Source organism: Bufo bufo, chromosome 2 (assembly GCF_905171765.1).
Source record: "Bufo bufo chromosome 2, aBufBuf1.1, whole genome shotgun sequence".
In the NCBI taxonomy this organism is placed as follows: domain Eukaryota; kingdom Metazoa; phylum Chordata; class Amphibia; order Anura; family Bufonidae; genus Bufo; species Bufo bufo.
This window is the reverse complement of record NC_053390.1, coordinates 377,972,190-378,044,278: the sequence shown is the minus strand read 5'-3', so window position 1 is coordinate 378,044,278 and position 72,089 is coordinate 377,972,190.

The window sequence follows — 72,089 nt, the reverse complement described above, 5'->3', positions numbered from 1 at the left end:
GTTCATGTTACTTTACTCTTTGTATGCCTACTGTATATTATTCCCATTTCTATCAATTTACCATGTCACTTATGGCGAGGAGCATTTTATGAAATAATTGTTTGCATTTGTCAAGCAGAATGGAATCAACCGCAGTCAATTTGGCCTCAGTCTATAGTTCTTCAAGCCATCAGTATGGCCTCATTCTACAGTTGTCTTTAAAGCTACATTTTCCTAAAATTAAAGCGGTCCTCATAGACTTAAATGCATAGAAAATAATCAGAAACCAAGGCCAGATATGGAATATAGCAACATGATTGTAAGGAAGAGGAAAAGGAAATAGACATCAAATATAGTTATTATTATTCATCAAAGATGATCTCTACATAATTCTATTTGTAGAAAATCTGATAAATAATGCAGACTGAGATAAAGAATATTATGGTATTACCGCTGCCAAGGTACCCTTTCCTCCAAGCCTGCTATTAGTAAAGTGCTAAGCTGATCTGCTGACACAAATGAGACAAACTAATAAATAATGTAGAAAAAAGGTAGAAAACGGCGGCACTACTAGACCGGCAAGAACAACCCCAATAGACGGTGAGACTCCGACCAATCAGCCTCTGAGCAACCTCTTCAGTGGTGCGCAGCATACGGAGACACAGGTCCAATAAATGCAGTGATGAGAGGAAGAAGATGCGAAAACAATTTCAGGCTTTATTCCTTCATGTGTGAACAACAGACAAGCAGGGGAGCGGAGCAAGCCATTCACTGAGGATCGGCGGTGACGGCCGTTTCGCGCTGCACTAGCGCTTCGTCGGACCGCTATGAGACAAACTACTTGATAATGAAGATTTTATTCAGACAGCCCCATTATGGGAGACAAAAAATTTGACCTGAACCTGAGACTGGATGCCAGGAAAAGCATGGATATCTTACCTTTGGGAAAGGTTTTTCATGTATTTAACTGCTGGGATTTAGTCCTATCTTGGGCACTAAATAATCACCTTCTACACAAGCCATTCATTTGAGCATCTGAATGAATCCTAACAGTCAACAGCCTTTTCAATGGAGCTATGCTTCTCTACCAACAAGTCTGCCTGCGATCACTCAGGTCTTCAGCTCAAGACTAAATCAGACTGATCTCTTTACACTCTCAGTAAAGCTTTATGCACACGACCGTGAAACACCCCGTCATTGGTTGCTATGACGCCGTGAGCTCCTGCACTCAGAAGAAATCCAGGCCCGGTATCACACGGTCCGTGTTTCACAGACGTGTGCATGAGGCTTAAGTCTGAAAATCTGCCTTCATCTTGTTCTGGCTATCACTGCAAATATTATAAGGTTTGAAAAGTAACAAATCAGAATATCACAGAGAAAAATGACTTTTACTTTTAAATGTTAAAATAATACCCCATATATATATATATATATATATATATATATATATATATATATAGATGATAATCGTGAACAATGTCAGATAATGTCATTTTGGTCTGTCTGAAGATGGATTTTTACCAATAAACTGATAAGTGGAGAAAGAGGCATTTTTCTATAACAAGATACACTACATTTGTTATCACTGCTTGAACTGCTCTGTGAACTCTATGCAGAGAATATTTTATGACTACCAAATCAAAACTAGGTAATTTTGGTTCTCCAAACTGCATCCAAATAAATTAAATCATATTAATATTTGTGAAAGAAAATTAAAATACAATGAATAATATACTCATTACTCCAACTTCAGATACAGTTGCAATAAAAAGTATGTGAACCCTTTGGAATGATATGGATTTCTGCGCAAATTGGTCATAAAATGTGATCTGATCTTTATCTAAGTCACAACAATAGACAATCACAGTCTGCTTAAACTAATAACACACAAAGAATTAAATGTTACCTTTTTTTATTGAACACACCATGTAAACATTCACACTGCAGGTGGAAAAAGTATGTGAACCCCTAGACTAATGACATCTCCAGGAGCTAATTGGAGTGAGGTGTCAGCCAACTGGAGTCCAATCAATGAGATGAGATTGGAGGTGTTGGTTACAGCTGCCCTGCCCTATAAAAAACACACACCAGTTCTGGGTTTGCTTTTCACAAGAAGCATTGTCTGATGTGAATGATGCCTCGCACAAAAGAGCTCTCAGAAGATCTACGATTAAGAATTGTTGACTTGCATAAAGCTGGAAAGGGTTATAAAAGTATCTCCAAAAGCCTTGCTGTTCATCAGTCCACGGTAAGACAAATTGTCTATAAATTGAGAAAGTTCAGCACTGCTGCTACTCTCCCTAGGAGTGGCCGTCCTGTAAAGATGACTGCAAGAGCACAGCGCAGACTGCTCAATGAGGTGAATAAGAATCCTAGAGTGTCAGCTAAAGTCTCTGGCATATGCTAACATCCCTTTTAGCGAATCTATGATACATAAAACACTAAACAAGAATAGATTTCATGGGAGGATACCACAGAGGAAGCCACTGCTGTCCAAAAAAAACATTGCTGGACCTTTACAGTTTGCACAAGAGCACCTGGATGTTCCACAGCAATACCGGCAAAATATTCTGTGGACAGATGAAACCAAAGTTGAGTTGTTTGGAAGAAACACACAACACTATGTGTGGAGAAAAAGAGGCACAGCACACCAACATCAAAACCTCATCACAACTGTGAAGTATGGTGGTGGGGGCATCATGGTTTGGGGCTGCTTTGCTGCATCAGGGCCTGGACGGATTGCTATCATCGAAGGAAAAATATATTCCCAAGTTTATCAAGACATTTTGCAGGAGAACTTAAGGCCATCTGTCCACCAGCTGAAGCTCAACAGAATATGGGTGTTGCAACAGGACAACGACCCAAAGCATAGAAGTAAATCAACAACAGAATGGCTTAAACAGAAGAAAATACGCCTTCTGGAGTGGCCCAGTCAGAGTCCTGACCTCAACCCGATTGAGATGCTGTGGCATGACCTCAAGAAAGCGATTCACACCAGACATCCCAAGAATATTGCTGAACTGAAACAGTTCTGTAAAGAGGAATGGTCAAGAATTACTCCTGACCGTTGTGCACGTCTGATCTGCAACTACAGGAAACATTTGGTTGAAGTTATTGCTGCCAAAGGAGGTTCAACCAGTTATTAAATCCAAGGGTTCACATACTTTTTCCACCTGCACTGTGAATGTTTACATGGTGTGTTCAATAAAAACATGGTAACATTTAATTATTTGTGTGTTATTAGTTTAAGCAGACTGTGATTGTCTATTGTTGTGAGTTAGATTAAGATCAGATCACATTTTATGACCAATTTGTGCAGAAATCCATATCATTCCAAAGGGTTCACATACTTTTTCTTGCAACTGTATAATAAATGATGCGTCTAATTTGTGAGCACATTTCTGTCACCGAAATTCATTTAGCTTCAGTTTTCTGTAAACATCCAGCTAACAGGGAAAAAAATGTGTCCCATGAGTAAGTTCAATTAATTTTGTGTGTTTACTGTTAAAGTGTGAGGGCAGCATGTGAAATCTCTGTGTTGGGCTTGAATGAAAACATGATAATTGAGCGCCTTATGGAAACTTGTACCCTTGACTTCTGCTTTCACTTGTATTTACTCTGAGGCCTTTCTACAGGACTTAATAATAGAGGTGATGATTCCAGAGGCAAGGAGAATGCGGTAGATGCCAGATTTTGCATCACTTGGAACCATATGCATGCAGACAATAATTACATTGCTAAGGCAAGTCATCGAGTACTGCTAACAGCCTGGTGTAAGGCATAATGAAATGGTTAACCCATAACCTCCACGTAAATACACATTAAAGGCCTTAAATCCTGTGTAGGTTGTTTGTGGCGTTTAGTTAATCAATGATTACAGTTAAACACATGGTCTGGTGACTGTATCAATCATGGTGGCAAAAACAAGGTTAAAGCAGAATTATTGGCTTTCCAACGAGGATTCTTTTTGTTACTTTTATGTTAATTGGCTAAGATCGCTCATTAGATGATCAATCAACAGTCTGAAGACATACTGCTAGACAATGCTATCTTGGTGACTCCGATATAATCCACTCTAGCATCCAGAGTATGTCCACCTTTGAACACCATTTCGCACGCTCGATATAGCTGTATTTTATGAAAAAGTTAAGTACGGTAACTTACTTTACTTATTTTGCATAAGTGTACTTTCACACTAGCGTTTTTGTTTTCCGGTATTGAGTTCCTTGAGTTCCGTCACAGGGGCTCAATACCGGAAAAAAAATACTGTTTTATCCTAATGCATTCTGAATGGCGAGCATTCCGTTCAGTATGCATCAGAATGCATCAGTTCAGTCCCTCTTACGTTTTTTGGCCGAAGAAAATACCGCAGCATGCTGCAGTTTTCTCTCCGGCGAAAAATCCTGAACACTTGCTGGAATTTTCCATTGAAATGCATAAATGCCGGATCCGGCCCCAAGTGTTCTGGCAAAATGGATCCAGTTTTGCAGTCTGGGCATGCGCAGACCTTTAAAAATGTGAAAAAGATAAATACCAGATCCGTTTTTCCGTATGACAACCGGAAAGACGGATCAGGTATTGCAATGCATTTGTCAGACGGATCCGCATCCGGATCTGTCTGACAAATGCATCCGTTTGCGTCCGGATTTCCAGATCCGGCAGGCAGTTCCGGCAACGGAACTGCCTGCCGGAATCCTCTGCCTCAAGTGTGAAAGTACTCTAAATCTTTAGTTACAGCTTGTAGTACTAGCCTGAGCTTAATTTGTGCTGCAGTATCATCAAAGGGAATCTGTCACCTGCTTTTACCATTTTAAGCTGTCACCATCGCTATGTTCACTAAAGTACCTTATTTCCTGCAGTCTTCTTCTTACTTTATTTTGTTTTGTCCTTTTGATAAAAAAGCCCTTTTTATGATATGCTAGTGAAGCTCCAAGGTGCCCAGAGGGGTGTTTTTTTCCTCTCCGGTGCCCAGTGACGCCCCCCTGCAGTGCCCAGCCCGCCTTAATTTGAATCCCAAGAACGCCTCCTGATCCTCAAATAACCTCCCACAGCCCCGGCAAACGGTTCCGCCCCCTCCCCACGTCATCGTCTACCTTCTAGAAATGCCCCGTCCTTCTTCCTGTCGGCGGCCAGAAATCTTGCGCAGGCGCAGTACCGCCTGCAGCCTGCCCCTGCGCAATCATCAACCTCCTCAGGGCAACAGCGCTCAGATTACATCACTGGGCTCGGCGCATGCCCAGTGAGACTTTTGAGGCTGTTGCCCCCAGGAGCTTGATGATCGCGCCTGCAAAGGCCGCAGGCGGTACTGCGCCTGCGCGAGATTTCTGGCCGCCGACAGGAAGAAGGACGGGGCATTTCTAGAAGGTAGACGATGACGTGTGGAGGGGGCGGAACCGTTTGACGGGGATGTGGGAGGTTATTTGGGAGGATCAGGAGGCGTTCTTGGGATTCAAATTAAGGCGGGCTGGGCACTGCAGGGGGGCGTCACTGGGCACCGGAGAGGAAAAAACGCCCCTCTGGGCACCTTGGAGCTTCATTAGAATATCATAAAAAGTTTTTTTTTATCAAAAGGACAAAATGAAATAAAGTAAGAAGAAGACTGCAGGAAATAAGGTACTTTAGTGAACATGGCGATGGTGACAGCTTAAAATGGTAAAAGCAGGTGACAGATTCCCTTTAAGCACATCTTTCACAGCTTGGGCTCCTAAGGTCCCATGTAATGTGGGGGATTATAGGGGTTGGTTCATCTCACACACTGACCCCATATCGCTAGGATATGTCATCAATATATGATAGGTGTGCGTCCAACCTCTTAGACCTACTCCTATCATACAAAAAGGGATCCCCAAAGTGAGAGAGAGCGAGCATGCTGAGCTATTTTTGGAAGCCCCATAGCTTGGCTATTTTCGAGACTTGTGCAGTGTGGTCTCTTTCATTTCAGTGGTCCAATTCTTGTGAAAGGAGCAGGTCTCAGAAGTGACCCATATGCCATATCTGACATTGATGGCATATCCTAAGAAGCCCAATGAATTCAGCTAAAATATGAATTTAGCTGCAAAAATGTTGCAAAGTGAGTCTGTCAGCAGTTTTGAGCATGCTAAACTGCTGAAAGAACTAGCTAGGAGCTACAGATAGCTGGGCAAACATACATACCTATTTGTGGAGCTTTTCATATTAACTTTTATTCTGCCAGATTCTGCTCTTGCAAGTGCAGTGGAGGCACAGCGTACCTTTAAAATTCTCTGTGCATCGAGCTGCTTCAGTTACTCCCTTCTGCTTAGAAGTGACATAGCATCCAACCAGGAAACTACTATAGCTGTCAATCAGAGCAGGAAAAGGGAGGCAGAGAGCATTTCAAAAAGTGAAGTTCCACCTTCATTGTCCTTAAAAAGCAGAACCTGCCAGAGTAAAACTTCATATTCTCAGTAAATCCTTATCTGCATGAATTCTGGAATCTTTGCACAGTTTTCCAATATCCAGGGGCGGATTGGCCATAGACCCTACAGGGAAATTTCCCAGTGGGCCAATGCCCAGGGGGTCGCCCAAGCCCTCCTCAGGCCTGCCGGTTGAGTACATAGCGATCTAATGCTCTCAGCATTAATTAATGCTAGTTCCCAATTCGCCCCTGCCAATATGACATGTAAGTACTACGCCTAGTAAACGTCTGATTCGTAGAATACAATAATTATGTTTTAGTTTATTTTTACCACTGTAAAGTCATATGAATTGAATGCAAAAGCTATGTCTACAATACAATAGTGATGTGCACTGAAAGACCAAAAGACCACCTATTACGAGTAAATGGATGCACGGATATTCACAATTATAAAAGTCATCAAGAAAGGATAAAAACGGGACTTAAGGGGTTTCTCAGCAGTGAGATCATCAATCAGCTTGTCTGAAGATCGTGCATATCTGCAACTATCAGTATTGTTATGTCCTTTGTAAGCATCCAAGGGGTGAGGTTATTGATGGTAAGTATGTGTCACTGAGGCTGCTGCTCTCAGTGATGTAAATCGCGGAGGTAAATGGCAACCAGTGATGTTAGATCGCTGAGTTTGAGGTAGCTAGAATTTGGGTCCGGGATTTAGGAGTGACTGAAGAGTTTGGGTGGGAAGGTCACTCCCATACTCCATCTCGTGGGTTACCACCTCACCCAGCTGGAAGCTAATTTAAAAGACACAATTAGAGATGGCCTTGTGGTTCGCCCGGCGGTCATTTCGCGGCGAACTTTGCGTGTTCGCGATTAGCCGAACATGCGAACATATGGAGAAATTCGCGCCCGCCATATTCTTTTACATTGTGAAGAACTTTGACCCATGACACATCCATCAGGTGGTACAGGACAGTTAATTGAGACATTTCAGCACATGGACGTACCCCCTACCTTATAAATAAACCTGATCTGGCCGCCATTTTACATTCAGTGTTTTGCCAGTGTAGGGAGAGGTTGCTGTGTGGAGCAGGGACAGGCTGTTAGGGACACCAAACGCTTGCTAATAGGGCCACAAAAGTCATTTTAAGCACTAGTATAGGTGTGCTATCGATATGTGTGATACACAGAGGGGTTCGATATACTTATAATATACTTTTATAATGAGTCAAAAACACATAGATCTATATAGTGATCACCTGGAAGTCAGGGGTCTAGGGGCTAGGGGCTTACTAGGGCCATTTTTATATAGGGTAAGGTTCCGGACGGGGTTGCTCTTATCAGGGCGGGTGGTCTGTGGTTAGGCTATCAGTGCCAGAATAGCACCCCCCTGTAGGGCAATATCAGGGACAGTTCTTTGCCCACCCTGTCCTTCAATACCACATCATCATCTAGCCCATGGATAGATGTTTTTTGCTTTCCCTCCGGGATTCATGGATGTGCACTGGAACCCCCCGGACTGTGGTAGGACATATGGTTTCTGATTTGGTGCCGCCGAGCACTTGTTATTGCCTACCACATCTATGCTTTTTGCTTAACATTAATAATTAAATTTATTTTCATTTTGAGGGATATCTTTTCCATTCACACGTCCGCAAAATGTGTCCACATCCGTTCCGCAATTTTGCGGAACGGGTGCAGACCCATTCATTTTCAATGGGGCCGGAATGTGGTGTTCGCATCTGCATTTGCGGTTCCACATCCGGATTTGCGGATCTGCACTTCCGCATCTGTGCTTCCGTTTCCGCAAAAAAAATAGAACATGTCCTATTCTTGTCCACAATTGCAGACAAGATTAGGCATTTTCTATTATAGTGCCGGCGATGTGCGGTACACAAATTGCGAAATGCACATTGCCGGTGTCCGTGTTTTGCGGATCCGCAAAACACTTACGGACGTGTGAATGGACCCTCATAGTAAAATTATTAAAGGTTACGTTTTATCTTTATGTATAATCTAATGGATTGCCTTCCGTGTACAATATTATAATATACTTTCTATGTTAGAAAGTATATTATAGTGCATTTGTATTGTGCGGCAGTTGTGTGCGGTTCTGCTGCGATACTGCAGGTATATAGAGGGACAAGCGTTATTGGAACAAATAATTTGTACTAGTGTGATATACCAGTCGCCCCCCAAAAAAACTGATTGAAGCTGGGTGTTATATACCAATATACTTTCTTTATAGTGCATTTGGGTACTGTATAGTGCATTTGCGCATGCGCGTACGCGAAAATTACATTGCCGATATTTTGCATTGAAAAAAATAATGAATGGAGATCGCAAATTCAAATAATACATCTGGTATGTCACTGTCCATGTTGTGCGACTATTTGTGCACTTCTAGTAATTATTTCTTGGCTGCAAATATCAGCTAAGGGTTTTTCAGGTTCGCCTGCCATTAAAATGAATGGGACCCGCCACAAACTTGCGGTTCGTGAACATTTGATCGCGTTCGCGAACCGTCCCGGCAGATGTTCATCCATCACTAGACACAATGTCAATATGTGTGTGTTGGTGGTCTGGAGAGGACTTGGGAGCATTCCTCTTCACAGTGTTCCAGAGAAGGGAAAAGACAAGACTCTGCACAAAGGTGACTCCTGTATTTCTGCCTGTTTAAAAAATGAACTTTTATATGACACATGAGGGCTGAAGATAAGTGCTTTATGTGACTGAACTTTGATGGGCTGAAGCCAAGCCATCCTGTTGGAACAATTTTGTTTTTGTTGTTTTTTCCCAATAAAACCCTTATGTTGCATCCAATCCTGCCAACTGCCTATCATTTGTAAAGCTAACACTCACACCTTCTAGAAAATCTGCTTGCAACAAAGTGTTCGGTCTATACAACATACAGTGCTATTCATACCCCTGGCAAATTTTGACTTAAAGTAACTTTTATTCAACCAGTAAGTAATTTTTTGACAGAAAATTACATAGGTGTCTCACAAAAGATAATAAGACGATGTACAAGAGGCATTACTGTGGGGGGAAAAAAAACATTTCTCAGTTTTTATTTACATTTGAGCAAAAAGTGTCCACTCCAAAATTTTTCATACCCTTCACAAACTGTCACAGTCTGTGGGAAAATCAAAAGTTCTATACCATTCCAAATAGTCCAAGCTGTTCTAAAGCATCCTAATTTCCCTGATTAACTGGGAACAGCTGTTTTAATCAACTCAACAGGTGAAAAACAGCAGCTCTCTGCAGTTGGTTTGTGGACAGTCATGGCTAAGACAAAGGAGCTCAGTGAGGACCTGCGGCTGCACATTGTGGCTGCTCACAAGTCAGGAAAGGGCTACAAGGCCATTTCTAAATGTTTTCAAGTTCCAGTGGCAAAGTATTACAGTGCAAAGTATTATTAAAAAATACAAGATGTTCCGCACTGTGGAAAATCTCAGAGGACGTGGTCGGAAGCCAAAAGTGACACCTGTGCTGGCCAGGAGGATTGTTAGAGAGGTGAAAAAGAATCCAAGGATCACCACCAAAGCCATCCTGGTGAATCTGGGCTCTGCTGGTGGCAATGTCTCAAGGCAGACAATCCAACGGACACTGCACACTGCTGGGTTCCACGGATGCAGACCAAGGAGGACGCCACTTCTCCAGAAAAGGCACACAAAAGCTCGCTTGGCCTTTGCAAAAGCTCATCTGGACAAAGAAGAAGACTTCTGGTCTTCTGTGTTATGGTCATATTAAACAAAAATTGAATTGTTTGGTCAACACAATGATGTTTCCTTCATTTGGCGTAAAAAAGGAGAATCCTTCAACCCAAAGAACACCATCCCCACTGTCAAACATGGTGGTGTGAACCTAATGCTTTGGTGGTGTTTTTCAGCCAATGGACCAGGGAACCTAATCACAGTAAACGGCACCATGAAAAAAGAGCAATACATGAGGATTCTCAATGACAACATCAGGCAGTCTGCAGAGAAACTTGGCCTTGGGCACCAGTGGACATTTCAGCATGACAATGACCAAAAACACACAGCAAAAGTGGTGAAGAAATGGTTAGCAGACAACAACATTAACGTTTTGGAGTGGCCCAGCAAGAGTCCAGACTTGAATCCAATTGAGAATCTGTGGAGGGAGCTAAAGATCAGGGTGATGGCAAGAAGACCCTCCAACCTGAAAGATTTGGAGCTCATTGCTAAATATGAATAGGCAAAAAATGCCTGTGGAGACATGCAAAAAGCTGGTCTGCAATTATAGGAAGCATTTGATTGCTGTAATAGCCAATTAAGGCTTTTCTATTGATTATTGAGAAGGATATGAATAATTTTGGACTGGACACTTTTTGCTCAAATGTAAATAAAAGCTGAGAAATGTTTTTTTTTTTTTTTTTTCACAATAATGCCTCTTGTACATCGTCTTATTATCTTTTGGGAAACACCTATGTCATTTCACGTAAAAAAATTACTTGCTGGTTGATTAAAAGTAACTTTAAGTCAAAATTTGCCTGGGGTATGAATAATTACGAGCAGCACTGTAGCTGGTTCTACCACTATTGTCCTCCTTTCCCTCATCATCGGACCGTATTCCCAGAATAAAAAGGGTCTTCTTAGACATGTTTTTGTTGCTGCTGCCTACATTGCTTGTAATGAAGGTTAGGGGTTTTTACTTAAAGGCTAAATTACATCCTGAGGATGGAGGGGTTCACAGCAGCTGACAAGGATACCCATTCATGTTTTTTCTCTCCTTGATCACACTCCTCTTTGAAAACTGTAGTGCACTGCAAAGCTATCTCCAAGTCCACCCCTAGCTTACAGCTTTAACCCTAGCTCAATATATTTTGTCTAGAGCAGTAAGCCATCACCTTCCCACTACACCTTCACTTCTTTTCTTTCTTCTTGCCTTCTCATCCTGCAATCTTATGTTGCCTGTCTTGTCTCTCCCTATTTGCCACACTATAGGTCATCAAGTGATTTTTTTTTTTAGAGAATAGAGGTATCTAGGAAATAGCTCACAATCACAGGAAGGTGCTCAAGTCAAAATTGACTCACCCTTCAAAAATGCAAATAATGTCTAATACCAAAAGACTGGCACACTCAACATATGGAGAAAAATGGCTAGGTTCAAAACAGCAGAATTTATTATACATACAAATAAAATAAACAGGTAAAATCTTACTCTATTAATAAAAAAGATATGTTCGGTATGATATAATGAACATTCGATAATTCACTAAAAATTCTATAAATTTGCATAATATATCATCGATGATTATAACATAAAATTTAATACACCTTTAAAGATTCATGGAGTGCCTTATACCAAAGGTCATCTATCTCAATTCACAGGAAGTTCCTTGATGGTAGGTAAAAAAAGTCACTTCATAAATTTTGTCCCTTATAGAAAAAAATGCGGGGAGATTGTTATCCACCGCTGCACTGGTATCAGTGGTATTGGAGAAATGAAAGTAGTTGGTTTTACTTTTCAATATAATCGATTTTTCTTTTGTGTGATATTATTATCTGGTCTTCTAAATATTAGAACCAGTTATGATAACCCACTGTTTGTGGGCTTACCTTCACTTTTTTCTGGCTGGTCCGTCTGGTTTATCGGGATCCGCTGGGTGCCGGCGTCCCGGCTATCTCACAGTCGGCGTCCCACGTTTATTCGAAGATTACAACCGGAGAATAATTCTAAATTCTGGAAATGACGTGATCAGCAGGCAAGACAGAGCTTTCGATCTTTCTTGGTTGGTATCTTCGTTACAACAATCGATGCTCTCGAAGGTGATATAAAAGTCTTACAGTGCACTGTTAATTTCTATGATAAAGTCCGTTCTTCATAGAAAAGGGTCATATTCCAATGTTGTTTTTTTTTAGAATTACCAACTACTACACTACAGTAGCCTCCTACAGATAATTATCGAAGTGCTCTTTCCTTATGTTATGCTTCACTATATTGTTCTGGTTTATGCCTTCACACATTGCTTGCATCTTTCCTATTAAAAAGTAATTTACATTCAAATCAGGATAACTATGGTGTACATGTCATAAAGGGGAAAGGTAGCTAGAGGCCGTGTTGGCTTGAGGGCTACTAAACGCTTGCATCTGGAGGTGTGCCATGGGGCATGCTAAAAGAGAGCTAGGAAATGACAATGAGGACAGAATAAATGAGAGTAGATGGAATATGTTCAGGACGGGGAAAGTTAAAGCAACTAAGTGCATGAATGTCCTTTGAGGAAACTGGATTAAGCAGACATTTGAAATGAGCAAATAAAGAAAGAGGTACATCCTCAGCTCCAGGGCTGAAGCCAAGGTCTGCCGGTGAGAACCAACAGGATGCTGTCTAGGTTAGGAAGAGATCTTGTAAGATGACATCAATCATGTCTTTGAAATTTGCAAAGATACAACATGATTCATAAAAAATGTGTATTAGAGCCTTAAGGATTCTTAAACAATGACCTTGCAGTGTCCATTGGTAGTTGAAGATAAAAAACTAATTTGTTCAGGCAGTTGAAATCAAGTAGCTGCCTATTTATTGAACTGTTAGCTGAAATACTGTAGTTAACAATTTATATAGATCATCTGAACTAATGTAAAATATGTGATTGTAAATGCTCTATTCTAACCATGGACTGAACAGATTTCAATTTCTTCTGTTCCATCAATGCTTCTTGGGCAAACAGAATGTACTTTATAAATATTTTTTTTTACCGAAAACATATAAATTCACATTCTAAAATAAACAGTGTGGACAACAAAGATAGGAATGGAATACATGAATCCCAGCTACGACAATCTACATATGCATGGAACAAGGAGATAGGAAATATTTCATTACTGAATAACGCACTGTAGTTCAGAGATAATTTTACTTTTAGAATACATAATATATTCATTTCAGAACTATTATTTGGTAATTATGCGCATGTTTTAAGACACCAAAGAGCACATACTTATTTTCTTATATTTTCTAGGATCAGAAACAGTATTGTTCATCATTCCACAAGTAATAAGAAATTAAATATAATATATACCCACTGGAAATCCTCCAAAGAGAACATATGCTGTCTTGTTTTCCAAATCTATCATAGAGGTTGGCTTGCCATGACCATAAATTAGGATAAAAACTCCAGAACGTTAGTGTTGTTGACTCAAGTTGCTTTTATATAGAAATGGTTGGTTGTTTAATATTTTTTTATATGTTTTAAATAGATTCTATTGCGTACAACATATCAGGCTGAGTGCATATTGACAGTAGGTTTTGTGCCTTCTGACGGCAAGACTAGCGTACTATTCAGTGCAATTCTTACCAAAAACACTGAAACCTCAATGGAAACCTATCTCATATATCCACTCTGCTTCTCTTTTGTTTATCTGTTTAACAGGGTCTCCCCCTCTCCAGTGTCTCCGCACCAGTTCAACGGCACAGAATCCTAAACCGCTCAGATTTTTCTGGTGCACTTTTTTGTAATGCGCCGAAACACTGTGGGTCTCCAGACCCTTCTTAATGTTTCGGACGTGTTCAGCAATGCAGGTTTTTTATTTTCTTAGAGTACGACCTATATATTGTGTCTTGCAGGGGCACTCTAACAAGTAGATTACCCCCGCTGTTTCACATGACAGATTCCCTTTTATTTTACACTCCTTATGTTTTGTTGTTGACATCACCATACTTGTATTGATGTTTTTCTTGTCTTCCTTGGCCCTATTTTAACATCCTATGCAAAAGCCGCACCATGTGAACACATCCCGATGGATGCGGGATCCCTTTTCTTTATTAGGACATCCATGTACGATCTTATTCCTAACAGTTGGAGCCCTTCTGAATATAAGGGGGGGTTTGTGTGGAATCAGATCCCCTATTACACCATCGTTCTTAAGGACGTTCCAATTTTTGTTAATAATATCCCTAATACGGGGGCAGTGGACAGAGTAAGTGGTGGAAAAAGCAAACCTATACCGATCACTGTAATATTTCTTTTTAAAATGATCACTGGTTTTTTCATCTTTACTTGTTACACTGACATCTCTTACTTCCTCCCTTTGTTTAAACAGCAGATCCTTTGCATATCCTTTCTCCCTAAACCTTTCGAGGATTATGTCACTTTGTGATTCAAAATCATCAGCCTCAGTGCAGTTGTGTTTAATACGATGTAATTGCCCTTTAGGTACATTTTGGATCCATGGTCTATAATTGCATTAAATACTGCCTCACTCATAATTATTTTTGGTATGAGGATAATTTTTATTTGCAAGTATCGGGTGTTGCGATGGGTGCGAAATTCACACCCAGTTTTGCGAATATTTTTATGTCATACTTGGAACATTTTTATATTGAACCACTGGTGTGTGTGGAGAATTAAGCAGGCTGTCTACAATTATGGAAAAGGTATATTGACGACTGTATCTGCATTTGGCGTGGCACAGAAACCGCGTTTAAAGAGTTCATTGTATATATCAATGATAACCCCTGGAATATTGTATTCACTGAGAAAACATAAGGAGTGGAAAATAAAAGGGAATCTGTCATGTGAAACAGCGGGGGTAATCTACTTGTTAGAGTGCCCCTGCAAGACACAATATATAGGTCGTACTCTAAGAAAATTAAAAACCCGCATTGCTGAACACGTCCAAAACATTAAGAAGAGTCTGGAGACCCACAGTGTTTTGGCGCATTACAAAAAAGTGCACCAGAAAAATCTGAGAGGTTTAAGATTCTGTGCCGTTGAACTGGTGCGGAGACACTGGAGAGGGGGAGACCCTGTTAAACAGATAAACAAAAGAGAAGCAGAGTGGATATACGCGATGGGCACCCTCCTACCACACGGCCTTAACATAGAATGGGATATTAAGGCAGCTTGCATGTCATAATTACAGGCTGCACAGTTTGCGCAAACTCTGTCATATTTTAACTTTTTTGTTTTGCCCATGTGAAGCGCATGTGGATAATGTTTGCAATTTGTTTTTTATCTGATATTGTGTATGATTGATTTTTGTATTATGGATGTTTTTAGTGTTGTTTGTATTTAATGCATGTCACCCGCCACCAATCGGAAGTTGGGTGTTGCCCTAGAGCAATTTAGGAAGGATATTTAACACTGAGTCTGAGGGAATTCAGTTCCTCAACGCCTGACGAAGCCTAAGGCGAAACCCGGGCCGGGTGTGATTTTATGAAATGTCTTTTATCACATGGACTTTGTAAGTACAATAAATTAAATACCGTATTTATCGGCGTATAACACGCACTGGCGTATAACACGCACCCTTCATTTTAAGGAAAATTTCAGGAAAAAAAAAAAAATTTCAAATTGTACTGCTATGGGGTGGGGGGATCTGTGGATGGAACTGTTATGGGGGGGATCTGTGGATGACACTGCTATATGTCATCCACAGATCCCCCTCATAACAGTGTCCATTTCAAATTGTACTGCTATGGGGTGGGGGGATCTGTGGATGGAACTGTTATGGGGGGGATCTGTGGATGACACTGCTATATGTCATCCACAGATCCCCCTCATAACAGTGTCCATTTCAAATTGTACTGCTATGGGGTGGGGGGATCTGTGGATGGAACTGTTATGGGGGGGATCTGTGGATGACACTGCTATATGTCATCCACAGATCCCCCTCATAACAGTGTCCCCCAATACACCGGGCCCCGCCGCTCACCGAAGTATTTATAAACGTGAATCCTTATCCTGTTATTAGGCTGCCCTCTCCCATGTTCCCATGTCCCCCCTGTATCCCCACAGCACTTACGATTCACACGCTTCCATAGCAGGCAGAGCGGACGGCACCAGTAACGTCACTCACTGACGTCGCGCGTCTGCTCCGCCTGCTTCATTCATAAAGGGGGCGGAGCAGGCGCTCGACGTCAGTGAGTGACGTTACTGCTGCCGTCTGCTCTGCCTGCTATTGAAGCTTAAGTAAGTGCTGTGGGGATACAGGGGGGACATGGGAACATGGGAGAGGGCAGCTTAATAACAGGATAAGGATTCACGTTTATAAATACTTTGGTGAGCGGCGGGGCCCGGTGTAAGAGTACAGTGACTGCACCGGGCCCCGCCCCTAGTTACGGACTCCAGCCCCTCCTCTCTCCCGGCTCATACAGCGCAGTGAATATCGGCGTATAACACGCATACATGATTTGCCCCCTATTTTCAGGGGGAAAAAGTGCGTGTTATACGCCGATAAATACGGTACTTACTTTTACCACTTGGGTATTGCGCTATGTGTCTCTTTGTCTTGCGAAGGAATTGGTGACGTACATTGAAGTTTTCGGTTGGTATCAAGACGCTGCAGGAGACGTCCATAGGAGTGGATTTATAACAGCTGCCTGCTGGAGCGTTTGTTGAAGTCTGCATTGTGTCTATTACTGCTGGTATCAGCGCGGTCCCTGCAACTACTTGTGGATTTGACTGTTTTAAGGAGACTGAACCTACTCTTGGATAAGGGTTCCGCTGCTTATTTGTGACTGTGCATCTAGCCCCCCCTTTTTTTCTATCAATGGAAACCTGATGGCCATCATTATAAATGAATTGAATTGGTTTGAAAATGCATTTGGCACATCAGTCATGTCTCCACACATAATGGAAGCCATGACAGTTAACCCTTTCCCGACCCATGACGTACTACTACGTAATGGAAACCACTGCGTTCCCGCAATTTAATAATAGTACGTCATGGTGATTGCGCGGGCACAGGAGCCATGTGCGCGAGATTAATGCAGGGGCCCAGCAGTCCCTGGTAGCTGGGCCCCTGCTGTATTCGCCAGCATCGCTGTAAAAGCTGATGCCAGTGGATTAACCCCTTCTATGCCACGGCCCGTGCTGACTGCGACATAGAAGGGGTTTGTGTCGGGTGAGTGAGCGCATCGAGTCCCCGCGCTGCTGTGGCGGGGACTCGATGTGTCAGAAGGCAGCCCGATGCTGTGCATAGGCTGCCCAATGCCTTGCATGGCATCGGGACCTGCCTTCTATGGGTGCCGAGGAAATCCAGCCTCAGGCTGGGTCTCCTATGCAACCTGTTAGTGTATGACTCAGTGTAGTACACGAACAGGCAATGCATTACAATACAGATGTATTGTATTGCATTGCAGAGGGGATCAGACCCCCAAAAGTGAACATCAGAAATGAAGTAAAAAAAAAAAATGTTTAAAAAAGTGTTTGTACCTAACGTTGCCACGTACCTAACGATCTGCTCTATAAAAAAGTCACATGACCTAATCCCTGAGGTAAATGCTGTAAAAATAAATAAATAAAAACTGCGCCATAACAAGCACTTTTTTGGTCCCCTTGCCCCATAAAGTGTATGAGCAAAAAATGATATGTACCCAAAAATGGTACCAATAAAAACATCAACTCTTCCTGCAAAAAACGAGCCCCTGCAGAAGATGATCGGCAGAAAAAAAAAAAAAATAGGGCCTAATTTTTTTTTAAAAAAATGCTTTATTATGTAAAACTGAAACAAACATCATAGAAAGTAGACATATTTGATATCATTGCATCCGTAACAACCTGCTTTATAGCGCTTGATCTAGCCTGTCACATGAATGTTGTTAAAAATAAAAATAAAACGTGCCAAAACCTTTATATTTTGGTTACCTTGCCTCAAACAAAATTTAATATAGAGCAATTAAAAATCATATGTACTCCAAAATAGTACCAATAAAACTGGCACCTTATCCTGTAGTTTACAAAATGTGGTCACTTTTTGAGTTACTATGGTAGGGGTGCATCAGGGGGGGCTTCAAATGGGACATGGCATCTAAAAGCCAGTTCAGCTAAATCTGCCTTTCAAAAACCATATGGTGTTCCTTTCCTACTGCGCCCTGTCGTGTGCCTGTACAGCAGTTTATTATCACATGTGGGGTGTTTATGTAAACCGCAAAATCAGGGAAATAAATATTGAGTTTTATTTGGCTCTTAACCCTTGCTTTGCTACTGGAATTTTTTTTATTAAAATGTAAAATCTGCCAAAAAAGTGAAATTCTGAAATTTCATCTCCATTTTCTATTAATTCTTGTGGAACACCTAAAGGGTTAACAAAGTTTGTAAAATCAGTTTTGTATACCTTGAGGGGTGTAGTTTCTAAACTGGGGTCATTTTTGGGTGGTTTTTATTATGTAAGCCTCACAAAGTGACTTTAGACCTGTACCGGTCCTTAAAAAGTGGGTTTTGGAAATTTTCCAAAAAATTGCAAGATTTGCTTCCAAACTTCTAAGCCTTCTAACGTCCCCAAAAGATAAAATGTCATTTTCAAATGATCAAAACATGAAGTATACATATGGGGAATGTAAAGTAATAACTATTATATGAGGTATCACTATCTATTATAAAAGTAGAGAAATTGAAATTTGAAAATTTTTGAATTTGTGAAAAAAATCCCAAATAAAGGTGAAATATATTGACTCAAGTTTATGACTATCATGAAGTACAATGTGCCATGAGAAGACAATCTCAGAATGGCTTGGATAAGTAAAAGTGTTCCAAAGTTATTACCACATAAAGTGACACATGTCAGATTTGCAACAAAATGGCCTGGGCAGGAAGGTGAATACAGGCCTGGGGTTGAAGAGGTTATAGGGATTACCCCAAGAAAAATATTACCATGCAATGAATAGGGCATTTCAAATAAAGTACCATTGTAGTATACATGCAACAGAAATATTGTAAAGTTTTTTTTATATACATTGCGGAGGATGGAGGATTGGTAAAGTTAGTATTACTTAGTTTGTTCTTTTAGATCATTCAGAGCTTTTGGTCAAAAATGTTAAGGTGTTGGACAACTGTCACAGTCACTATCTCTGGCTGTGACCTTCCATCCTTGCTCGTTCGGCGCTTCTCGCTGAAGTTTTGTTTCTGTGTGTTATTTGTGGTTCTGTATGGGTTAACTCCCCTGTGTTCCTATTAGGAGTTAATCCTCTGTCTGCTCCATGGGTGTGGCTTCTCTGCTGCACCCATGGAACCTGTATATAAGGCTGAGGTTTCCTCAGTTCTGTGTCAGCTCTCCTGGTGTGTGTTGTCTTGTCCTGCTCCTGGTTTGTACTCTCTCTCCCATGCTGCTGACCCATGGGATCCGTGTCTGTCTGTCTGCCTGTGCTCTGTGGGTTTCCCTACTTGTTCATTTACGTCCTCTTTCCTGTCTTTCTGTTATCTGTTCTGCCAGTTATGTTTTAGTTACTTTGTGTGTTTTCATATGTCTGTGTTCAGCAAGCCTTTGCAGCAGAGTGCTATGCGCAAGGCCACACAGTATACCACTGGTGGAGCAAGTCCTTCTCTGGTCATTGCCACTCCTGCTCCCTTGCATGAACTCCTGCTTGTGTTATTAGTTGCCCTGTTTTGTATTTGCCTGTCTGTTATGTTTGCCTATGTGCCGTCGGTACCTTCTGGCACCTGTTTTGTATTTGTTCCTGCTGTCACTGTCTAGTTCACGCTCCAGAGTGGACCCTGGCAGCTTCCTGTGGCAAAGTCTAACCCTACCATCTAGGGCTCTAGTGAATACCAGGAGTTGCTTAGTCACGCCCCTCTGGAGTATTACTAGACAGTGGCGCAGTGGGGGTTTTCTCCCACTGTGCTGACGGTACATAGAGCTCATGTTTTGTCTGTGCTGCCTTCCATGTTTTTGTTTGTGCAATAAACTCTTGTGTCTGTACCTGATTTCCGTTTATTGCTTGACGATGCAGTGGTCTCTCCTGGGACCTCTAACTCGTGACAACAACCTCTTTAGGTTCTGCAATGAATCATGACAATCCTCCTGTAGTCATCATAATAAACTGATGTTAATTTGGCCTTTTATCCTGACTATTGAAACTGGACAATTACACAACTATTGAACTGGTTGGTATTAAACTTTTTTAAACTTTTGTTACTCTAGAGATAAGTAGCGCCAGATGTCCCTGGCAACTTCTTTCGTTCCTCTCTCCATAGTAGTAGCCTATCTGTTCAGCTAAGTTGAATATGTATGTTGATAGAAGAGATGCTGTAAAGTAATTTGTCTGACAGCTGATGCCCATTCTCAACTTTACAATACCATTCAAATACCGTTAACCTACAAAAAACACATATCTCCAACAAGTTAAACCTTTCTTCCTATCTCTCTGGCCAATTGGTCAATAGTCAAACTAAAAAGATCCTTTTTGGGGAAAAATTATCTTCTTGATTGAACGAGGGCAATCATAGAAATTACGTCAAAGCAAGAAAGTTTTTATATTTATTACAACTTTATGTTACAGTGCCATTTTACATGCTTCTGAAATTCATCCCCTTTAAAGCCACCTGAGATGACGCTGCTGATTAGCTGGCCCCGTCAGTCAAGTGGAGGATGAATGTCCAGCACTGCAGAGTGGAGGAACTATGAGGCATCGAGGGAAAGCTCTAGTCACTCGGTGCATCTTAGTTCCCTCTGCTCTGCAGTGCTGGACATTCATCCTCCACTTGACTGACGGGGCCAATTTATCATCAATTGTATAAACAATAAAGCAAATATTTCTCTGCATCAGCCCAACATATCTGTTAGGCCCCATGCACACAACCATATCTGTTTTATGGTCTGAAAATTGTGGATCCGCAAAATATGGATGTGGTCCATGCGCCATCTGCATTTTATTTGCACACCCATTGTTTTCAATGAGTCTCTGTCCGCAATTTATGCACATAGTCCATCTTTTTGTGTGCATGATTCGTGTGCTTTTTGCATCTGTATATCTGTTCTGGAAAAAGATAGTACATGTCCTATACTTGTCCACACGGACCCATAGAAGTCAATGGGTCTGCAAAAAATGCAGATGCAACACGGACCACATCCTTATTTTGCATACCCGTGATTTGCGGATCGCAAAACATATACGGTCATGTAACTGGAGCCTAACAGAAAAGTCTTCAGCAGCAGCCCTACCAGGCATTGTGCCTGGTTTAATAGGACTGATCCTACTGATGGATGCTCTTTAATGGAATCCCTCAGACGCCATATGGATCTGGCACAGAGTGATGTGGTTTGTAGTATAAATTGAAGCAACGGCACCTTATATGAAGCATAACAATAAGGAAGGTCAGATGCTGTATTAAAGGAGCTGTACTGTACTACAATATGAAAGCAGTATAATCTCAAGGTGCTATAACTCAATGTAAGATCTTCAGCAATAATACCTAGAAGTAATTAGCTTTGGCTTTATTAATTTGCACTGTATGCTTTCTTTGTTCAGCTGCAATCTTAGAGATCTGCAGGGTAATACTGTTAGACTGCCATACTGTGTTTTATGTCAGTGCATGTAGGTAACATGCTCAGCATCCATCTCCCTACCTCCCTCCTGCCTATTATAGTCCCTTACTGACAAAGACAGATTGCACTGAGGCTGCATGACATACTTTTTTCGCAGTGAAAGCTTAAAGCACACACAATTTAAAGAAACACATAAACAGGTAATTATTTTATTTGAGCATAGAAATACGTAGTGAGCGTTTTACCAAAGAGCACCAAGCCCTTATTGTACTTTACAAGACCAATTCATCACGAGGGGAAACAATATTATGAAGAACATAAAGCCACGGCCATTATGAAGCTTATATGTCTCTCAATGAAGAAGAAGAAAGGATGGATTTTCAACTACAACCCCAAATATGCTCAGTCAGCCATGAAAGAAATTATTCATGAGGGAAGTATATTTTGTTAGAAATAATTGATAAGTTTGCCCTAATGCTAATATCTTAAAGGGTGCATGTTGTAGCAGAATACATGCTTGTTCATATCTGTGTATGTGCTAAAGGTCACATTCTCCTGGTAGTAGTATACTGTATATTGCATATAAGTAGACTGTGAGCATCCATACATTTATATTATACCTTGCCAACAGTTAAAATAAACTGCCAACCATGCAATAAATGGACTGATAGGTTTGAAAGAGCAAGAGCCATTGGTCTACAGGCTTATAGATAGGGGCTCCAAGTGGTGGGTCCCTCCTGTATGTCATCCACATTCCCCTCCCTATATAGCATTTGCAATGGCATTGGCTTAGTAAGACAACCCATTTAAAAGGACATTTATGTCAATATTCATAGAAACATATTATTATTATTATTATTATTATTATTATTATTATTTATTTATTTTTATTTTTTTGGCTCTTTTTTTTTCTTCATTATTATGCCATCAAAAACAAAATACAAAATATCCCCCTTATGTAGCAGGGAACACAGGGAGATACAATTCCTATATAGATAGTTAATCCATTGTCCGTTAACTGCTGCTTTGAGGGGAAGATGCTATCTGCTACTATAATAGTAAGCATAGGATTGGGATAACAGTGTGATAGCTCTATTGTTTTCTTGATAGTACTAGATAAAGATGTCCACATTAACTAAAGGGTTCTTTACACAGGCCGAGAATTGAACAGATTATCGCTAACGAGTGTTCATAGTAACGCTCGTTAACGATGATCTGGCAGTGTTAACATGCTGCATAATGCTCATTCATTGGGTAATTGGATTGTTTGTGCTGCACAAAAAAAATCCTTGTTTCCCGGTGGCATATCATGCTGTGTAAACACAATCTGCAGCTAGTCTGTATGGGGGAGAGAGATGGCATTAGTGATCACTCCTCTCCATGTAAATGCACCGGTCTCCTCAGCTAGTGATCATCAGATTATTGGGAAGCAATCTGCTTGTACATTGTCCCGTATAAAGCGACCTTTAGTCACTTAGGATAGGAGTCAGTTGGGAGTCAGAGCTATAGGGACAGGTTGAGACTAGACAGGCTAGGACCCGAGTGCAGCAGAATGTCATCTCCAATAAGTGGTCCATCACTGCTCATAATGTCTGAAGAGGGAAAAGGGTACCCACAACCAATGACACCTTTGGCAATGCCTCATCTGCCCAATTCAATGAAAACCAAGTAAAGCGTAAACCCTAGAAAACCCGGGGGCATCTGGCACACACCCAGCTGAAGCCAGGGCATCTCACTTCACTACACATGATCCAGATGCAGCTGGACAATTTACCTACAGCGTACACTGTATTATAACTTCTTTTTATACCTAATGATTCAATGGCATATTTAGAAATAGAACCCTAACCCACTTCAGTATAATGACATGTTGGAGGTTTAGTGTGCAAAACACTAGTGACGTTCCCTTTAAAAGAATGCTGTTTTTTTTCCCCTGTTGTAACAACTACTGGATAAAAATATGAAATAGTAGTCATTTAGTACATCAGGAGCCGCCAACCATATACAAAGCACTGCACTTTCCAGAGCTACATGGTAATCTGCGAGCAAAGGGTTAAAGAGCGCTCCCCATCTCCACAGCAATGATGACAGGGGGCTGATGTGTGGTTACTACACAAATTAGCTTTCAGGAAGAAAAATACATTGAAGTGTGCTTGTGAAAGCTGTGTCCAGGAGCTCTGTGCCATCAGATCCATTTTTATGTCAGCATGCGTGTGTAGCTTCAAATGAAGCCGACAGACGCTGGGACTTGCTGAAACAAAAGGAACGGTCTCCTCTAAACATCTATGGGTTGTGGCAGATCCTGACTACTTTAACTCAACGTGGTTTTCAGACACGAATTGCGTGCATACATGAGATGATGTTACTGAAGAGGCTCATCAGCCCCTAGTTCCTTGTCCTTCACAGGGATGTATGAAATGTCTTCTTGTGTTCATCGTAGCGGCATAAACACAGGAACATAATTAAAGGTGAGGAAAATAGGCCAGATCTGTACTCCATTTTTCTTTTTGTGATTAGAACTTCTCACTCCAATATATAGCACTGGCTGTGAACTAAGCATTGATCAAATTGATATGTTGACTGCATTTTCCTTAAGATGTTCTGACAGCTTATCAGTCTCTACAAAGTGCAAGTGAGAGTAGAACCAAGGACACAGAAGATGATGATAGATGGAAAAATAGATAGACAGGTTGATAGATAGATAATATATTAGATAGATATCTAGATGATAGATCTATCTAGATAGATAGATAGATAATAGATAGATAGATAGATAGATAGGAGATAGATAAATAGATAATTAGATAATTAGATAATTAGATAGATAGATATATAGATAGATAATAGATAGATAGATAATAGATAGATAGATAGATAGATAGATAGATAATAGATAGATAGATAGATAGATAGATAGATAGATAGATAGATAGGAGATAGATAAATAGATAATTAGATAATTAGATAGATAGATAGATAATAGATAGATAGATAGATAATAGATAAATAGATAGATAATAGATAGATAGATAGATAGATAGATAGATAGATAGATAGATAGATAGATAATAGATAGGAGATAGATAGATAGATAATAGATAGATAGATAGATAGATAGATAGGAGATAGATAGATAGATAGATAGATAGATAATAGATAGATAGATAGATAGATAATAGATAGATAGATAGATAGATAGATAGATAGATAGATAGATAGATAGATAGATAGATAATACAGTCGTGGTCAAAAGTTTTTAGAATTACATAAATATTGGAAATTGAAAAAGTTGCTGCTTAAGTTTTTATAATAGCAATTTGCATATACTCCAGAATGTTATGAAGAGTGATCAGATGAATTGCATAGTCCTTCTTTGCCATGAAAATTAACTTAATCCCAAAAAAACTTTCCACTGCATTTCATTGCTGTCATTAAAGGACCTGCTGAGATCATTTCAGTAATCGTCTTGTTAACTCAGGTGAGAATGTTGACGAGCACAAGGCTGGAGATCAATATGTCAGGCTGATTGGGTTAAAATGGCAGACTTGACATGTTAAAAGGAGGGTGATGCTTGAAATCATTGGTTTTCCATTGTTGACCATGGTGACCTGCAAAGAAACGCGTGCAGCCATCATTGCGTTGCATAAAAATGGCTTCACAGGCAAGGATATTGTGGCTACTAAGATTGCACCTTAATCAACAATTTATAAGATCATCAAGAACTTCAAGGAAAGAGGTTCAATTCTTGTTAAGAAAGCTTCAGGGTGTCCAAGAAAGTCCAGCAAGCGCCTGGATCGTCTCCTAAAGAGGATTCAGCTGTGGGATCGGAGTGCCACCAGTGCAGAGCTTGCTCAGGAATGGCAGCAGGCAGGTGTGAGCGCATCTACACGCACAGTGAGGCGAAGACTTTTGGAAGATGGCCTAGTGTCAAGAAGGGCAGCAAAGAAGCCAATTCTCTCCAAAAAAACATCAGGGACAGATTGATCTTCTGCAGAAAGTATGGTGAATGGACTGCTGAGGACTGGGGCAAAGTCATATTCTCCGATGAAGCCTCTTTCTGATTGTTTGGGGCATCTGGAAAAAGGCTTGTCCAGAGAAGAAAAGGTGAGCGCTACCATCAGTCCTGTGTCATGCCAACAGTAAAGCATCCTGAGACCATTCATGTGTGGGGTTGCTTCTCATCCAAGGGCTCACTCACAATTTTGCCCAAAAACACAGCCATGAATAAAGAATGGTACCAAAACACCCTCCAACAGCAACTTCTTCCAACAATCCAACAACAGTTTGGTGAAGAACAATGCGTTTTCCAGCACGATGGAGCACCGTCCCATAAGACAAAAGTGATAACTAAGTGGCTCGGGGACCAAAACGTTGACATTTTGGGTCCATGGCCTGGAAACTCCCCAGATCTTAATCCCATTGAGAACTTGTGGTCAATCCTCAAGAGGCGGGTGGACAAACAAAAACCCACTAATTCTGACAAACTCCAAGAAGTGATTATGAAAGAATGGGTTGCTATCAGTCAGGAATTGGCCCAGAAGTTGATTGAGAGCATGCCCAATCGAATTGCAGAGGTCCTGAAAAAGAAGGGCCAACACTGCAAATACTGACTCTTTGCATAAATGTCATGTAATTGTCGATAAAAGCCTTTGAAACGTATGAAGTGCGTGTAATTATATTTCACTACATCACAGAAACAACTGAAACAAAAATCTAAAAGCAGTTTAGCAGCAAACTTTGTGAAAACTAATATTTGTGTCATTCTCAAAACTTTTGGCCACGACTGTAGATAGATAATAGATAGATAATAGATAGATAGATAATAGATTAGATAGATAGATATGACATAGATAGATAGATGATAGATTAGATAGATAATAGATTAGATAGATAGATAATAGATAGATAATAGATAGATAGATAGATAGATAGATAGATAGATTAGATAGATAGATATGACATAGATAGATAGATGATAGATTAGATAGATAATAGATTCGATAGATAGATAGATAGATAGATAGATAGATAGATAGATAGATAGATAGATAATAGATTAGATAGATAGATAGATAGATAGATAGATAGATAATAGATAGATAATAGATAGATAGATAGATAGATAGATTAGATAGATTAGATAGATAGATAATAGATTAGATAGATGGATAATAGATTAGATAGGAGATGGATATCTAGATGGTAGACCCATAGATATATAGAGACAATACGCTCCTGACAGCTGAGACAGTGTTGCTGAATGAATAGATTCAGACTCACTAAATAAGACATGCATTGTGCATTGTGAAGCCCCTTCTTATCGTAGTCCTCAATGAAAGGAGAACATTCCTGGAGAGATCTTATACTGAAGAAGTATTTCCTACTGGAGTACAAAGCAAACCTTATAAGAACAGGAACTGTCATTTAGCAGAATAATAACATATTCATTGATAGCCTGTACAAATAGGGGGAGGATGAAGGGACAGTACTTCTGGATGTTCCAGAGAAGGATTCCTCTTAGGCACTCCTACTCTACTAGTCAGATTGGAGAGATGTTGCAGAGAGCCTTACAGTCTGGAGGGTTCCTTCGGTCAGTACATTAGTGTACATTGCTTACCATTCATTTGAAGAAGTACCATGTAGCACTACATTTCCATTGCAGAGGTTTCCCATAGCTTCCCCGCCAGTTTCAGCAAACTAAATAGTAGACACCACATGAAGATCGGTCCTCCTGAATCTTTGTCCCAGTTCTCTAATCTGTGTTTGATGGCCTTAGGCTACTTTCACACTGGCGTTTTGGTTTCCGTTTGTGAGATCCGTTCAAGGCTCTCACAAGTGGTCCGAAAATGGATCAGTTTTGCCCTAATGCATTCTTAATGGAAAAGGATCCGCTCAGAATGCATCAGTTTGCCTCCGTTCTGTCTCCATTCTGCTGTGGAGATGGACACCAAAACGCTGCCTGCAGCGTTTTGGTGTCCGCCTGACGAAACTGAGCCAAACGGATCAGTTTTAGATCCGTCACAATATGGCACAATAGAAAACGGATCCGTCCCCCATTGACTTTCAATAGTGTTCAAGACGGATCCGTTTTGGCTATGTTACAGATAATACAAACGGAACGAATGCATGCGGTTGTATTATCGGTGCGGATCCGTCTGTGCAGATCCATGACGGATCCGCACCAAACGCAAGTGTGAAAGTAACCTTAGTCCTTACCCTGTAGCGCCATCATATTTTACTGGAGTGCTGACCGTAACAGACTTACTAATACATCTATTTCCGCAACCTAGCAAAGGTTGGGGACAATTTACATAAGTAAAAAAAAATATGGGTTTACCCATCTGGGACTTTTATGGCAAGTAGCTAGTATATTCCATGAATGTCAGATAGCTGCAGGTCTCACCTCTGCGATCTTCTCCTATCTAAAGAATGGGGCAATTGAAGTTAATGAAGAGCAGCCGTGCATGAGTGGCGTGCTTTCCATTCATTAATATGACAGTTCCGAAAATAGTTGTGCAAGCGAACTCGGCAATTTTTGGAAGTCCCATAGTGGTGAATAGAGCGTGCACTGCGAGTCCAACTCTCAACTATCTTTGCAACACCCTTTGCATTGAGTCGAAGGTGGCTGTGCATGAGCAGTGTGCTCTTTTTTAACTTTGAGGACCCCTTTCTGGAGATAGGAGCAGGTCTAAGACGTAGGACCCACACCTATATGAGATTGGTGGCATATCCTAGAGACGTGCCATTAATGTCTCCTATGGAAATACCGCTTTAACATGTCAAACATGAGATGGGAAGTAAATATGCTTGGAGGAATATGCTCATGTTATGCTTATCCATGACACTGTAGATAAGAATCTGTTGGCAGATGTAACCCCAGTTTGTAGAGCTAGAGAGTTATATTTGATGGTCTGAGACTTGGCATTCAGTGCTTTGGTGCATACCTTATCTGCATGTAATCCAGAATACAACGTATCATCAAACTAAGGTATTTGATCACTCAGTGACCAGTCCATTTTGGGTCTTAGTGATGAAGCAATTTTTTTAAACATTTATTTTCATCATTGCGTTTCAAGATCTGTAACTTTTTTATTTTTCTTTATTAACTTTTTCTTGGGGGTGGGGTGACAGCAATTTTGCAATGTTAATTTTTTGGCCAAAATACAGATGTATTAAAGCATTAAAGTCATACCTGGTGCGTTATCCCACTGGCTTAGTTTTACTATGTGCAAAGCTTCTACAGCTTAATGTTGGTATCGAGTCAGGATGGTGCTCTAACCCACTGTTTTTAGTTTTTGCTACATCTCTAACATGATGATTTAATTTTTCTGGGTCAGTATAATTACAGAGATACCAAATACATATCGTTTTTTTTTAGGTTTTACTACATTTGCATAATAAAAACCCTTTAAAAAAAATGTTTTTGCATCGCTACATACAAAGAACCTAACTTTTTTTTATTTGTCTTTCTACAGAGCTGTGCGAGGGATTGATTTTTGTGAGCTGACATGTAGGGTACATTTTTATTCAGCGTTTTTGGTGGTGAATAAGCAAAAAACTTAAATTTTGGCACTCTTTCTTTTTTTTTTTTTATGGAGCTCACTGTGCTCATAATAATTGTGTAGTGCAGAGGGTTATGGACGCGGTGATACCAAGTACGTGGAGAATTTAGGTCTGCAATTTTTTTTCCATTGAACGGCAGTTTTTCATTGGAAAAAAAGAGCATTTTTAACTTCGAGGTTATTTATTTAATAAAACATTAACTTTTTTTTAACCATTTATTAGGGGATTTTTACAGGGGACATGTTGATTGCTTTTATAATACACTCTACTGTTTATGTAGCATAGTGCATTATATTGTCAGTGTTATACTGACAGACATCAGCAGGCCATGCTAGAGCGGCACAGCCTAATGGACATGCACTGGTCCCTAGATACCATGCTAAGTTATCAGCACCACAAAATCGCATTTGACAAGGGAGCTCCCTCCCTCTAAACTTTTTAGATGTTGCAGTTGCTATTGACAGTGGTATCTAAGGGATTAAAAAACCCGGATCAGTGCTTCTGCTTGTCTGAGCTCTGCTCTCATATGACAGCTGCATTCTTGCTCTTTGCTACACAGGAGACCGGGGCAGTGCTTAGACTAGGTCATCGTAAAAAAGCAGTAGCGAGCCTAAGGCCTGTTAGTGACCACCGTAAAAAGGCATATTGTTGGTCACTAATGGGTTAAGAAAACCCATCTATTCTTCTCTCTGTACATAGCTATTGAGGTACTGGTGTTCATCTTCAATCTCTACCATGTAACACCACTTGTAAACCACCAAGAATATAATCATACCAACAACAAAAGAATCCTGATTAACATACGTTATCAAGCAAAACATCACTTAACATTTGTACAAGCAAGAATACTACAAAGAATTAGGCTTTAACCAAGATTATATATATTGTGTTAATCTTATTTAAATTCACTCTTTGCAAAACTTAATTGCAAATCTGTTTCTCTTTTAATACTTGGCAGGAAAGGAATATATCAGCCGTAAATGATTATGAGCGCCTCCTTACATTTTTCTTATTTTTTGCTATCAGTCTAAGTATAAGGTGACCATAGAGAAGAATGTGGACGTAAAAAACCTGTTGAATCTTTTCTACTGCGCTCATCTATGATTAAAACACATACCAGGCAATGTGTAGTCTGCCTGAAGCTTTAAAACTCAATATTGGCTTTATAAAATAGATCAAAGGAAGTCATGACATGTTAGTATCCAATATCTATGATACACTAATATGACCGGAGAACACGACTCCCAGCGCTGATACATTCAAAGCTATGGCCTTAAGAGAAGAATACATGACATGAAACATTCTTCTGCTACCAGCTTTAATGACCTGGAAAGCCACATGTTATTATCAATATTTCAGTGTTCTGGTATATATACCAAAAAGACTATATCAAAGACCTGGTAAAGAAGGTATACCTTAACCTCTTAAGGACTCAGCCCTATTTCACCTTAAAGGATAACTGTCACACTTAGACCCTAATTTAAATTTTCATATACGTAGTTACTAATAACATGATATTCCAGAATCAGTTATTATTAGACTGACTTACCCCATATTTAATAAGATTCAGCCCTTAGCAACCAGTCTGCATAAAACTGCAATTTCACTATTCAGTTAAGATAGCTGCCACTGCCCTCACCCTGAGGCTAATCCCGCCTGCCCTCACTAGCCAGTAACAATAGCCCCCCAAAAGTGTCAGTAACCAGAGCAATCCCCCCTAAAGGGTTAATCTCCTGCAGCATAAAGGGGTCCTCTTACCACATGTTCCTTTCATTTATACACTGAGCAGACGGCAGATCTCCCTTCCCTGGTCTGCGCTGGTTCAACTCTGCATTCTCCAGCTCTGCTGAGTGAGGGAGCGTCTGCCAAGCGCAGGGACAGGGAGAAGTGCACACAGCCCAGGCACTGTTATCAGCTGCTGGGGAGGACCTGGCTTTAATCATTTACTTACAGTCCCTAGCTGTCTGTAATCTGACCTTGCAGGCTGCGTGCTTCTGCGTCCTCCGTCCTTCAACACATAGACGGACCCTGCATAGCAACCTGATTTTAAGCATAGGTAAAAATAGGCAGTACAGGGAACAAAACTGTGGAATTAAGGGGTAATTGAGTACACAGTGAAAAGTTGAAATAGGGCCACCAAGGAGATATTAATCACCACAATCCAATAGTCCAAAAAAAATATATATGACAGTTATACTGCAAATCTGACCAGTGTCACTTTAAGTGCTGATAACTTTAAAACGCTTTGACTTTATTCAGGCCATTCTGAGATTGTTTTTTCGTCACATATTGTACTTCATGACACTGGTAAAATGAAGTAAAAAAAAAAAATCATTTTTATTTATAAAAAAATACAAAATTTACCAAAAATTTGTAAAAAATTGCAAATTTCCAAGTTTCAATTTATCTACTTCTAAAATACATAGTAATACCTACAAAAATAGTTATTACTTTACATTCCCTATATGTCTACTTCATGTTTGGATCAATTTGGGAATGATATTTTATTTTTGGGGCATGTTACAAGGCTTAGAAGTTTAGAAGCAAATCGATTCTGTAGTTTGCAGAAACACCCCATATGTGGCCGTAAATTACTGTACGGGCACACAGTAGGGCATAGAGGGAAAGGTGCGCCGTATGGTTTTTGGAAGGCAGATTTTGCTGGACAGTTTTTTTTTACACCATGTCCCATTTGAAGTCCCCCTGATGCAACCCTAGAGTAGAAACTCCATAAAAGTGACCCCATCTAAGAAACTACACCCTCAAGGTATTCAAAACGGATTTTACAAACTTTGTTAACCCTTCAGGTGTTGCACAAGATTTAATGGAAAATAGAGATACAATTTCAAAATTTCACTTTTTTGGCAGATTTTCCATTTTAATATTCTTTTTCCAGTTACAAAGCAAGGGTTAACAGCCAAACAAAACTCATTATTTATGGCCCTGATTCTGTAGTTTACAGAAACACCCCATATGTGGTCGTAAACTGCTGTACGGGCACACGGCAGGGCGCAGAAGGAAAGGAATGCCATACGGTTTTTGGAAGGCAGATTTTGCTGGACTGTTTTTTTTGACACCATGTCCCATTTGAAGCCCCCCTGATGCATGATTTTTGGTTGCTCTATATTACACTTTTTGTGAGGCAAGATAACAAGAAATAGCTTTTTTTTAGCTACAAACACAGATGTCAGCCGTTTATACCAGAGTGTCAGCAATGTGCACCACCCGCTGGCATAAAATCATTCAGGGGTGCAGGGGGGGGGGGGTGAAAAAAATCTACATTTTGTGCATTTTAAAGTTTCTGACCGCGAGGATCAGAAACTGCAGAAAGCGCTGCAAACCGCAGGTCTGAATTGACCTGCGGTTTGCTGCGATCGCCAATACGGGGGGTTACATGACCCCCCCGGCGTTGTGACAGGATGCCCGCTGAATGATTTCAGCGGGCAACCTGTTCCGATTAACCCCCGCGGCGCCGCAATCGCATTTTAAAGCCATGACGTACCGGTACGTTATGGGTCCTTAAGGACTCGGGAAACATGCCCTACCGGTACGTCATGCGTCCCTAAAACAATAAATGATTGTAAAATATCAATTGCCTAATCTAATGCATTATTTGACATTTAAAGGGGATAGATCATCAGTAGAAACATCTTGAAAAACTTTGCTGTATGCAATGCTGTTTTTTTCCATCAAGCCTGATAGAATTTGCTGTAAATGCTCCAATATAATGGGAACAGAGCCATAACCTACAGATTTATCATTAAAGAACAAACTCTCATTTACAGCCTCCATTTTGTCAAATAGCTGTAGACCATGGTGGCAATTTGTTAAGACCATTGTTTCACATATTGGTCTTAATATAAAGCATGCTGGAAATTTAGTAAGATGTGCAGTTTTCTCAATCTTTTGGAAGTCCATGCATCGGTAGAGCAAATCTACACCAACTATGAGCTGGTGTAGATTTGAACTATAATTTACAAATTTTGGAGTAAAAATTCCCATCAATGGCTCATTCTATAGAATCCAAATTTGACTCAAATTTATATTCAAATCAAAATTCCATGTGATTTGATTTGTTGAGAATATTTGGAGAGAGAGAGAGAAATAGAACACCAAAATGTCAACCACTGCTTTCCAGGGAGATTGAAGCTTTTTCAGTTTGGGCAAAATAAATTTGGGCACGAATCAAATCAAATACCTGATTCAGAGTAATCAAAGGAGCCTGCAAATTACATATAGAAAATCTAACACTTTGTCCAGGGCCTTTCACGATTAACTATTCCAGGAGGTGATGGGCAATGAGTAGAACCTCTGCAATCCAATTTACTTAACAATATGCAGGGTCATTTATTATAGATTATGCCAGTTTTCTGATGTTAAATTTTTTTGTCACAACAGTATGCAACTAAATTTGTGACTTTTTAGCTTTTTCCAACACCCTTACCAATTTTCAAAAAGTGAGCAAGGAGTGAGTGGGTGTAGGAGGGGCATGGGCAGGTCCTCTGTGGCCTGTCTCATTTAACATGTGCACTAAAGAACTGGCACACATTACACCAGAAATGTACTACAGTTCCTTACTGGAATGGAGCAGTACTGGTGCATGGACATCAGATGAAGCAACAAATAAAATCAGAGGTTTTCACCGCTGAAAATACATTGGTCAGACCTTCTGTTTTTTTTTACTAAGACTGATGTGTAAAACGCTGATCTTTGGTAGACAACCCCTTATATGTTCTGCAGTGAGTAGAAATTTATGACGTCCTCCAGTTCCTTATCATTTTCATTTCTTAAGTTTCAAATTGTGCTGTCTCACATTTAGTATATTATGAGTTACAAATATAAACTGGTGATCTTTTAAATGATAACACTTCATATTCTCTTACAGTATTACTCTTGTATTACAGTGTCTGGTAAAGTGGTAAAGTACTGGGGGGGATGTATTTCTCACCCAGAATGCTTAGATGGGTGAGATAAAAAGTATCCAGGAAGGTTACTTCAACAAAGTGCAGATTGCTAAGGTCTTTTCTCAAATAGGTTTGAAGGGCTGGATTTTTATGAAATGGCAGATTTGTTAGTGGGTAGTGCCATTCCCTCCCCACTCCAGTACTACACTTTCTCCTAGCCTGGGGTAAACCAGGGGTAGCTGTTGGGCTCATTACTGGGGGAATAAATAAAGGGCTGACTAGCTTATTCAGAGCCTGGAAGCTATATGTGTCACGGCCACGGTTTTGGCCGTGACTCCTTGGGAGCCGCATACTGTTGCCCGCGGTTTTGGGTTGTTGTGTCAACCGCAGTTTGAGGCATAATGTAGTTAGCCTCAGGTGCGGTTGCCGTGGACAACAGCTATGTGTGCGGTTCCCTTGGAGTTATGTGCACGTTTGTATGCACTTTTGTATGTCTGTGTGGTGTGCACTGACATCTTCCCTTCACGGTGGTTGCCCGTGGCAACGTTTGGTTGTATGTGTACATGTGGTGGCAGTGTCCCGGCCTTCGGGCTGACTCTCAGGACACGCTTGCCACCCATGTCGTTGCCTGCGGCAACAGCCACAGTGTGTTTGTAGTTTTGACACTTCCCCTTTATGTTATGTTTTCCCTTCTGTGGTATTGGAAGGGTTAACTCCCTTTCTGTGTGTCTGAGTCACGGGGTGTGTCTGACCGTTGGGTGTGGCCTCTTGGCCCTATATAGCCTCAGTTGTTGGCAGTAGCCAGAGAGGGTGTTTCAGCCATGCTGGCTGTAGACATCCTCCTGGTTACTTACCAACTGCCAGTGGGGGCCAACCTTCTGGTCATAAGCTTATATATGTCCTTTGGTGTCTGAAGATGTGTTTGCTTTATGTTGTTTTATTGCACCTGTGGTCCGGGGTTCCCGTGTGTTGTATGTTTGTGTGCTGAGTCCTGCTGTTTGTGGGCAGTACATTCACATGGGTTCCAGGCTTGGTTGTCTGTGGCAGGTCAGTGTGATGTTTGTGGCAAGTACCTGCCACTGCCACAGGTTGCACTTGTTCTCCCTTCCTTGCAGCTTGGCCAGTTAGACTCCTGTTCCTCCGTATCCAGAAGGAACAGGATGTCTTACTCTGACTCCTAGCCTAGGGACCGGCGGAGGGCGAGTAGGGATCCGAGGTTCCTGCGCATGGGTCCTCCTACCTTCAAGGTCGGCCCATGCAGGTAGGAGTTAGGGTCAGGTTAGGGACGCTGTTAGGAGGTGACCTGCTCCCTAATCCTGTTCGTCCTGGTCAAGCAGCGACCAACATCCTCCGGCACACGGCTGAGGGTTTCCCCATCCTCAGCCGTGACAGTATGACCAGAAAGGCTCCTCACCTGGTCCTTCCCTCGAAAGAGGGTAAAGCATGCACCGCTATCTACGGATGGGGTGCATGCGCGTTCTCCGGAGGGAGAGCGTTATGGGGGTTTCACCGTTTACGGCGCGGTGACTGGCATTCCCCGCCATTCCTAGTTCACCGTTGTCCGTGTTGGTGTCCCCTTTTGTTTTGTCTTTCCCCTCCCATTGTTTTTTGTGCCTCACCAACCTTCCCCTTTTGTTGTTGGGAGGGGCTTTGAGGGGTGGGAGTATGCATTCCCTCGAAAGAGGGTGAAGCATGTACCGCCGTCTGCGGAAGGGGTACATGCGCGCTCTTCGGAGGGAGAGCGTTCTGGGGGTTTCGCCTCTGACGGCGCGGTGAGTGGCATTTCCCCGCCATCATCGTTGCCTCGTTTGGCGTTCCTCCTGATTTTAGTTACACGTGGTGTTTGTTTGGTATGCGGTATGCATACCTTCGAAAGAGGGTGCAGCATGCAGTGCCATCCCCTTGTGGCCTGCATGCGCGTTCTCCGGAGGGAGAGCGTTCCTGGGGGTTCTCCGTTAATGGCACGGTTGGTGGCTTATTCCCCGCCACCTTACCTCCCGTGTCCGTGTTGGTGATCCCTCGTCCCTCTCCATGTTCCCATCTCTGGTCGTTTGCTGGCAGCACTCCGTAAGTGGTCCGGCTGCGTGCTGGTTAGGAGTGTCTGCTGGCAGCGACTGGAGTGGGGACGTGAGTGGAGAGTCCCCTCGTCCATCTCTCGGTGGTTCTCTCCCCTGTGTCGCTGGTGCGGGCTGCAGGCCTCGTCGGACTGGCTGTGTTGTGTGCTGGGAGAGGATGCAGCTGACAGCGACTTTTTGGGAACCGTGTCTGAGAGTGGACGTCCCCTTCTCCCAGCCCCTTGTGTGAGTCCCTCACGTGTTTTTTTTTTTGGTGGGGGGGCTTTGAGGGGTGGGAGTGTCACGGCCACGGTTTTGGCCGTGACTCCTTGGGAGCCGCATACTGTTGCCCGCGGTTTTGGGTTGTTGTGTCAACCGCAGTTTGAGGCATAATGTAGTTAGCCTCAGGTGCGGTTGCCGTGGACAACAGCTATGTGTGCGGTTCCCTTGGAGTTATGTGCACGTTTGTATGCACTTTTGTATGTCTGTGTGGTGTGCACTGACATCTTCCCTTCACTGTGGTTGCCCGTGGCAACGTTTGGTTGTATGTGTACATGTGGTGGCAGTGTCCCGGCCTTCGGGCTGACTCTCAGGACACGCTTGCCACCCATGTCGTTGCCTGCGGCAACAGCCACAGTGTGTTTGTAGTTTTGACACTTCCCCTTTATGTTATGTTTTCCCTTCTGTGGTATTGGAAGGGTTAACTCCCTTTCTGTGTGTCTGAGTCACGGGGTGTGTCTGACCGTTGGGTGTGGCCTCTTGGCCCTATATAGCCTCAGTTGTTGGCAGTAGCCAGAGAGGGTGTTTCAGCCATGCTGGCTGTAGACATCCTCCTGGTTACTTACCAACTGCCAGTGGGGGCCAACCTTCTGGTCATAAGCTTATACAGTGGGGGAAATAATTATTTGACCCCTCACTGATTTTGTAAGTTTGTCCAATGACAAAGAAATGAAAAGTCTCAGAACAGTATCATTTCAATGGTAGGTTTATTGTAACAGTGGCAGATAGCACATCAAAAGGAAAATCGAAAAAATAACTTTAAATAAAAGATAGCAACTGATTTGCATTTCATTGAGTGAAATAAGTATTTGAACCCTCTAACAAAAAAAGACTTAATACTTGGTGGAAAAACCCTTGTTTGCAAGCACAGAGGTCAAACGTTTCTTGTAATTGATGACCAAGTTTGCGCACATTTTAGGAGGAATGTTGGTCCACTCCTCTTTGCAGATCATCTCTAAATCCCTAAGGTTTGTCTCTGTGCAACTCTGAGCTTGAGCTCCCTCCATAGGTTTTCGATTGGATTAAGGTCCGGAGACTGACTAGGCCACTCCATGACCTTAATGTGCTTCTTCTTGAGCCACTCCTTTGTTGCCTTTGCTGTATGTTTTGGGTCATTGTCGTGCTGGAACACCCATCCACGACCCATTTTCAGTTTCCTGGCAGAGGGAAGGAGGTTGTCGCTCAGGATTTCACGATACATGGCTCCGTCCATTTTCCCGTTTATGCGAATAAGTTGTCCTGTGCCCTTAGCAGAAAAACACCCCCAAAGCAAAATGTTTCCACCCCCATGCTTGACGGTGGGGACGGTGTTTTGGGGGTCATAGGCAGCATTTTTCTTCCTCCAAACACAGCGAGTTGAGTTAATGCCAAAGAGCTCTATTTTGGTCTCATCAGACCACAGCACCTTCTCCCAGTCACTCACTCTCTGAATCATTCAGGTGTTCATTGGCAAACTTCAGACGGGCCTGCACATGTGCCTTCCTGAGCAGGGGGACCTTGCGAGCCCTGCAGGATTTTAATCCATTGCGGTGTAATGTGTTTCCAATGGTTTTCTTGGTGACTGTGGTCCCTGCTAATTTGAGGTCATTAACTAACTCCTCCCGTGTAGTTCTAGGATGCTTTTTCACCTTTCTCAGAACCATTGACACCCCACGAGGTGAGATCTTGCGTGGAGCCCCAGAGCGAGGTCGATTGATGTTCATTTTGTGCTCCTTCCATTTTCGAACAATCGCACCAACAGTTGTCACCTTCTCTCCCAGCTTCTTGCTAATGGTTTTGTAGCCCATTCCAGCCTTGTGCAGGTCTACAATTTTGTCTCTGACATCCTTGGACAGCTCTTTGGTCTTTCCCATGTTGGAGAGTTTGGAGTCTGCTTGATTGATTGATTCTGTGGACAGGTGTCTTTTATACAGGTGACTAGTTAAGACAGGTGTCCTTAATGAGGGTGACTAATTGAGTAGAAGTGTCTAACCACTCTGTGGGAGCCAGAACTCTTAATGGTTGGTAGGGGTTCAAATACTTATTTCACTCAATGAAATGCAAATCAGTTGCTATCTTTTATTTAAAGTTATTTTTTCGATTTTCCTTTTGATGTGCTATCTGCCACTGTTACAATAAACCTACCATTGAAATGATACTGTTCTGAGACTTTTCATTTCTTTGTCATTGGACAAACTTACAAAATCAGTGAGGGGTCAAATAATTATTTCCCCCACTGTATATGTCCTTTGGTGTCTGAAGATGTGTTTGCTTTATGTTGTTTTATTGCACCTGTGGTCCGGGGTTCCCGTGTGTTGTATGTTTGTGTGCTGAGTCCTGCTGTTTGTGGGCAGTACACCCACATGGGTTCCAGGCTTGGTTGTCTGTGGCAGGTCAGTGTGATGTTTGTGGCAAGTACCTGCCACTGCCACAGGTTGCACTTGTTCTCCCTTCCTTGCAGCTTGGCCAGTTAGACTCCTGTTCCTCCGTATCCAGAAGGAACAGGATGTCTTACTCTGACTCCTAGCCTAGGGACCGGCGGAGGGCGAGTAGGGATCCGAGGTTCCTGCGCATGGGTCCTCCTACCTTCAAGGTCGGCCCATGCAGGTAGGAGTTAGGGTCAGGTTAGGGACGCTGTTAGGAGGTGACCTGCTCCCTAATCCTGTTCGTCCTGGTCAAGCAGCGACCAACATCCTTCCGGCACACGGCTGAGGGTTTCCCCCATCCTCAGCCGTGACAATATGACCTGCCGGCGGTGTAAAGTCTGATCATCTTCTTTTGTTTTGAAATTGCCTAGGTAAGGTAACCACTGTATAGATAGAGCCCACACGGCAGGTATTTATTTTGTTTATGTTTCTGTGGGTTTATGTTTTGGAGGATTGACCAAAGTGAAGATTTAACTTTAATGTTGCCATTCGATATGGAAATAAGAAATGGAACTGGATTTGGACTTTTAAACTGTTTAAGCTGATGAAGTCTGTTATTGCCAGTGTTGAGCGCAAATATTCTAAAAGCGATTTTTTATCGTGAATATCGGCACTTCGAGAATTCGCGAATATTTTGAATATAGTGCTATATATTCGCAAAATCAAATATTATTTTTTTTTAACACAGTACACAGGTGATCATCCCTCCCTTCTTCTAACTTGTGGGTCAATGAGAAGGCTTTGTCACAGCTTAGCAACATCCCTAGCAAACAATAGAAAAGTTGCCTACCCCACGCCGGCATTTCGTTCGCATTACGCGAATAATACATTGACAATTTTCGCAATCAAGAATATAATCTCGAATTCGCGAATTCACAAATATATGACGAATATTCTACAAAATATTCGCGAAATATCGCAAATTCGAATATTGCCCCTGCCGCTCATCACTAGTCATTGCTAACCCCGTCCATGCTTACAGATCCTAACACCCTTTATTTTATCCCTTTCTCTCCTACAGGGCAGTGAGATACTAATAGGTTGTAATAGAGATAGTGCAGGATGTGGCTGCTCTTTTTAGAGGGGTAAATCTTGAAGTGCACTAGGGTATGCACATATTATATAGTTTTATCTATATTTTTGATACATTTGAAATATAAAATTATGCTGGAGATCAAACAGGAGATGTCCATTGTTGATAGAATATGTATTAGTTAGCTTTACATTACATTACCAGCCCTTCATTACAATGCTTTATATTGTATATTTCAATGGATTATTTTTGGGAGATGGATGCAAAATAATATATAGACCAAATACACATATATTCACCTCTTTAGAAATATGGCACCTTTCTGGTTAAATAGGCTTCATTCGTATTAGTACAAATTTTCCCTAGGATGCACATTGCTTACCTAGAACTACAATACTTATCTTGCAGCCAGTACATAGGATTTCTATTGTAGTCTATCAGTATGTAGTTTAACATTCAATTTGCATGAAAACTTTTGAAGATGTGGAAATGATTTACCAAATAACAGAAAATGGCCTTCATTACATTTTGCCTTGTCAGCACAGCAATCTATGCATGGAATATTCTTTTGTTGGTTCCTAGTACTCATGAATAACGCCCTAGCTTTAGTGTAATATGTCCATGAAAATGGAGAATGAAGGATGCCAATTTTCTTCTAGGAACCATCCTTTTCAATGGAAAAAAGCAAGTAATCACATTTGCATGTAAGTGCTCAGTGGGTGTCCTCCAGATACATTCAGTAGATTTCATTTAGGAATGATCTAACAACTCCAGTGGCAAATTATCATATAAGGATGTTATTACATATCGTGGGATATGCCTCGCAATCATACAACTAATCGAATGATGTATTCCTTGACGTCACAGTGCAGTCAACTGTGATTATGTATACTAAGAGACAGCAGTGAGCATTAAATTACTGAGTTTCACCCACAATAGAATTGCCAGGGTAAAGAAAGCATGTCTTATCACCCTCCACATGTTTACGAATGGCATATAAAATTTTACAGATAAGTCAAATAAGCACATGCATAAACATTGATAGTAAAGAATTTTTTTTATTATCTGCCTGCCTCAAACATGAGCTCTTCAAAAGCTTTCTAAACAACCAGCGCTTCCAACGTGCAAGGTTAGGCCCTTCAAAAGAACTATCATCTTCTCCAGCTTTGTATATTTTGCAGTCCATTACTGCACCAATATTTTTCAATTTCTTTCAAATCTCAGAGTTTGATGCCTTATGTAACCTCTCTTTTATATATGCTGCAAATGCATTTAAGGAAAAAAATGTGATGAAGCTGACTAAGGCTTTCCTTTTTTTCTTTCATTAGAATGACATTGAACAACCTTAAAAACCTTAAGAACACGTGTACAGGAGGACAATATTTTGTTACATATGAATTTTCATGCAGTTGTACGAAAGTCAGTCTTTTTGTACAACAGCATTTTATATATGGTTTTAATATAGTTTCATAAAAAAAAATTCTCATAAAGGACAAGAAACCTGTACATTGAGCAGCTGGCGAGCACTGAATGTAACAGCTATTATTGCAGCCTGGTAAAGTATTATTACATTATTAGTACATATGTTTCCCTACAGGTTTATATTTAAGACTATGTTGTAGTTAGGGGGATTATAATGTAGGTCTAACTCCCCCCCCCCCCACCCGATTTTGCAATGCAATGATAACCAAAATACAAAAACGTGTGATTGATTCAATATTGTACCCACATCCACTAGGAAGCTGGCACAAATCTATAAATTTGATTGAACAATAGCAAAGGTTTAGATCTCCGACTCTGTTTTGTACATTATTTTTCCCCTCTTAGGGACACCCGATTCTACATATCAAATTTATAAAAAGAAGGATAAAAACAAGTCAAGAATGACAACCTAGCATTAATCCAATAGGGCATTATGTACAGTGAGGAGGCAATTGAACCAGGGGTGAATTTAGAGGGTCTACTCCCCCCCCTTCCCCCACCACACCACACCTCTGCAATGGATCTTGATGCAGATATAGGATGCCTTGCATTAAAACTATGGAAGAGCAGAGAAACATTGACTTCTCACCGCATGATTTTCTTGTCCTATAGGCTTCAGGCTGATTTAGGCATCTAAACATCAAGGTGCATGCTGATGATGTCAGTGACCTGGTGCAGATGGTGGAATGCAGTGACTAGGTTATGTAACTATACATGTTTTTTTCCTTTCTGGGTTGACAATACTGCAGTATGGGATAAGAGGACATTGGTCCTAAGTGAGGGCATAAAAGGGGAAATATAAAGAGGGGCATATTAAGGTGCATGATTACTGAGTTGGGGCATACACTGGGGCATTAGTACTGATCGCAAGCACAAAAGGGGTATGAGTACTGACTGGGTGCATAAAAGGGAGCATTATTATTGAGTGGGGGTACAAAAATGTCACTATAAAAATCTCTGGCACGAAATGAAGCACTTGCATTTGTGGGGCACTCTTATTGTGCGGGTGGCAGTAACACCTGTGATGTGCAGCCCATAGACAGCACAAAAAGAGGGCGTGGGGCACCATAGGTGCGATTTTTATAATCTTCAGCACTGGCACAATAAAATAGGATAGGTGGTAAACAAGTCGAGAGGGTGCTGGAAAGGTGAGGAGCCCAAGTTGTCTATGTGAAATTCTGCTCTAAGACAAATCATGGTAAGGATAAGATCTGGACTAGATAGGAAAGAAAGGGAAACGTGAAGACTACAAAGAACCATCACCTTTTCCAGGGTCTAACTGTACTGCAATCACTTACACAGTCAATTACACTTATTGCCCACGCTAATTGCTCTGTAATCACCTATTCTGCTGCGTCTTCCATTACAAATCTCCATGATCTGGATCCCTGTATGTACTTGCACCCTGTACCTAAGCTCTGAACCTAGACCTTGCAGCAAGAAAACCCTCTTCTTCTTGCTTTTGCAGGGAATTGGCCTTTGGAGTACAAACCTATGATCTTGTGCCTTCATCCTGTACCCTTGTACCTGAGTGTGTATCCTGTGTGTCAATATAGAGAGTACACCCTATTCCTATGAATTATGAAGGTGTACTTTTGTGAGAATGTATTCTGATATACTTCATTGAACCTCGCCTCATTCTGGCAGCATTTCTGGAGTTAAACCTTCTTTGGTTCTATGTGCAGTTATGTTGCAGTTTTGTTTGGCTATATCATTATTACACATTGAATCTGCTATTCTATGTGTCAGTTTGGTTATCCTATGTTGCTAATACTGCATCTCTACTCTTTACACTGCTCTCCTAAGTCTGCTTGTTTCCTCTGAACTCTGTACCTGTGCCACGTTGACTATCATGTTTTGCCATTGCAAAGATATGTTAACTATACAGACACTGCTTATCTGAGCCAGATTGTGTCCCCTGAACTGTGTGTCTTGGACTGTGTTCACACTTGCTTGTTCTTTGCTGTGTCCTCTTAAGGATTGACATTCATATCTTGCATTCCTATATTCTGAGTCTGAACTGTTGCTATTCATCTGTTACCATCCGCTTTCAATAAAGTAATGTCAAACCATAACACCTACTAATAAAATTGATCACTGTAGGGGGGAATATTCATATAGTGGTTTTCGTTCAATAACCCTAACCCTTACCCTTACTGTGTATTATTAGATCTTCATATTACAAATATATGTTACTATACAGATATTACATGTGTACTGATGTCATTGCTATGTATTTAAGACCTTTGAATTACACACATATGGTATTTCACATACACTCACCTAAAGAATTATTAGGAACACCATACTAATACGGTGTTGGACCCCCTTTTGCCTTCAGAACTGCCTTAATTCTACGTGGCATTGATTCAACAAGGTGCTGATAGCATTCTTTAGAAATGTTGGCCCATATTGATAGGATAGCATCTTGCAGTTGATGGAGATTTGAGGGATGCACATCCAGGGTACGAAGCTCCCATTCCACCACATCCCAAAGATGCTCTATTGGGTTGAGATCTGGTGACTGTGGGGGCCATTTTAGTAGTTCAGGAGATTGTCTTGACCAGGACCACACCCCTAAATGCATTGAAGCAACTGCCATGTGATTGGTTGACTAGATAATTGCATTAATGAGAAATAGAATAGGTGTTCCTAATAATTCTTTAGGTGAGTGTATATCATGCATGTAATCTGATGTGTATACTGTGCAATATAAGACCTTTCTGTTACACATACATGTTACTATACATATTTTACATGTCCCTTTGTTTTATGGGGAATACAAGTATTTACAGTGCCTTGAAAGAGTATTTATGCCCCTTGAAAATTTCAAAAAATTTTCACATTACACCCACAAACTTAAATTTATTTTTTGGGCATTTTATGTGATCGACCAACACAAAGTTGCAAGTACAATATGTGAGAAGTGAAAAGAAAATGATGCATGATTTTCATTATTTTTATTAATGAAAAATCTTGAAAGTGTGGTGTGCATTTGTATTCAGCCCCCCCTGAGTTAATACTTTGTAGGATCACCTTTCTCTGCAATTACAGCTGCCAGTCTTTTGGGGTATGTCTCTATCAGCTTTGCACATTTAGAGGCTGAAATTGTTGCCCATTTTAATTTTCAAAACAGCTCAAGCTCAGTCAGAATGGATGGAGAGCGTCTGTGAACAGCAGTTTTCAAGTCTTGCCACAGATTCTCAAGGAGATTTAGGTCTGGACTTCGGGCCATTCTAACAGATAAATATGCTTTGATCTAAACCATTCCATTCTAGCTCTAGTTGTATGTTATGGGTCATTGTCCTGCTGGAAGCTAAACCTCCATTCCAGTCTCAAATCTTTTGTAGACTCTAACAGGTTTCCACCAGGATTGCCCTGTATTTAGCTCCATCCATCTTCCCATCAACTCTGACCAGCTTCCCTGTCCCTGCTAAAGAAAAGCATCCCCACAGCATGATGCTGCCACCACTATGTTTGACAGTGGGGATGGTGTGTTCATGGTGATGTGCAATGCTAGGTTTCCACCAAACATAGTGTTTTGCATTTGGGCCAAAAAGTTTAACTTCTGATTAGAGCACCTACTTCCACATGTTTACTGTGTCCCCTACATGACTTGTGGCAAACTGCAAATGGGACTTCTTATGGCTCGCTTTCAAAAATGGCTTTCTTCTTGGTACTCTTCCATAAAGGCCAGATTTGTAGAGTACACGACTAATAGTTGTAATGTAGACAGATTCTCCCACCTGAGCTGTGGATCTCTGCAGCTACTCCAGAGTGATCATGGGCCTCTTGGCTGCTTCTCTAGTTAGTGTTCTTCTTGCTTAACCTGTCAGTTTAGTTGGAAGGCCATGTCTTGGTAGGTTTGCAGTTGTGCTATACTCCTTCTGTCTTCGGATGATGGATTGGTTATAATCTAACCCTGTTTTACACTTCTCCACAACTTTATCCCTGACCTGTCTGGTGTGTTCCTTGGTTTTCATTATGCTGTTTGATCACTAATGTTCTCTAACAAACCTCTGAGGCCTTTGCAGAACAGGTGTAGTTATACTGAGAATAAATTACATATAGATATGACTTCTGAAGGCAATTGACCATGCTGCATTTTATTTAGGGGTACCAGAGTACAGGGGGCTGAATGCAAATGCATGCCACACTTTTCAGATTTTTTATTTATGAAATATTTTGAAAACATGTATTATTTGCTTTTTACTTCACAGACACTTGCTACTTTGTTTTGGTTTAACCCATAAAATCCAAATATAATACATTTAAGTTTGTGGGTGTCAATACTGTATTCTCTTTTATAGCCTGCAGCATGATAATACCCCACTACATTCCTGTATATAGCTGGTGTCTATAATATGGACACTATATTGCAGTATTATTGGTTATGGTGATGCATGTTGAATGATAGCTTACACTTTCCTTGACCATGGGACTAGCATTTACTATTACCAGTTTTCTTTTCCCTATTTTGTGGAATGTGTATATATATATATATATATATATATATATATATATATATAAAAAATTAAGGTACTGATGAGTGTCATGTGTCATCTATTTTTCTGCCCTGCTTTCTGTAGGTTGCACTCCTGGATCATCTCCTGATTTGAACAACTCAGAAATTACATTAGTGCACTGAAACTATTTGATTCAGTGGAGAACTTGGCACTTGTGGTAAAACACTACAGGAAAAGCATAAGATGCAACAGGCAAGGGGGCAAAATTCTAACTAAAAGATCATAGAAAAACAACACAATTCTGAAGCTATACAAATTGAAATATTAGCAATTGTTATCACTGCTAGGGAAAAAAGTTAACAACAACAGGTACTTTCCGCTGCTTTCAGAAACAGGCTCATGAAATTACGAGTTGCAAATTTTAGACTCGTGAAATCCCAAGATGCTAATTTCTATGGCATCACACTTGCAGCAAATTGCAAGAGCTGTCCAAATCCAGGCATTCTATTACATCAGCAAAAAATTGCTCTACAAGTCTTCAAACTGCTTACATGTATTGCATTATAGTAGATAGGGATTCAAATGAGCTCTTAACAAGGTCAGCCTCTAATTCCACTAGATGTAAGGCAGCTATCCTATAAGTCAATGTTCGACCCTTTAAATATGCCTTGGTTGATTATCCAATTTATGTCTCAAGGCCTATTAAAAAGGTCGAACATTGACTTTTAGGATAGCTGCCTTACATCTGGTGGAATTGGAGGCAGAACTTGCCAAGAGCCTATTTGCATCTCTTTCTTCCCAGAATTCCAGAAGAGCATGTATGGCCTATAAGCCTCCTCACGGCAATTAAGGTGCTCTCTGCAAAAAGGGATAGTACCATTCCAAATAATTGTAGTAATAAATAGTAATATAGTAAAGTTAAATAGTATAGTAATATAGTAATTAAAGTACAACTTAATAGTGTGCATGATGATTTCAGTCTACACAACAAACCATGTGTAGTCTGATCCTGCAGTCATACCTTACCAAATATGTGTTAGTATGGAGTAGTAGACAGATGTAAAGAAATCCAATTGCAAAATAAGGCTACATATAATTTGCCATAGAGATGCATGTCTCTGCATAAGGGTACTATGGCCAAATATTCAGGTTTTTTATGCAGTTTTGGAAGCTAAAACCAAAAATAGATTCACAAAAGAGTAGATTCGCTAATAGTTTATTTCCTTTTATAATCCACTCTGGATTTTGTCTCCATAAACAACACCCTAAGAGCTGCAGAAAGTGGAAAGAAGTTATTATGTAAGATCATTTGCAAAGTTGCTTCATTTTTCATAGTAGATGCTTTGGGGCAAATGGTTTTGATGATACATTGCCTTAACTGGTGTCTGTAAATGGAAACTTTGCACTATTGAGTTTTAGTGTGTCCAATAGTACTAATGGAAGCCAATAAGATGTCTTTAGCCATTAAGATGTATTTAGGCCGATGCCATTGTCAAGTCATATTCTAAAGCTCTACTGCTTGTAAACATAGGGGCGTAAGCACAGGGTCAGACCGGCCCACCAGAGTACCCAGAGGGCCAAGGCTCTAATACTGTGCTGCCTTTACAGGCTAATTAAGTTATAGTTATCTATATAGGTTACGTAGTTTATCAATGCCATCTTGTGGCAAAAGTGAGTGGCAGCTTTAACCAGGTTATGAAAATCACTTAGGCAGGAAATGACCCTTGGTCTAGGAAGTGTCTTCAGCCATTTTAGATTGCTATTCTCTATGGATGCAGCCTGTCTACTTCTCTCCCAAGGGGCTTGAGACATCATCACCTGTAAGTGCCTTTCTGTGGTGTTATCTGTTTTTTATGCTATACTAGTTCATTCTATGTGTACTGATATGTTGTTATTGTATTGTATTTCAGTTTCACAAAAAATAAAATGGAATAAAGTTTCTGTTTACTGGAGTCTCGGACAAGTGTTTAGCTGTCTGTTTAGAACCACACATAGTCAGTGTTTTGAGAGTGGAACAAATACCATAATGGGATCTTTGATTCAAAACCTATTACACCTTATTGATAACATAGAGGTTGCGGCTTGAAAAATAATATCCTTTGGTGGGCCCCAGGAGCCCCAGTCCAACAGGCTCTGCTCCCTTTCTCTTATGCCGTGCCCCCACCACTGTGACAGACAGACCAGGCAATAAACACCTATTCATGTCTGGCCCTAAAGTCCCATGGGAGTGCGTTCAGCACATGCGCAGTAAAGAGTAGGAGATTGCCTATCTGCCTAGTGGGTAATTTGCATATTATGAAAAGCCTTTTTGTTTTTACAGATTGCCAGCACATATAGAGATACTAGAGATGTTATCAGACTCGGCAGACAAGCATCAATCTTCAGTTTGTCCTTTCTACCATTTTACCTACTGGTAATCGATGACAGATGCCCATTAAAAGAAAGTAAATTGATAAGCAGTGGAGATGGTAAATTCGATTCACCAGGTTCAAGATTTGCAGTGAATGAGAATGATTTTTGTTTTGGAGAAGTGATGGAGAAGAGAATTTTTAAAGCTTTACTCATTATATCCATTTATTCTACATCTGAATCTAATATAATTCTGTCACAATATCCATGAGATTTACGTTTATTGTCAAATAATGTCAAAGTTCTTGACTTTTACTCTATCTTTATATGATGTGTTAGGCAGGAAATGCAAACCTGAAGCCTTCCACTTCTGCATTGATTAAAACCTCTAATTATCCATGACCACTCATGCTAATGCTTGAGGTTAATGTATGCATTCTGTCATCTGCAAAGTACTGTAGTCTGACAGGAACTACATATATATATATATATATATATATATATATATATATATTTCTGATGACTCTGTGTTTGATGCAATTTGTGGTAAATTTATTAGATTTGGTGTATCTTTAAAGGACATCTGTCAGCAAATTGGTACCTATGAAACTGATAGACCAGTTAAATGTGCGTTCGGCAGTTGAGTTGTGTTGGTCCCTGTTCCTTTCTCTTGCTGAGAAAAATGAAGTAATAGATGCAATAGAGGCCTTGCTGTTACATTTTGAGGCTCTGCTGTCTCTGCAACTCTGTCGCCCTGCACTTGATTGACAGGATCTGGCGGTGTAAATGTGATCACACCGGGCTGGTCCTGTCAATCAAAGTGCAGAGAGCTCGGCAGTTATAGAGAGAGCAGAGCCTCTAGGTGTAAGGACAACACCCCTGTTGCTCCTAGAGACTCATTTGTACATGCTGAAACATCATCTTTCTCGTCAATGTGGGCACATATGAACATGGGACATAGAGTGAAAAGTCCCTTAATCTCTTTCATCCTGCTGTAAACAAACCCGATTTGTTCATTTGCATCACTCACCTTAATTACTATTCCTATCTCTGCATATGATGGCTGCCATTAATGCAAGTCTGGCCATGGCGCATGGCCATTACTGTGATTATTGGCAAATACACTAATGTGAACCCAGATTCATTAATGATTGTAGCAACGCACCACACATCCGGGTTCAGATTCGTTATGAAATACATTTATGCATGTACTGCTACTAACACTAATGGCGCATGTGCAAAACTAATGAAGTCTTGTGTTATCGGTGGCCATCTTGAAAGAACCTCATCGGAGGCAAGACATTTTAGTGAATGTAAGGACATAAGGATAATAATGAATATAAGAGATGCAGATGAATAAATTGGGTTGGTCCACAGCAGGACAAACCATATTCGCTTATCACTGCACTAATGGGGTCATTTATCAAACTGGTGTAAATTAGTACTGGCTTAAATGCACATAACAACCAATCAGATACCACCTATCATTTTTCAAAGGAGCTGTGGGTAATAAAATGTGGAATCTGATTGGCTGCCATGGGCAACTAAGCCTGTTCTACTTTACACCAGTTTGATAAATGACCCCATAAATGTTTACATAGATAGCCCTAGAAATTCATAAAGCCAGTATTCTGCAGCGCAGAGCCTGATGGGATCCCCCCATATAGTGGCATAGAATAGGCTGCTTTAATTAGATTGCCTATAAATAATTAGTTTCATTTAGTACAGGAAGACACATTCTCACCCTTGACAGAGGGAAAGAAAACTGTTTAGTGATTGCATCCGCAGCCCTTTGTGCAATCCTTATATTTCACTTCTCATGTTGCAAAATAATTGATTTTCACTCTCGACTGCTTTGCAGAAAACTCACTTTTTATCGGTATGTCTGAGCCCTCATTTGAAGCCGCCTCTAGCATCCTGAAGCAGATAACATGTTCTCTGCATTTAAATGTGCTGAAAGTAATGCTGGTCTTCCTCTCAGCCCCCTCCAGCTTCAGTATTCATCCTCTCAATTGCTAAGTACCAGTAATTATAGAGGGGGATGGCTTCAAGGAATAGAAGAGGGCACTAATTAGACAAATATTGTTTTTTTCTAGGGAAAAATGAGTGCAGGCTAATTACAGGATCCTAATAAGACAATGTGATGTTCTTCATACCTGAAGGTAAAGTGATATTACTTACAGTAGCATTATCATTTAAATGGAGAACGACTACAGGCTCATAGGATTGTATACACTGACTTTACAGATGAGTGCTCTCCACTTACAAGCCAATCAGGGCACATGAAGTTAAGGGTCCATTCACACGTCAGTATTTTGTAATCCGCATCCATTCCGCAAATTTGCCGAATCGAATGCGGACCCGTTCATTTCCATGGCCCCCGCAAAATATGCGGACAGCACTCAGTGTGCTGTCTGCATCCGTTGTTCTGTTCCGTCATGTGGACCTGCAAAACAAAAAAAGCTTGTCCTACTATTTTCCGCAAAATGCGCTCCGTGGTCCCATTGTAGTCAATAGGTCTGCAAAAATGCGGATGTCATGCGGAATGCATCAATATGTCACCCGCTTGTTATCCGCAATTGCGGATCAGTTTTCAGGAAATAGAAAAGAAAAATTCTTTAGTACTCAAGCAACATATATTCCTCCTTCCATTTTTTTGCAAAAACGGAACGGATGTGGATGTACAACTGGTAAAAACGGAAGGTTTTTGTTTAAACACGGATCCGCAAAAAACAGAACGCAAATCTGGAAAATAAAAATACTGACGGGTGAATGGACCCTAAGGGTGTATTACACAGGTTGATTTTTCTGCAGATGATCGCTTACGAGCGTTCGTAGTAATGCTCGTTACCGATCTGGTAGTGTAATAATGCTGCCAATTGCCCGATGAATTAGCAAATAGGTTAAAAAAATAATCGTTTGCAAGTGGCAGATCGTGGTGTCTAATCAAACAATGATTCAGTATAGGGAAGAGCGATGGCATGGCCTATACTGAGGAGGAGATTGCTGCCTGTAATAGCAGCGGTCTCCTCCGTTAGCGAGCAGACGATTGCCAGGAGTCAGCGCTTCCTTCCACCCTTTAGTTATTAATCTATAAAATGTACATTTCATATACTTTCTTAATACATTGAATGAAATGCATCTCAGCCTTGAAGCAATGCAGGAAGGGTTTATATCACCTTTTCGCATATGTGATTAGTGTTGAGCGCGAATATTCGAATATCGTTTTTTTTTTCGCGAATATCGGCACTTCGCTAATTTGCAAATATTTCTAATATAGTGCTATAAATTCGATATTTCGAATATTCTTTTTTTTTTTTATTGTTTACGTTTTTTCTTTCCCACTTCCCTAAAGTTGTCCAGTCAGTGACCGTTGCTGCTTCTGCCGACTCCCATGCTCATGGAGCGTCCCCATCACCATGGGAACGTCTCCATACTAGAATGTACTGTCGGATTTGAGAATTATGTTGAAATCGCAATTCGATTAATTCAAGTTATAATATTCGAATTGCGATTTTAACCTTGTTTACTATGGTTAGCTTGATAGAATTAGCGAATATGGCGAATGTATTCGTCATATTTCTCCAAACGAAGATAACAAAGTATTCTCCATCTTTGTTTTAGCTACCTATTCGTAAACTTCGCTAATTCGAGTAATCAAATAGGAAGGTTGACTATAGAGACAGCTGTGTTTAATTCGCTATGCGATTATATTACTTTTTTTTTATAAATAGAATCATTATAATAATTAAGTATTTAACTATTAAATGTTTTTTAAAAAAAAACTAAGTAATATAATCGCATAGCGAATTAAACTTAGCTGTCTCTATAGTCTACTTTGATATTTGATTGCTAGAATTAGCGAAGTTGACAAATAGGTAGCTAAAAACGAAGATGGAGAATACTTCGTTATCTTCGTTTTGAGGAATATGACAAATACATTCGCCATATTCGTCATCTTCGCTAATTCTAGATATCAAACCATTAGTAAAGTAACCTTAAGTTAAAAAACGCAATAAGCGATTATTTAAATCGCATATTAATCGCGATAACTATAATAATGACGAATATTCGATTTCGACGAATATGAAACGAATATTCTATCGAATATTCGCGAATTTCGTCGAAATCGAATATGGCACCTGCCGCTCATCACTATATGTGATACACAATGTGAAAATCACGTCCTTGCAGTAATAATAATAACGTAAAGACTATTGAGATGACTACCATCTACTCAGAATGTTGGATCACACAGTTAATGGATAGTATAAATTCTATCATTATCTAACATATACATATATTTCCTTGACCACTGACCCCCGTCATTGAACCACTCAGATGCCGCGTTCATCGCTGATCTCTGCATCTGACATTAACATTGAGGCCTTTCAGGGGCTAATCAGTGGTAAAAAAATATGTGCATATATATATATATATATATATATATATATATAGATATACACTAATCCATTTGCTTGCAAAGAGGCCATTGCGGCCATCTTGATTGAAGAAACCGTGCAAAATCTCACGCGGTGATGTGATGATGTCATCACGCTGGCCTGGCATGGTGACATCATCACTGATGATTGCAAGAAAAAGGGGGACAGTCAGCACATCCCAATGCGCAGATGCATGTAGCCATGGCTAGAAACACTATGAAAAACAAACCCAATGCAACCGCACTCTGCAAACACAAATAACGTACAATAATGCCATAGTTATCGAAAATATTTTGGTGCTAACGCTTATTTTGTAAATTTGAGATTCTTGGCAAATTTACAAAATAAGCGTAGCATTAGCACCAGAATGTTTTCTATAACTATGGCCTTATTGTACTTTATTTGTGTATGCAGAGTGCTGTTGCGTTATGTTTTTTACATCATCACTGATGATGTCACCATGCCCAGCCAGCTGGCTGATGTGGTGATGTCACTCGTCACCGTGCGTGACATTTCACACATGTTTCTTCAATCAAGATAGCTGTGACGGCGTCTCCGCAAGCAAATGAATTAGGTGAGTATGTTTTTTTTTTTTTTTACTGCCATTTCGGCCAAATTGATTTGTTACCAAATTTTTACGGATATTTGGATCAAAGTCAATTTTTTTCACTTCGATTTGCTCAACACTAATTATAGGATTTATTTTGCTGGTATGGGAAAAATTGTGGTAACAACAGATTTAGTTTTTACAGAGGCCAAGACAGATATGAAGGTTCCTGACAGATCCTTGAATTTGTACAGAGAACTCATAGAATTCTTTAAAGACCTACAATACTCCATTTTCATTTGGACACACACAGATTTTAGTTTCTATAGAAGGTCATAGAGATGCAGTATGGCAATCCAATGTCGTATTACCAATATATTCTACCATAGAAGCCTTTCCTGTAGAGAAGAATATTTCCAACATAAGGCACCACGTGGCGCTCCATACCTCCGGTTGGGTATAAACCATTGGAGGCTTGAGGTACATTTTGGCTCAAAGCCTTGTTCTGTCACTTCTTCTCAGCTAACCGATCAGCTGATTGAACATCATATCCTCTCACAATATTGTGGTGATAATGGTAACACCTTATTTAGACAAAAATATTAATATATTTGATGATTTACATGTCTTGAATTGATTCAAGAGCTTGAAAATGATGCAATTTTGCATATTGATTGGTTTCTCTTGTTTCAACACTAATTTATTTATCTAAACAGCAAGCCCTATGTTACCACAGTAGCCTCTAGTAACTAATTGTACTTGTTGAATCTAATCTCCCACAAATCAACTCACCGTTGATTGCCTCATTTATAATAAGGACTATTGTTTCTCATCAGCATAAGGTTATATTACAAGAAAGGTCATCATCTGCTTTCTATATTTAACATTTTCAATGTTTTTCCTTAATCTTTCAAAAACAGATTATGACAACATGAAAAACTAGCTTTTCAACGAGATGTATATATTGCCGGATATTTAACTGCCTGGGAGCCCACTGTCAGTAACCCACATCTTAAGAGGGATAAATACCTTTCTGTCCACATATCAAGCTCCTCTCTTTCTCCCTTTTCCTCCTATATTCACCACTCACTCACAGCTAACTGGTAAAATACACCTTAATAGGGGAATCGCTGAATATTGTTTATTAGCCTCACTGAGAGTTCATATTACATAGGGGAAAGTGGGGGAATTAGTTGCAGAGAGAGAGAGAAGGAGAAAGAAATAGGGAGACACAAAGAGATAGTGCTGTTTTAAGTAACTGTTCTTTCTCATCCCAGTTCTGGATTCACAGCTACATTGTTCTTTATTGCTGAATAAGGCCTTCCAAAGATGTGCACATTATGGGAGACATTATAGTAGCTAGTCTCCTCCCTTCCTTGAGTTCTGGTCAGGAAAAACTGACAAAAATAGAGCCTGCAGAGGGGAAATTGCTGATAATTGCAGAATACAAGTCATATAGTGGCCATACATAGTGTTATTCCTCATGCAAACACACGACAGCTTATTCTGAAAAGGCACATAACATGGTGCCTGTCAATGTTCTGGCTACGAAAGTGCCACAAACATAAAATCTCTCCAGTAGCTAAAACGTATGATTTGTATAATAACATTAGGTAATATATTTCTAGATTGTGTCCCTTTAATGACCAAGGGTATTGCAGTAAGTTATCAGTCTTCATAAACTGTTGAATCTAGGCTAATATGCAATATAAGGGAAAAATCCTTGAACCACAACCTAAGACATATCTTCTTTTACGACCCTAGCTCACTACTACAAAGAGACAGAGTACTGTTCGGCTGAGCGGTGCTGTCATGTCTCATCTGGACTGAATACTAAAGAACGCTGTGATCTGTTTGAAGCATGGCCTCCTACTCACGCATCCTTAACCTTGGAATCAACGAGTGCAGTCTTAAAACATGCTCTTGTTGACTTCAGAATATTGACGAGCCTGTAAAGTATGATATTTCTTACATGTCAATTGTATCTTCACATGCAGGGGAAGGCAACCATATTGCATTGCACATTGCAGCCTGTTTTTTTTTTTTTTTACTGAAATCGCATTTACCCTGCTGTAAAGAACAGCAGTGTACAGGGACATAGTAGCCGAAGATAAGACACAGCTCTAAATTCAGAGGTATCCAGGCAGAGCATAGTCTGACCCCAAAACAAGAGCACAAATTACGTGTGGTTTCTACTAGATGTCTCATATCTATTCCTTACAAAATGCATGGGCACTCCAATCTGTACATTACTAAGAAATGTGGCTGATAGGATTTGCAAAATGCATCAGGGAACATGAAAGAGAATTTTCTAAATAAGTGTTGCCCTTTCCCTTTCTTGATAGCGTCAGAAGGAAAAACAACACTGTACACTGGGGAATTTTATGCTGCCTACTTCAGTTCCTTTTGAAGTTTTCTTCTTAAAAAGAATCTTATAAGACAAGCTCAAGTCTTCACTTTTTCTTCATAAAATATCTCAGTACAGAAAAATAAATAACGTATTTCTTACCTAGTACTCTCTGAGCACATGACACTTTCTGAAGTCATGCAACTATATTACATATTAAATAGCGTTAGGGCATAGCCGCTTTGGTTTGGGAAGTTAGAACAATGCCCCAATAACATAGGTAGGTGCATGCAATAGAAGAGCTGATTGGGACAGAATCCCATATATGTGAATTTAGTACATATTGACTCTCAATGAGACCTCATGACCAGTGAGAAGCACCACAAGTGCTAACATTTTACCAAATGGAACTGATCAAACTCATTTCTGGGGATAGGAACCTGTATAGATGTGTCATTTCTCTGTTATTCATCCAGGAAATTCACAAATAAATTGACAACTGGGTGTTAACAGTTTGGGGTGCAGTCTAACAGTGACCAATCATTGTTGACTATTTAAAGAGACACGTCCCATTGACAAGGGAATGGCCTAGTTCTCCCTTGATTTATAGTTATTCAGGAGGAATAACAGGGGAATAACACAGTGTTTTATAAAAGGATGTTATTATATATCATGGAGAATGGGGATATTTATTAAAACTGTCAGGAGTGAACCACTTCAAGCAGAAGATGAGTTTAGTATAGGTTTATGCTCCTTTGATACTTTGCTAGTTCATTAAGGAAGATACATTTTAGCATTACCATCAAAAGACAAGTTGACATGAACATACAAATGGTGCAGCACATCCCTAAGTGCCTCATGGTACGAAGAAAATGAAAAAACAAGAAACAGCCTTAAAGGGGTTGTGTCATCTGGACATTTATGAAATATTAATAGGATACGATAGGCCAGAAATGTCTGATCGGTGTGGGATCTTTCTCTGGATTCTGCTCCTGTCTGAAGAACCAGGAATGGAGAGAACTGTACACATGCTCAGCTTTCTCCATTGTAAGTAAAGAGCATGTTTTACAATTCATTATCACATTTCTTTTCTTCTGCTATAATCTGACCTAATTATCCCAATGATTTTGCTAGGAATTGAGCAAATTCTAACACTTAGAACTGCTTTCATATGGTCAGTATTTGGTCAGTGTTTTGTATCAGTATTTGTAAACCCAAAACAAGGGTTGAACTGACAGAGAAAAATATAATGGAAAGATATACATCTCTCTCATGTTATACACACACTCCTGGTTTTGGCTTGCAAATACTGATATATATATATATATATATATATATATATATATATACATGGAGAAGGTCAGGCAGCACTCCTTCAAACTCAGCTATAGTTGTCTTTGCTGACATGTGTGAATAAATTGCACATCTTTTACTTGAAGGAGTGCTGCGGATTTTCTTTCTCTCTATATATATATATATATATATATGATTTTCCTAGAAGGAAGAAGTTGGGGCGGGCGGCAGCAGTAAGGCATGATATAATGTGGGGCAGGCAGCGGAACATTCTGTAATGTGCGAGTGGCAGCGGCCGCCAGCCTGCACTCCTTGCTCTGCAGTTGGCCTGCCGTCGCCGCTGAATGCAGCTAACGCCATAGCAGGGTGTTAGCAGCGAATCAAACATAATAGTGTGAAATATTATTTTATTTTATTAAATATTTTAGCACACCTTTTGGTTCAAAATATTTTTTTATTTTCCTCCTCTAAAAGCTAGGTGTGTCTCATCATTAGGTGCATCTTATAAAGCGAAAAATGCGTTATCTGTCTATCTAAATCTATTATATATATATATATATATATATATATATATAATAGATTTAGATAGACAGATAGCGCATTTTTCGCTTTATAAGATGCACCTAATGATGAGACACACCTAGCTTTTAGAGGAGGAAAATAAAAAAATATTTTGAACCAAAAGGTGTGCTAAAATATTTAATAAAATAAAATAATATTTCACACTATTATGTTTGATTCGCTGCTAACACCCTGCTATGGCGTTAGCTGCATTCAGCGGCGACGGCAGGCCAACTGCAGAGCAAGGAGTGCAGGCTGGCGGCCGCTGCCACTCGCACATTACAGAATGTTCCGCTGCCTGCCCCACATTATATCATGCCTTACTGCTGCCGCCCGCCCCAACTTCTTCCTTCTAGGAAAATCATGGTGGCAGGCACATTGTAGGAGCTTTAATAAGAGAGCCAGCCACCATGATTTTCTCACATTTGCTTTATAAAATGCACTGACGGGGGTGCGTCTTATAAAGCGAAAAATACAATAGATAGATAGATAGATATTCAGGCTTAGTATAAGAGATATAGAAGTATTGCATTGTTCACTTTCATATATATGTATGTTTAACGACTCCAGTAAACTGACTGAAAAGGTAACTGTCATGTTTTCAACAAAAAAATCTATTTTAGCATATGTTACTGCTGTAGCAGCATTATGCATAAAGCAACCTTTAATTCTTTCACATACCACTGTTTTCCTTGAGTTTTTCCCTTAGCTACGGCTTTTTAAAAATGTACTATATGAGGACCTTCTCGAGATGGCTCCTCTGCCAGTTCTCTGAGGCCAAAACTGCTTTCCCTCACTTCCCATACACACTTGCTGTAGCCACCAGCTCTCTGCCATCCAATCAGATTGGATTACTGAGAGACACACCTCCTAGCTCTGAAGCCTAATGCAGGCATGCAGTGTGGAGGACCGCCCCTCTGTCTTCCTGTCTTCTTAGCCAGAGACAGATGAGCCATAGCAACTGTCTTTTAAGGGAGCAGTGGAAAGGGACAGGGGACATTAATGAAAGCTGTTTTTATGAGGTAATTACAGATCTTTTGACAATCATTTACAGACTAACTTAGGTATACATGCCTAGCTCTAATAAACAAGCAAAAAAATATACATATATATGTCAGTTACCCTTGAAGCACTTCATGACTTCATGGTAACTATACTTATATACAATACCCTGGACCATAAGGTAATGATATGAAGTTTTAGAGCACCTCACATTCTTATTGAGGACAATTAAACAGCATGTATTTTGTGTAGTAAACAACTACAGTAGATTGCATAGTGTATGCTAATTATAATATAGGATTATATGTACCAGTTATAATTACCAGTTACAAACTTGGCTAAAATTCATTTAAGGCTGATGCACATTAATATGGTGTTTTTCTTCATGGTGTTATTATGGATTTAATATCTATTCTGCTCAGAGGTTAATTACTACACACTTTAGGAACTGAGATATTTTGGTTCTTTATGCATGCACATCTTACTCTATCCATCTGATACAGTAATTACGGGGTACTTTGTAACTAGAGATAGTCTACAAGGGCAGGCAGACTTTTACATAATTTAGTCTATTGCAGGTGGTTTCCAACTCTTCTTTGTAGTGTATAAAATTTTTATAGAAGATGTGCCATATAGAAATACCAATTCCAAAACCTTTATAATACATACACTAATGATCGGCTATAGTAGTAAGGCATGAGTTGTTAAGTTTTGCTGTTTTTAAGGTTTTATTCATTACATTAATCTAAAAAAAGGCAACACAAACCATCAAGTTAGTAATGCCAAAGCCGGTTGAGTTTGCTAAAACACTTTTTAATTAACTTTTTTTTTTAAAGGATTCAATGCAAAAATCTCATAAGACACTAAGAGAGTATACAATTCCAATTACCACAATGAACCCCAAAAACAACTAAGAAAAAGCAACCAAGAAACTATTTACAAGGTTCCACATAATCAGCTGATAATATAAAGTACTGTAACTTCGAGTGAGGAAGGAGGGGCCTAAGCACCAGCAAAATTTTCATTATTACACTTTTGTAACGGTCACGTACACACACACACAGGGGGGAGGATAATGACCACTGCACTACACCCTCACCCCTGGCCCTGCCTACTTGCCTCACGAGTCCTGATGACAGGGGACAACTGGACGGCAGTCCCTAACTTAGTATACGTGCGGGAAGGACAGACAAGACAAATAACGGATAGTGAACGGACCGGGTCAAAACCAAGAGGACAACGCAGTACAGAGGGATAAGCAAAGAAAGGTCAGGAGAAGCCGGGGTCATAAATACCAGGAGAGTCGAGAAGTACCAAAGGAGTCCGCAAAGAATAGTCAGGTGGAAGCCGAGATCAATATACCAGGAAGGATGCGCAGTACAGGAGGAGCAGGCAAAGGATCGTCAGGGAACAGGATCAGGTAAGTACACAGGTATCCAACAACTGCCAGGAACCTAAATTAACAGGCAACCTGTGGCCAGCAGGCTGCCTGTATTTATAGTGGGGAGTGAGGGTCATGTGACATGGCCCGCGTCACATGACCGACAGACTGACCAGTCGAGCACCGAGTGATCAGCTCGGCGCTCAAGGCAGACCTAGGAGCAGGGAGCCTCCCAGCTAGCAAAGCCGCCCTGGGAACGAGGTCAAACACAGATCCTCGCTCCCGAAGCTAAGCAGCAGGTCTGTGGCTGATGGGAGACCGAGTGTGCCTTCCGCACCCCGTTACAACTTTGGTTATTCTCCCCTCGATCCTAAAGCCGTAACTTTTTATAGTTTCCATTCAAATAGCCAAGTTTTTAAAGGCACCACTATTTAATTTACCACATCTTGTATTGGATAACAGGGGGTGGGGACTATTGTGGGGTGAAATTGAAAAAAATGGTTTTTCATGTTTTGTTTTTATACCATTCAATGTGCACTAAAATGACTTTACAAGCTTATTCTTTTTGAGTCAGTCCAACTACAGGGATGCCAAATGTATAGTGTTTCTATTATGTTTTACCACTTTTACAAGAATAAAAGCTTTTTAACATTTTTTCATTTACCTTGCCATGTTCTGATATATCCATAACATTTTTAGATTTCCATCTACAGAGATGTTTGAGGAATTTTTTATTTTTTTGCATGATGAGCTATTGGTACCATATGATATGTTGATCCTTTTTATTCATTTTTTTTGGGGGGGGGGGAGTGAGGTAACAGAAAACAGAATTTTGGCAATTTTAGTTTGAATATGGACATATTCATCAGTTTTTAAGATCATGTATGATAACCATTTGTTTGTCAGGATACGTTATGTGTGTATTATGGTATGTGTGAACTTTATGAACTGTATGTGTTTGTAAAACGCAAAGCATGGAGTTCGGGTGTTGATGATTACTAGTGATGAGCGGCAGGGGCAATATTCGGATTCATGATATTTTGCGAATATTTGGGCGAATATTTGCCATATATTCGAGAATTCATTATCTCCAGTCATTATTTTCTTGATTTCGGAAATTGGCAATTGAAAAATTTGCAATAAAAATTTGCATTACGAAAGTTCGCAATCAACACTACTCCTAAAGTCAAAGATATTGCAGCCTTCTCATTGGCCCACAAGCTAGAAGCAGGGAGGGATCATGTGTACTGATTTAAAAAAAAAATTGAATATTCGAAATTACGAATATATATATATATCGCGATAAAAATTCGCAATTCGAATGTTCGTGATCAACACTAGTGATTACAGGTAATTGACAGCTTTTGAATAGTTAATTAGTGTACACACCAAACATGCCCTGGAAGAAACTGAATTGACGAAACACATTTTATTGCTCATATGCGATTATATTCATATATTCTGTATGATGTAAAAGTACAGCTGAAGTACTTAGTGTGTTGGTGTTGAACTATTTTCACTTTATTTTCAAAGGATCCCTATTGGACTGCAGTGTGGATTGATCTTTAAAGGGTAACTGTCATATATATTTTTTTATTTGCTAGTTTATTTGAGCTAGGCATGTATACTTGAGTTAGTCTGTCAATGATTGTCAAAAGATCTGTAATTACCTCACAATAACAGCTTTCATTAATGTCCTCTGTCCCTTTCCACTGCTCCCTTAAAAGACCGTTGCTAGGGCTTGTCTGTCTTCCTTTTAGTATAAACAGAAGACAGAGGGGCGGTTCTTCACACTGCATGCCTGCATTAGGCTTCAGAGTTAGGAGGCGTGTCTCTCAGTAATCCAATCTGATTGGCTGGCAGGGAGCTGCTGGCTACAGCAAGTGTGTATGGGAAGTGAGGAAAATCAGTTTTGGCCTCAGAGAACTGGCAAAGGAGCCATCTTGAGAAGGTCCTCATATTGTAAATGTTTAAACAGTCATAACTAAGGGAAAAACTCAAGGAAAACAGTGGTATGTGAATAAATGAAAGATTGCTTTATGCATAATGCTGCTGCAGTAGTAACATATGCTAAAAAAATTTTTTTTATGAAAACATGACAGTTACCCTTTGAAACCTGTGGAACTATAGACTCAGAAGAGCTATGGAAAAACAGAGCATCCAGTGGAAACATCTATGGTTTGGAGAATTATATATTCAACGTGAAAAACAACATACACACTCACTTTTGGCTACTTGTTGGGGATGAATACTGTGTGTAAGTCAACTAGACTGCTAGTTTTATCTGTTGAGCGGTAAAAGTTTGTTTTTATTCTACCTATACAGCACCTGAACAGTGCTGAATTTACTAGCTCCAGCCATAAGAAATAAGTTTTTCACATATTTCCTATAATACTCTCTCATCCACTGTCCCGAGTAAGTAATTCCCTACTTAGGGATCAAATTATTATTTAGCCCAAACTTATTGTTCTCCCTGAACTATCATCCACTACCATACCAAATTAAATCCCAACTTCAAGTCCCCAAAATACTGCGTTTCACATACAGTATTGCCCAATACAGTGATCCTTCAAGATACAATGGTCTCAGGATACAATATTTCAACATACAATGGTCTTTTCTGACCCATCATATGTTGAAACTAGACACAACATACAATGCCTCAGACTCAGATCCAACCAATAAAGGCCACTTTTCTGGTAAAATAGCTGTATTAGTTGCTAGTTAGCAGCCATTCCTGACTGTTATATGTAAGGACAAGTTTAATCTGTCTTAGTTATCTGCTTATTTTTATTAAATCTTCATTTTCTCTTATATTGCATGACATTTTGGGGATTTGGAACCGATTACTCAACTTACAATGGTTTCAACATACAATGGTTTTCCTTGAGCCAATTAATATTGTAACTTGATGGACCATTGTATGTCTTAATATTTAGCTTATCTGGATCCATCAAGCTCTTTTTGCCCACTTACTCCATTAAACTTCCTTCCTCTAACATTAGGGATCCTTTTGGGTCAATATGACCTTTATTTATAGCTTAACAATATGCTGTACCACTGTTAAATTTGAACATTCCTGACCTAGACCCCTTCTACTCAACCCTTTATCAAGGCACCAATAATTTGTCAGAAGTTTTAATGGAGTTATTCATCTCTGCTGGATTCTTCTTGGCTTGAGACTTTGCCATGATTGCTGTCCATCACCAGTAAGCTTTTTGGATTTACAAGCTCTTGTGGCACCCGCAAAACCCAGCTTCTTTAATCTGGCCTGGAAGGGGGAGCTTGATATTAACCTATCCTTAGAGGAACACGTTACTATGTTCCAAAGACGGTTGAGTTTGAATGTTGGTTTAATTGTGTTAAAGTTAAAAAGGTTGTGGCTGTGTGCGTGTGTTTTTCCCCCAAAAAAATCAAATAGTGTCCTCATCACTTCTTACCTTTGGCTTACTATTCGGTCTACTATCAGTCCTACTACGTATCTAGAGCACCTACCAACCACTAAACACTTGGTTTCTGATAAAGTAGTTTTTATACTTAATTAATTCATTCTTTTTGCAGACATTTATGGTGTATCCACAGATCATGCCAGAAATGATTCATTCATTTTAAAGCACCATTACTTCCAGGAAAAAAAATAATATATAATATTTAAAAAACACACTATCACACAAAACAAGTACAAACTGAACAACCTAAATGGCACACTGGTACAGAAGAAGACAGGACTCTGTCCATGAGGCCTTACAGTCTACAAGACTATATGATAGATGTTGGTGAAACCTCTGGAACCCATAGCTATTCCCAGAAATGGGTTCCCCAGCCGCGTTCTGTCTCACCACATCCCACAGGCCACTATATCAAGGAAGCAAAAGGCTTCTGGGATTATGCAATGTTGCATCTCCTTTATTCTTTGTTGGACAATCTCTTTAAGACCTACAATTAAGTTTTCAACCTTCTAAATATCTACCCACAAACTATAGGCTGTACCATATAGATACATGCTATTTCCTTCTCTGCATTTTCCTTCTTTGATACACACTTTAGTCATGGACATGGGACTCAAGGCTTGCAATATATTTAGGTATCTCAGCATTGAGATTATAAAATATGCTATACATATTTGTCATAAGAACACCCCTTTAAGCCTATACCCAATGAGCACAGCTATGATTGATAATAGCTTAGCTACATGGTAGTCTAAGCTTCAGAGGAAGTGTCAAGTATTCTGAAACATGTTATTTCTCATCCGTGGCTCAGGTCTCTGCTCTAGCCCTCTCTCATGCTTTATATTGAAGCTCTGTGTGACTAATTGGCAGTTTTACTTAAGTGTTAGCCCACAACAAGCTCACTAGGATGTCAGGGCATTGCAGCTTGACAGGATGGTTATGAAACACTGCAATGGTGACTGAGGGTGATTTATTTTTAATGCTGCCTTTCTCTCCAATTATATAAGAGTTGTTCTGGTACTGATTATGTCCTATGTGCCAATGTCTTTAAGTGCCTATACCACCATTGAGAAAGATGAGTTTATCAGTAGTATTGAGCGAATCAAAGTTAACAAAGTGTAATTTGATCTGAATTTCAGGAAGAATTAGATACTCCACAAATCTGAATTTCCTGGCGCTTCGTCGTAATGAATCAATTTTTCCTGAAATAGCGGTAAAACCCAGATTAACCCCTGAAAGGCCTCAATGTGACTCTCAGATGCCGCAATCATCTTTGTACCTGGTATCTGAGGGTTTCAATAATGGGGGGTGGCGCCCATTACATACAATGGAATGCAATTCGTGACCAAGTACTTCGTATCAAATCTGAATTTCTTGTTAGCGAAGCAGCCGAATAAAATTTTCGAAAACTTTACTTATCACTACTATACTAGGTATCTACTATTTCTATTGGCATTCGGTCAGATCATGTGACCATGTATCACATTGTTGATCATGTGGCTCATTATCTCACTCCGTCTGATTATTTGACAAGCATGTCACATTGTTAGTCATGTGACCCTAAGTTTTGGCAGAACTATCCGCTTGGGACTATTTAAAGCATCACATACTTATAGAACTTCTCATCACCAGAAATCAGCTGTATCTTTGCTGCTGCCAAAATCTCTCTTTGTCTGCTGCTGCGCCCCTTTACCACCTGGATACGTAAGTAGTCCTGTCTGGACCTGTATACATATTTACTTCATTTGACTAATATTTATAGGCGTAATCCCCACCAGTTCCTGTGTACTATAACGTGAAACAGATAGGACTTTTGGTGTGTTTTTTTTTTAATTCTGTCCTGTGTATAGTTTCGTGCACAGGACTTGGGGCATATCGTGGCAGATTTTTTTTTGTTTTGACTGTACCCTATTAAACATTTTTGGTCTCCTGATGAACCTGACAGAAGGAAACACATCGGTACATTATAGGGTGTATTAGGGAGCTATCAGGGGTAGCTTCCAGCGCAGGGTACACCCACCATCAGGGTGTTTCCCTGTATTTAGGGGTACAGAGGGTTTCTGCTTGGAATAGAACCTCGCCCCCCCCCCTCCGTTTGAACCATTCTTGATATATTTACATTTTGTTTATTATCATTTTTGTTTGTGATCGAACCCATTTTGTGATTTTTCGAAATTTTGGTTTTACCTATTTATATTAAAAGTTACGTTTTAGAGTTCATGCCTTCTGTGCCTCAGACTATACAGTCGCTTGAGTGAATCCACAGCATCAAAACAGAACATAAAAACAAAACAAAAGTCCTTGCCCTTTTGGACACTAACTAAACAGAATTGTCACCTCACCTAGGTACTTGGTACCACACAATCAGACTCTCCTCAAGGCACTGACACTGAATGAGCTTTTCAGCTTTGTATTTATCATCACAGTAATAAGCCCAGCAGCTACACCTGGGATTACTTAAGGTTAGGGGACAATGTTGTACTAGAATGGGGAGGGGATGGCAGGTCCCTCTACCAACCTACCCACCATTCCATAAAAATCTAGCTTATAAAAAATACGTTAAAGAAAAGTGCCTCAGAAAACTCCACTTTGCTAAAACCACCCAGTTTCACTAGATTCTTTTACCTCACCTATCTGAGCTTTCTGAGTGAGATGTGCACCCCCTGTAGTACTTCACCAGTCACTATACTGCAATTCTTTAATTAGTTAATATAGATAAAGCCAATATTCTAAGTCCAACTTCTAAAGACAGACTTACATATTATGTTAGTGAATAGACTTTTACTAAATTCCAGTGATAGGTGGCAAAAAAAAACAACTTGCTGATTTTGGAGAATACTGCAGATTTTCAAATTCACTGCATGCCTTTTTTTGTTGCCAAGTTCAATAAAAGTACAAAGTTCGCAGCAAGTCCACAGTTGAAAATGTATATTTTTATCACTTCTAAATGTATGTGACTTGACGCTATCTACTTTTTATAAAACAAATATATTTTGGGTTGATACTGTATAACCTTATACATCCTAGAGGGTTAATGGATAATTACTATATATATATATACATCTGTATTTTGGCATAAGAAAAATAGTCCCAGTTGTATTTTGCTGAAAATTACAACATGTTTATAAAGTCTAAACAAAGTAGTAGGAGAGTCCAAAGGCCAAACGTGTATTGTCAGTGCTAGAAGTTAAAAAAATAATATTCTTGTCAATAGTTTCGACATAACAAACAATCATGATAATAACTGAATGTCAGAACCTCAGAATTCTGCAGCTGGTAAGTATGTCAAAATGTATTATTAGAATTATCTACTTATTAAGTATTTACTTTCTTTACAGAATAACTTACGTTATTTTCCCTAATTCACATAGTAAGTAAAACCAAACTTCAATAAAAGGTCTGACCATTTTGTATATTACGACCACATGTACAGTAGGTGGAAACCAATCCATTAGTACATCTAATTAAAACAGATTGAAACAAAGCCTTTGGCAAATATTTCCTAAAATAGCTATATGCAACATTTTGAACAATATTTAGCTAAAAGTATTGAATTGACAATAGTAACATGAGAATATTTGAAGTACGGTTTATGTGCAGAGCCATTTAAATATACAGGTATTCAAAAGTTCCCCTATCTTATTCCAGTTACATGACCCTAATACATATGACTAAGATAATTATCCCTTTAAAGGGGTTGTTCAGCTTTTACTGCGTGATGGCCTATGCTCAGGATAAGTCATCACTAGCTAATTGAGAAAGGGGGGTGACAGCCTGCACCCTTTCTAATTATCTGTTTAGGTGCAGCTCTGGCACATGAACTATGCAGCTTTGTTAACCCAAACAGCTAATCAGTGGAGGTGTCAGCCCTCCACCCCCCATCTTGCTGATCAGCTAGTGATGGCCTATCTTGAGGATAGACTATCACTTAGTAAAACCTGGAGAACCCCTTTAAAGATGCAACATAGTTGGTACTTAAGGCTACAGTGATTGTTTTGTCATTTTTAGTATGTTTTTATTTTATTTCCACTATTCTTTTTTTTAATCAACATAGCCATATTAGTGTTTGTTTTATGTGGGACGAGGTTTAAATGTCATCATTTTGGTATTTTGTATAACTTTTGACCATTTTTTGGGTAGCAACAGTGTGAAGAAACACTTCTGCCATTGTTTTTAGGGTTTTGTTTTAATGGTGCTCACTCTGCAGTACAAATGACATGTTAACACTGAAATCATAGTACAGGGTGGGCCATTTATATGGATACACCTTAATAAAATGGGAATGGTTGGTGATATTAACTTCCTGTTTGTGGTACATTAGTATATGTGAGGGGGGAAACTTTTCAAGATGGGTGGTGACCATGGCAGCCATTTTGAAGTCGGACATTTTGAATCCAACTTTTGTTTTTTCAATAGGAAGAGGGTCATGTGACACATCAAACTTATTGGGAATTTCACAAGAAAAACAATGGTGTGCTTGGTTTTAACGTAACTTTATTCTTTCATGAGTTATTTACAAGTTTCTGACCACTTATAAAATGTGTTCAATGTGCTGCCCACTGTGTTGGATTGTCAATGCAACCCTCTTCTCCCACTCTTCACACACTGATAGCAACACCACAGGAGAAATGCTAGCACAGGTTTCCAGTATCCATAGTTTCAGGTGCTGCACATCTCGTATCTTCACAGCATAGACAATTGCCTTCAGATGACTCCAAAGATAAAAGTCTAAGGGGGTCAGATCGGGAGATCTTGGGGGCCATTCAACTGGCCCACGATGACCAATCCACTTTCCAGGAAACTGTTCATCTAGGAATGCTCGGACCTGACATCCATAATGTGGTGGTGCACCATCTTTCTGGAAAAACTCAGGGAACGTGCCAGCTTCAGTGCATAAAGAGGGAAACACATCATCATGTAGCAATTTGGCATATCCAGTGGCCTTGAGGTTTCCATTGATGAAGAATGACCCCACTATCTTTGTACCCCATATACCACACCATACCATCATTTTTTTTGTTCCAACAGTCTTGGAGGGATCTATCCAATGTGGGTTAGTGTCAGTGTTCCAATTTTTGTTTTGCCCATTCTGCAAATTCAGTGCGCCGATCTGGGTCATCCTCGTTGAGATGCTGCAGTAGCTGGAGTTTGTAAGGGTGCCATTTGTGAGTAGATAATATCCGCCGAAGGGATGTTCGACTAATGCCACTCTCCAGTGACATGCGGCGAGTACTACGCTGTGGGCTCTTGCTGAATGAAGCTAGGACAGCCACTGATGTTTCTTCATTAGAGACAGATTTCATGCGTCCACATTTTGGCAAATCCAACACAGAACCAGTTTCACGAAACTTAGCAAGCAGTTTGCTAACTGTAGCATGGGAGATGGGTGGTCTCGTAGGGTGTCTTGCATTGAAATCTGCTGCAATGACCCGGTTACTGCGTTCACCAGACATCAACACAATTTCTATCCGCTCCTCACGTGTTAACCTCGGCGACATGTCAATGGCTGTAAACAAAGAAAAACTTATAAATAACTCATGAAAGAATAAAGTTACGTTAAAACCAAGCACACCATTGTTTTTCGTGTGAAATTCCCAATAAGTTTGATGTGTCACATGACCCTCTTCCTATTGAAAAAACAAAAGTTGGATTCAAAATGGCTGACTTCAAAATGGCCGCCATGGTTACCACCCATCTTGAAAAGTTTCCCCCCTCACATATACTAATGTGCCACAAACAGGAAGTTAGTATCACCAACCATTCCCATTTTATTAAGGTGTATCCATATAAATGGCCCACCCTGTGCATCAAACTTAACTTTTAATTATTCTATTAAAAATCAGGTTAAAAATCACACATCAGTGAGCTACAGACATATAAAGTGCATTAATAACAATCATATATATGGGCTGCAGGACAAACCACCCCAGAGGAGACAACCCCCTGCAGGAACCTCATTCTACTTGCATTCTACACAAACCTTATAGTGTCCCAACACATTTCCTGCCAAGTCTGAGTTTATCAGGGGACTATCCAAGCAATATATAACCAGAATAGGTCACCAGGGCCATTATAGAACTTATTCCACCTGTGTGCCCTGAAGATGTGAAGAGGAAAGGTGTGGAGGAGCTGTAGAGACACTTTATTAAGAAAGCACTTCATTGAGAAGCTCTACCTCTTGAGCATTGGCAGGAGCACTGCCCAGCAGAATAACATTTCACATTTACAATATTCCTGATAATAAAAGCTCCACAAGGTGTATAATTGTCCTACTCTCATTGGCCTCTACCTAGCATTATCATCAGTTTTCCATGGTCAAAACTGATGACAGACTCCCTTTAACTCACTGCACTCAGTGATATAATAGTATGTCACAGAGCACAAAAGCGTTAATGTAGCTACTTAACAAACTATCAAGAAAACTATATGTAAAGATATGGCAGTGAAGTTTTCTGCAAACTCATAAAATGTATTCTTGGGTGTGACCACATGCATATATGCCATTTATGTATTGCACGTGGCTTGCATTAGCAACTACCCAATTCACATCACCATTATGGATTCCATTATTGTTTTCTGTTAAAACATGGTTATAACGGAAAATCATGGAATCCATAAGATGGAAGTAAAAACGGAAGCCTTTAAAAAGCATTCCATTTTGATCCGTCATAATAGAAGACTATGGGAATCATAAAAAATCCGTCTGGTTTCCATTATGCAAGACGGAAAACAAAGTCCTGTCGACAGGACTTTTTTTCTGTTCTGCATAACGGCAACTAGACGGATCTGTGATGCTTGCCCTTAGACTTCTATTATGACGGAAAGCAAAATGGAATGCCTTTTAAAGGCTTCCATTTTGCATTCCATCATAATAGAAGTGTATGGGCAGCATAACGGATCTGTCCTGGTTTCCTTTCCGATATGCAGGACTGGACTCCTGCATAATGGAAACCAGGACGGATCCGTTGTGCTACCCATAGACTTGTATTATGAAGGATCAAAACGAAATGCCACTTAAAGGCTTCCGTTTTGACTTCCATCTTATGGATTCCGTTATTTTCCGTTATAACCATGTTAGAACGGAAAACAATAACGGAATCCATAACGGTGATTTGAATTTACCCTAAATGTTAAAAAAAGTAAACAAAATATTAAAAACATGTTGATTTATTTTGTATTGTGTATGAGTGCCACACAGAGAAATAAACATATGTACACGCCTTGACATGCTATCAATTATGTCAATAATGATTGTCTGATAAATGGTCTGCCACTCTGAATGCATTTGTGCACACAAATCATCAAGATCCACTGTTGACAGCTCCCTTTGCAGTTTATGACCAATAATGTCCCATATGTGCTTGATTGGAGACAAGTTCAGAGATGCTGCAGGCAATGATGGCATGTTTAGGCCACACAGGTTGCTTATAGTAGCATGGGCAACATGTGGCCTGGCGATGTCCTTGGGACACTTTGGAGAAATGACCATACCACTGCTTCCAATGTGATACCGAACTGTTTGTGTACCTAGAATGAAGACTAGAGGAGTCCAGCTACCTTACATTATGCCACCCCACACCATAATCCCAGGAGTAGGACCGATGTTAGGTTCCCTTGTTAAGGCCTCATCAAGGGATTGCCAATATGGTCTCCAGACTAATCTATGGCTATCATTGCATTCAAAACAAAGGTGGAACTCATTGCTGAAGATCTACGATGCTCAACCTGAGGCCCTCCAGCTGTTGAAAAACTAAAACTCCCAGCATGCCCTAATAGCTGTAGGCTGTCCAGGCATGCTGAGAGTTGTAGTTTTGCAACAGCTGGAGGACTACCGGTTGGGCCTTCACTGCCATCTTGCTAGGCACCATGATAGTCTTTAAGAATGGTGGCATGAGGAGGGGGCGGAGCTTGCGCCGGATGAAGATGGTCGCATAGCTCTCTGCTCTGTAAGGAGAATCGTCCCTAACGCCAGCTAAAACTAGCTTATTGTGGCAAGAATGGTGAAAATCGGGAATGCCAGGCAAGGTGATCCCCCTGCTACCTCCAAAAATCAAATTCCTGGGGGAGATATGGAGAAATTTCTCAAGAAAGCGGCCACCACGATAGCTGCCAGAGAGCCCAAGATGGCGCCAACACCGCAACCTAAAGCTCCGAAGCGCGCATCTGCCCAATCGGAGGAAGAAAGCGGATCAGAGGACATCCACTCTACTACTGAGCAACCGATCACAAGGAAATACCTCGACCGAGCTCTTAATAGAGTAATGGAACCGATCCTGGCAGAATTGTCAGCCTGCAGGCACGAGGTGAGGCATATTAGGGAGCGTGTGGAAACCCTTGAATCGCACCAAACAGCCATCTTAACTCACCAGTCTGCAGTGTCAGATTCTTTTCGCCGCTGCGCAATGTATTTGAATGACCTTCATGCTTCTTTAGAAGATCAGGAAAACAGGGGGCGCCGAAATAATCTGAGATTTAGAGGAGTGCCAGAATCGGTCCCCCCAGGTGATATTTCGGCTACTATAATTGAAATATGCGGATCGCTACTGGGCCCTGACTTCCCACACGAAGTGGTCATAGAACGGGCGCACAGAGCCCTGAGACCTAAGCCTAAGCCGACCGAACCGTCCAGGGACATCATATGCAAATTTCTCAATTTTCAAGTGAAAACTGCTATCCTAGAGGCACGTAACCGCTCCGACATAGAATATGAAGAATATAAGATTGATATATATCAGGACTTAGCTCCTTCAACTTTGAAGAGACGCAGGTCCCTCAAGCCCCTGACGGACTGGCTCCGCTCTAATAAAGTGCTGTACTGTTGGTCCTATCCGTTTGGCCTAGCTTTCACATATGCGGGCAAGAGGGTTAACATCTCATCTTTCACGGATCTCACAACCGTTTATGAGCTACTGAATATACCTGCACTGCCGATTGAAAACTGGGAACTTTTTCA